This window comes from Nelumbo lutea, chromosome 2 (genome assembly GCF_056320005.1).
Source record: "Nelumbo lutea isolate HS-2025 chromosome 2, American lotus-T2T, whole genome shotgun sequence".
Taxonomy (NCBI): Eukaryota; Viridiplantae; Streptophyta; class Magnoliopsida; order Proteales; family Nelumbonaceae; genus Nelumbo; species Nelumbo lutea.
Window position 1 is genome coordinate 106,103,584 of NC_142685.1, and position 72,089 is coordinate 106,175,672.

General features: G+C 40.3%; 1 protein-coding gene across 4 annotated transcripts; it reads left to right on the forward strand.

Annotated features, from left to right (window-relative positions):
* Nucleotides 1-8,489: 8,489 nt before the first annotated feature.
* Nucleotides 8,490-54,274, forward strand: LOC148872539 (zinc transporter ZTP29-like). Of its 4 annotated transcripts, none has more exons than XM_088969181.1 (13): nucleotides 8,521-8,939; nucleotides 9,216-9,279; nucleotides 14,567-14,625; nucleotides 15,032-15,124; nucleotides 15,231-15,320; nucleotides 16,047-16,128; nucleotides 17,454-17,509; nucleotides 34,900-34,956; nucleotides 36,665-36,705; nucleotides 50,638-50,705; nucleotides 52,531-52,587; nucleotides 52,697-52,814; nucleotides 53,900-54,274. In XM_088969181.1, the coding sequence occupies exons 3-13, from the start codon at nucleotides 14,602-14,604 to the stop codon at nucleotides 53,943-53,945; spliced, it is 732 nt and encodes a 243-aa protein (XP_088825307.1). In that variant the 5' UTR covers nucleotides 8,521-8,939; nucleotides 9,216-9,279; nucleotides 14,567-14,601; the 3' UTR covers nucleotides 53,946-54,274. The 4 variants fall into 4 exon arrangements, with proteins under 4 accessions (XP_088825305.1, XP_088825306.1, XP_088825307.1 ...); XM_088969182.1 differs by having other exon boundaries at nucleotides 8,526-9,056; XM_088969179.1 differs by lacking the exon at nucleotides 9,216-9,279 and having other exon boundaries at nucleotides 8,490-8,939.
* The last annotated feature ends 17,815 nt before the right edge of the window (nucleotides 54,275-72,089 follow it).

Genomic DNA, 72,089 nt, shown 5'->3' on the forward strand with positions numbered 1-72,089 from the left:
GCCCATATAGAACGATCCTAGCTCAACTACCCTGTTGGTTTGATGAGCCATCTACATGAAGTATCTAGGGCTCCTCCTCCCAGCTTACGCCTGGTTTAACCGGGAGGGGTGCCGCACTGGTTGCTACTTCATGGCACTCGAGCTCAACCGGCCTGGGAACCTCGGGCTCTCCCAAGCTGGGGGCCTCGCGTTCAACCATCTTGGGGGCTTCAGAGCTGAAGGTGCATTCCGTAATGAAATCATCCAAGGCTTGGGCCTTAATAGCAATTCACGGTTTATATTGGAGGTCGTACTCGCTGAGCTCAACGGCCCATTTCATCAGTCAACCAGAGACCTCGGGCTTCTGTAGACTTACCTCAGAGGTTTGTTGGTGAGGACGATAATAGTGTGGGTTTGGAAGTATGGGTGAAGCTTCTGAGCTACGATGACTAGTGCATAAGCTAGCTTCTCAATCTCTGGATATCTTGTCTCAGCTCCCTACAACACTTTACTAACATAATAGATGGGTCGTTGGACCCGATCTACTTCTTTTATTAGTACCGAGCTGACCACCTCATCACTTGCTGAGAGGTACAGCTCTAAAACATCACCCTCCTCGGGTCGAGTTAAAACTGGTATGCTGGCGAGGTATTTTTTGAGCTTGTCGAACGCGAGCTGACACTCTCCCGTCCATTCAAAGTCTTTGATTTTAATTGACTTAAAGAAAGGCAAGCAACGACCTACTGACTTGGACATGAAGCGGCTCAAGGCGGCTATACGGTCATTCATCCTTTGAACCTCCTTCACTTTCTAGGGTGGTTTCATATCTAGGATGGCCTTGATCTTGTCCGGGTTGGCCTCAATGCCACGCCGATTAACAATATACCCTAAGAATTTCCCCGATGTGACCCCGAAGACACACTTGTTTGGATTTAACTTCATGTTATACTTATGCAAAATTTAAAAACCGGAATGCAAGTCTTGTATTAAATTATGCAAAAAATAGGTTTTGACGACCATGTTGTCTTCATAACACTCTATCTTTTGGCCAATCAATCGCTCGAATAATCTATTTACAAGTCTTTGAAAGGTCGCCCCGGCATTCTTTAGCCCAAAGGGCATGACCTTGTAACAGTATAGGCGAGTTTCGGTTATGAAGACAGTCTTTTCTTCATCCGCTGGGTCCATCTTGATTTGATTGTAGCCTGAATAGGCGTCTAGAAAGCTCAGCAACTCATGCCCTGAGGTCGCATCCACCGGTCGGTCGATCCTGGGGAGTGGAAAGCAGTCCTTTGGGCAAGCTCAGTTTAGGTTAGTGTAGTCGACGCACATGTGCCACTTACCATTGGCCTTTTTTACTAGAACGGGGTTGGCTACCCAGCTCGGGTAATGGACTTCCCTTATGAAGTTGGCTATGAGGAGCTTTTCGACCTCTTTGTCAACTACCACCCAGCGTTCTGGGGCTAAGTTGTGTTTCTTTTGTCTAATGGGCCTAACTACAGGGTCAATGTTAAGCCTGTGAGTTGTAATGCTAGGGTCTATGCTGGGCATTTCTGCCACAAATCATGCAAAAACATCTAAATTTTGAAGTAGAAAACTTACCAACTGAGATCGCAGGGGCTTCTGGATCGAAGCGCCGATCTGAAGCATCCGAGCTGGGTCCTTTGTTGAAGTTGGGATGGAAACTGTTTCTTCTATGGACGCAGCTCGCTCCTCGTCGTGTTCTGTAGGTCGCTCTAGTTCGATGTCGTCGGCCACCTTGGTCTTCCCTTTAAGGGCGGCGACATAGCATTTGCGGGACTCGAGCTGGTTGCCCCGCACTACCCCCACTCCGAAGTCTGTAGGGAACTTCATCACCAGATAATAGGTGGATACCACAACCTGTTGGGCATGGGTGATCGGTCGGCCTTTTATGGAGTTGTATGGGGAGGGAGTCACAACCACCAAGAAGTCATGATTGAGTCTTACTATTCTGAGCCATGTGCCGACCTCCACAGGTACTGTTATTCTCCCCAATGACCTGACTTTTTCTCTACTGAAGCCTACTAAGGGAGTGTTCGTGGGCTTCAGGTCGCTTTCCTACAATTGAAGTTTATCAAATAAGGCTTTGAAGAGGATGTTTGCCGAACTGCCTGAATCGACTAGGACGCGCCTGACTTCAAAGTCATTAATCTTCATCTTTACTACAAGTGCATCATCATGGGGGTAATGGACCCCGCACGCATCGTCCTCTGTGAAGATGATCGAGTTCCCTGTCTTCGGCCGCTTTGGCGGGTTCTGCTCTTCCCGGGCGGCTTCACGGGCTGATGTCCGAGCTGCGGCCGAAGTGCAGCCCGCAATGATCGAGCCTCCTATTATCACATGGATAGTTCCCCGAATTGGTCTGTATTCCGAGGGCTGCTTCTATGCTTGCTCTACTGGCCTGCTGCTGAATTCGGGAGCGTCCTTATCATGCTCCCCCTGCCGACCTGCTTTATTATTGTTATTATTATTGCTACTATGTACAAAATTCCTCAAATACCCGCGACGGATGAGCTCTTCTATCTCGTCGCGGAGGATTTTACAATTTTCGGTGCTATGACCATGGTCTTTATGGAAACTACAATACAAATTTTTGTTTCTTTCATTGGGGTTCCCTCTCAGAAGGGGTGGCCACTTCACGTATGGGGCGTCCTTGATGGCCATTAGGATTTTGGCTCGCTTTGCATTCAATGGGGTGTAATCAGTTCGATCTGTTATAGGAACTCGGAACGACTGACTTGGCTTTGCCTCTCGAGCTAAGTCCTTCTTCTTTAGGTTGTCCCCTTGGTTGGGGAGTTCCCCTTCTCTCTTTCTCTTTTCGGGTGCACCTTTGCCCTTCTGGTTGATCTCCTCCTCCGTGGCTATGAACCTGTTTGCGAGCTTGAGGAATTCAGTTATGGTTGCTGGCTGCAAGTCACACCGCGGGGTCTAGGTGCGGTATCTGCATGCACGCATCATTGAACCACTTGATATAGCCCTGCATAGACTCTCCCTCTCTCTGAACTATACCAAGGAGGCTCTCCTCAGTTCGCGGACACCGCTTGCTGGTGACGAAGTGGGACGTAAAAGCTTGTGCGAACTGTGCCCAACTTCTTATTGATCCAGGTGCGAGGTTTCGATGCCATGTGTGGGCAACTCCTCTGAAGGTGGTGGAGAAGGCCACACACATGCAAGACTCACTGGCCCTTGCCAGGTGAATCTGTGACTAGAAAGCGTCAACATGATCATTCAGGTCGAACGACCCATCATACTTGTCGAGAGAAGGGAGCTTGAAGTCCTTGGGCATTGAAACAGCCAGAAGTTCGGGAGATAGGGGGATGGAACAGAAAGGAGAGGAGTAGCTTTTACTTCGCCCGAGCTTACTTCTTCCCTGCCCTTGAGCTCGGGCAGGTTGTGGGTGGTGGTTCGGCGAGCTTGGCGGCGACGCCTCTACTTCTTGGTGGGCTCCGCGTTAGTGTTGCTTGCCTCCATATTGTCAAGAATAGTCTTTGCAGGAAGTGGCTCAGACTGCTGGTGATGGCTGCGGACGGAGAGGTCCTGCTTAGAATCTATAGCTAGGACCTCGAACTGGTTCTTTAGAAGTGGGGGTTCGAACTTCGAATGTTGGGGTGATGCAGGCTTGGCAAGTTGGGATCTTCCTGTCCTGATTGCTCGTAGCGAGGCCGGGGTAGCTGGTCTTTCCTTCCTACAGCAGGAGGAGACTTGGCTCTTAGGGGGGTTTTGGGAAGCCTCTCCTCGGCGAGAAGGACACTCACTTTGATGACGAGGTCTAGCTTGCTACGAGGCCGGGTGCCGAGGAGGGAGCTAAGATTGTTGAGGCTGAGGTAGCTGAGGGAACTATTGCTGGTAGTGATATTGAGAGACTTGGTGCAGCACCTGCTGCTGGTAGAGTTAGAGTTGCTGAAACTGTTGCATCTGGGCTTGCCTGGCCTGCACGGACTGCACCAGGTTGTCAATTTGGCTCTGTCTTGTCGTCAAGGGGACGATAGAAGGCTCAGTGAAGGTTGTCCCGATCGAGAAAGGAAGAGGGACATTCACGGGTGTCGCTATTTGCGACACGTTTAGGCTGGGGACTCCATCAGTGGAGAGGGGAATAGTGAACTACCCAATGCAGACCATGGGAACCTGGAGCTGTTCCCCGACGATGTCCATTTCCGTGCTATGTCCGGCGTTGCTTGAAGAAGCCATGAATGCTGAGATTTTTGGGAGAGAGTTGTAGAAACTAGGGGGAGGCTTTTTTGAACCAGATTCCCACAGACGACGCCAAATGATGTAGCGCAACTCGGACACTCCTAACTACAAAGAGTTGGCTCCTAGCTAGCGATGGACGATACCTGAGAAGAAGATGGTAAAGAATTCCTGGGGGGTTACCCGGTGGGAATACTCTGACGATCAAGTTAGAATGCTTGAAAGAGCGGTGAATAATGCAAAAGAAGCTAAGAGCGTAGGTCACGCTAGATCAATAAGAGTGTAAAGTTAATTCAAGATACCTCTTCCCCTTCGGATGGGGGCTCTTAAATTCGGGCGTTCTTGTCGAGCTGGGCATAACCGCCACTGGATCTTTGCCGCAGCCGTTACTGGCCAGGGCTGCGCAGGTGATCATTGTAGGGTATTTCTCAATTGGATGAGTGACAAGTCTCGCGAGGACAGACACACCTCCATCTGTCGAGAGAGACGTGGGCGCAGACTACTGAAAAGATAGGGGTTGCGCCGTCAGTCCAGGGACGTGGCGCAGTTTGACGAATACGGTCTTGCCAGATAGAAGCTTCCTGAGAATATCATGCTACTTGATCGCGAACTACTTCGTAGCGAGCTCTTAGGGAAGTTTTGGGGTAGTCCTCCTCGAGATTGTCTTTGAGGGCAGCTCTTTTGCCGGAGCGAGTTGATTCCCCTAGCTTGCGAGCTAGGATGATCCTGGAGAATTCCTTTCCAGTAGCTCGGGGGAGCTCGAGCTCATGCGGTAGTGAGCTCTTCCGTTAACGAGCTATGACATAGCGAACTGTTCCGCGAGCTCGTTACTTAGTCACAGTCAAGGTGTGGTGCTGAGTTGTTGCTCACACTGAGTCATGTCCACGTGTCATCGCCCCGAGGGGTCGAGTCAAATCATCCTCCATCAATTACATTTAAAATAATGAAAAATCTCACTTGATTTATCCAAAATAAACTAATAATTTGACAAGTCCTTTTTGCATTGAACTCTCTTAAAACACTAAGCAAAACTAATAAAATTTAATTTTCCTTATTGGTTTACTTTTTTACTTTTTTATTTTACTATAATTATTAAAGTGTCTTTTTATATACTTTAAATTATAAAAATATATATTATTTTCATTAAATCACTAAGTAATCATTAATACTCGAGGCTTTTGTCTTTTTATGCCTTAGGCTATGCCTTGCACCTTGAGGCTTGAGGCTTATACCTCATTTTGACACAGACTCAAGCTTCACATCAAAACATGTGTGCCTCACCTCAAGTCAGACGCATCATGCCTTTAGGCTTAAGTCTTTTAAAACAATGTTCTTGGATCACTTTGCTAGGTGAGCTCTCCCAATTGTTAAACAACTTTGAGTTCCTAGACTTTTAGATGTGCAATAGACAACCGCTGTTAGGACTTGCAGCAAGAGCTTCATTCCCCTTATAAAGCAATACATAGGAAAATAACTAGTTTAGCATAGAGGTATAAGGAAGGGGCCGAGCAAATGAATATGGTCCAAACCATATTGCTTGAGTAAGAGGAACAAGTAATTAACTAAGTATACCCCTATTGTTTGACTATTTTATAACGCTATCCCTACTGTTCCTAACAATTGATTATCTCTATCTTTATCATTAGCATACATTAATATTCCATCAAAACTAGTACACATGTGACGTATACTTTTTTAAAACCCAATTTTACCCTTTATCTCTCTCACTCTCTTCCTCTTCCTCCTTCTTCACCGTCTTTCTTCCTTTCAAATAAATACTCAGGCAGAGACTCAAAATTCTCACTAGAAAAGCCTTCCTTCTCTATACTCTCCAAATCCATAAGTCCTCAAATACTTTCTAAAACTCTAGAAGAGACGAGCTGTACAAGAATAAGGAATTCAACTTTCAACTACAATATCTCTGGTTCCAAATTCTAGATCAATGATGCGTCTTCGAATTCAAGTAGCTCGATAGATGACAACCACATGGGCAACGCCGGAGAGCCGGATGTGCTTGACCACAACATGCCACATGTGCTCGTGTTGGAATTACAAGAACTCTTTGAGCTTACTACTCTTATGATTCGGATGGTCAGTTTTGAACAAACAATACCTCTCGGCCTTTGTTACAGGCGAAAACACTAGAACAGGGGTGCGGTTTGTGGGGTTTGGATGGGGGGAAGGATGTGCCAACAAGAAATTAAAAAAAAAGAAAAAAAAACCCTAAAAGAAATGGATAGATGCCTTTTTATTCCAATTGGGATGTTGGGATTTCAAAGATAGTCTTTTCTATGTTGACACTCCTCCGTTGGTTTCTGTTATCAACTTCTAAAATTACTCATTTTCTCATTGTTGAATCCGATAAGAGGTTTTATAAACCAACAAATACAAAAAACAAACTAATGGGTTCTCCTAATTTGTCTTCTTTTGTGATGCTTCGAGTTCCAACATAAATTGTTACTTCTTAATATTAGATTTGAAGGGAATTTTTCACCCTCGATTGATATTTGATTTAAGGGAGGAGTGCAGCCAAGAGCATTGATATTAGATCGATGGAATGAGATGACAATTTCAGGGATGGAGATACAATAGCAGTGTTTTAAGGCATTATTCAGGAATGGTTCGGGTTGTCAATGGTTCGGTTTGTCAAGAGCATTGTTATTACTCTTACTTTTCATTTATTACCTCTCTCTCTTGTGTTGTCAATGGTTCGGGTTAGACCTAATGGACTCAAACCAATTGGGTCAATTCGGATTTGCTTCTTGATATATTGTTTCAATTCTTATTGGGTCGGAGCATGTTCCACCCAATCATGAATTATATTATAAATATATTATTTATATTGTATTTTTGTAAATTTGTTATATTATTTATATTTTTATAAAAACATGTATATATGATGGAAATAGTGGAAAAGATTCTTGTAGTCTTTTTTTTCTATATTTATATTGTTATATTTTAATAATTTATTAATTTTAAAAAAATCAAATTAAGTTGGATCAGATTCGAAAATCCGACTTCCTCACCAGATTCGAATTTAGACCCATGTTTTATCATATCCGATCATATCTTCGAATTAGATCTGCAATTAATAGTGTCGGAACAGATTTAGATATACCCCTTATTCGAATTCGATCCGATCCATCTGCATCCCTAGTCAATGGGTTGGCTTGAACATGGTAGGCCCAAACCAATTGGATCAGTTCCATTTTCGGTTCATGATATATTGTCCTAATTCTTATTGAGTCAGAGCTGGTTCCAACTAGTAAAAAATTAATTTGGAGTCGAGTATAAAATTATATACATTGAATTAAAATTTGTGAGTCTAACTTGAGCTTGGGCTGGGCTATAGTATTGGGCCAAAGCTTGAGCTAAAAATTTGTAGGGCCAGGTCTAGACAAAATGCAAAGACAAAACTTAGGACCAAGCCTAGAATTTTTGGGCCAAATGAGTCCTTTTCATCTAAACCTCTTTAACGTCAATTGAAACCCATGGAACATAAGCAAATTAATTTTTTAAAACATTTTCTCTTCTCTTAATCTCTCTCTCCAAGATTTCAACCACTTCCTCCCATCCCTCCCCCAATTTCCTCAACCCCTCTAATAGTATACATTTGTGAAAATGTCTTAGTTAAATGTATATTTTAAGATTTTATTAATTATTTTAAAATTATTATTTGTAATTATATAAATTATTTATTTTAAAATTTGAGTAAATAATGTAATCTAAGTATTTAATTAAATTAATAAATTAATTGATTTACCATAGTTAATTAAGTTAAATTAACTAAATTAAATAATTAAATAACACAAAATTAATTTTCTTCATTTATTCAAATAATTAATATTAAATCTGCTTACATGAATAAAATTATTAAATATGATGTTGTATTCTTATGCAGGGCACTCCTCGATATATACTAATTGACAAATTAATAGTTGCACGTGACAGACAGACCAAGAATTTGTCTTATTTATTTTATTTTTATGAAAACAGTCTTATTTTATTTTATTTTTGTCCTTTTATTCCTCAAAAATTTACAGTCACGATACACAAGGTAAAAGGCCCAATTTTAATTCCTCCAAAAACCCGGTTGACGCATATATCTAGACTCAAGAGTCAAGACCTTGTTCAAAAAAAAAAAAAAAAAGAAAAAAAAGCCAAACCAAACCACACGATTTGGACGGTTGGACCCCACTGAAATTCCCTCAATCAATTGAGCCACGTCTAGGGTCCCGATTTATTATTCCTTCTACGAACTACGATGATATCATGATACGCTCCACTGAGAATAAAAAACGAATTAAAAGATTCAGACATCGCGGATAACAATTGATAAAATAATCAAAAGAGGAAACGTACAGATTAGCTGAGCAAGCTTAACGAAATTGATGGTAGCTCGTCGGACTCATCAGTCTCAGTCTCTCTCTCAGGCCGAGAGGCTGAGACAGCTTAAATATTGACGAATTTAAATCGTTTAGGTCTGTGCTGTGGTGGTGGACCGGTGGTTGTGGCCAAATTACCCACTCAATCCCGAGCCTTTCATCGGTGCTCTGCGTCGTTTTTCCTCGTAGCCTTTTCATCCAGAAGGCCACAACAGACCACCTTCTTCTGTGTTCCTGCGGGTTGATTTTTGAATTGTTCGGAGATTACATCACAGTGGTTTTAGTTTCGAGTACGAACTTTCATGGATTCTCAGGTTATGGTCGCTCTTGCTCTCTCCCTCGTTGGTGGATTAAGCACGTCGATAGGTATGACAGTGAAGAGGGTCAGTTCGTTTTGAGTTGTGAATTTGAGCCACATGACTATGTTCTGAACTCGATTCTTTCTTTTTTTGGCTGTGGCATGAGTGTGGAGATTCTAAATGGGTAATACATAATTTTTTTTTTTCTAAATGCGTGACCTGATAATTTGATAGCTTTTGTGTTATTTCGAACGTAAGCAAAGTGGACATCTGCGTAGAAATTAATTTTGTTAATTTTCTTGCTAAATTTTGACTGGTAGGGTGGTGGTATTTCATCATGCAGGGCGCACTATTAATTTTTACTTTTGTTGTCTTGAGCGCTACTTGCTTGCTCCGTTTTTGGATAGGTTAGGCGTTTTTTTTTTTTTTCTGTTTGTTCTTTGGGACTAATTCTTATGTAAATGAATATGGTATTAGTCACTTGTGTTTTGTTTTAGCTTGAGTATTTGATAAGTTGTTGAATTATCTTAGGTAATCCGTATTCAGGTAGTATAATCTGGTAAACTTGCATCAAGTGAAGGTTTTGATAGGACCACAGAAGTAGACCTTGATATACCATTATTGAACAAGCTCAGCTCAACCCAATTCAGCCTTAATCCCAACTATCTTGGATATCACAATTGTTCTAACTTGTGAGGAGTATGTTGACAAACAATGGCCAAACTAATTTTTCATAATTAATTAATTTGTTTCATTCTTATTGGATAACTCAATGAAATATACTCGGAAGGGACAGAATCCCATACAACTCTGTGCTTACAGACAGAGAAGGTCTTCTCAAGTTAATGAGCCAGACAATTTATAAGACCAATTAAAAGCATCCTAAAAAACTTATATTCATAAAAAACAGAGATGTAATTGCTCAAAAAATATTATATGAATAAAAGATATGTTAGTAAATCCAAAAGCAAGTCTTCTTGTGTCTTTAGTTGCAGCTCGACTCAACCACAAGCAAGCGGATGGTGAATTTCTCAAAGCTGAGATTTTGGTACAATTGGAGCTTTCCAGAAGTTGTGCAATGTTTGTGGCTACTGGCTATGCTACCCTTGAGCTTCAACCAAGCTGGACTTTGTTCCTGTTGTCGAGAAGTTGTGCATATCTTGACATGAGGTACACCTTAAATAATTAAATGTCCAGAAGTAGATTGAGCAACTTAGAAGAAATTCTTCATGAAACCAAGCAGATATAGACCTTTCATTCTTGGTATAAGAGAACTTTGGCAGATTTTGCTTTAGTTCAGGTAACTTCATAAGATGGAGAAGAGGGAATTGATGAAACAGTTCACAATTCGACTGCATCCTAAGGAAGGGATGATGGGCAAGAGCTAGTTTTGTGTTCTTGACATTTCTTAAATGCTTGAACAAATATGGGGTTCAGATTTTCGGCCTTGAGTCTTTGGATCATGATATTTAGATCTTCTCTCTTAGTTTTCGGTTGGACTCAGAATTCTTTTTTTTTTCTCTCTCATATAGTAAGACTATAAGAGGGCATCTGAGGAATGGATCACATGTTGAGAAGCAACCATATTAAATGGCCATGGTCTACAGATATTCCTTTTTTAGTATAAATAGGAGGATCTACACAAGGTAGGGGGTAGCTCAGCCCTAGACATCACTCAAACAAATACACAAAAGAGCACCAGGGAGTGAAAATAAGTTGAGGGGGAGGGGGCTAAAGGACAAAGAATGAGCTTGAAGCACCAACCAATCCGCAGCTTGATTTGCTTCCCTAAAAGAGTGAGAATAAGAGACACAACACTGCAGCCACCCAACCAGTCTCAAGCAATCTTCGATAATGGTCTTCAATCTCCATGGAACTTCGACTTGCCGCTTCAAGAAAGAGATCACAAGGAGCGAATTGCCTTCAATACTTATAAAATGATTTCTGAAATAAGGTTCAGCAACATTTATCATGGTCAATCCAATAGAATACGCTTTGGCATCAAGCACATCCCCCAAATGGTTCCTGGCAATACATGCAATTGAGCATACCCCATTATCATCCCTCAAGGTGTCAAAATTTATTTTAATGGTCCCTTCTCTAGGGTATTTCCATCTAATTTGTCTCCATAATTTTCTTTTATCAAGACTTGTGTCCCGGGCATTGCAAGATTTTGTTTCCAAATAAAAATGCAAAGCCCTCTCTATGGTGATAGAAGGGGGAAAGTACCGGTTCTGGAATGTTTTTCCATTTCTGTTTTTATAAGAACCAAAGAATGAAACTACTCTTTTCTTGGGCCATAGGCCCTTCTATTCCACTCTGCTATCCTTATTCAAGTTACTCCACAAATCTAAGATTGAAGAATCATTCTCCTTTGGGCCTATAATGCTAGAATTAATGGCTAGCCAAACTTGCCTAGCTAAGATGCATTTCTAACCACAGATACTACAATCCTCATTGATGGGAACTCCTCTAGTAACAACTAACAAGTAAAGCTTTAGTGGGTAACCAGGAACTCAAGAGAAGGAGCATAAAAGTCTTGATTTTAGTGGGTAACCGGGGTCTTCTTGATACGCCCCTACAGGGGATGTTTCGGGGTTTGGTCTAGTTCATGGGGTAAACAGGCCTTAAATCGACCTCTTAACTAGTTTCAAAGAAAAATAAAAAAAATAAAATAAAAAATGGGCAAAGATAGAGGCCGATACACCCCTACTGGTGTATCGGCATGTGTTGATATTGCCTTGGATTTTAGGAGGAACCTGAAAACCCCATATCCTACTAAGGACTATGTTATGCCCTCCTTATCCCCTTTCAGTCACACTTGTCTCTTTATAAGCAGATTTAATAGAAAAATTTCCTTTAGGGTCCAGCCTCCAAATCATCTTATCCTTATTTGGATGAGGGAGGAAAATTGGTTTAATTTTATTCTAAACATGTATAGGAACTAAGTTTCAAACTTTATCCTCTTTCCAAACCATCCTTTCATGGTTGATGACTTCACTCGGAAATCATTTTCCTCTCCAAAGGAGTCTCTATTCAAAAGCTCAACTAAGGGAGCCGAATCAGCCCATCTATCTCTCCAAAAATTTATTTTGTTACCATCACCTACAATCCATCCAGTGCCCTTCTTTAATAAGGATGTAGCATTAAGGATTCCTCTCCATGCCCAAGAGAATCTTTTTTTAACTTTTGCATTCCAGAAATTGTTAGATATTAAATATTTTTGAGTGGCCACACGGATTCAAAGGTTTTGACTGTCATTTAATATTTTCCATCCTAATTTTGCAAGACAGGCCTCATTGACCCAGTGAAGGTTTTTTATGCCTAGGCCACCCCAACAAGAATTGGACTTAACCAAGCCTGAGGGCCCACAGGTGGACCTATAATTAAGCCTTCTAGAGTCACAATGCGGCCTTACATCTGCTGAGCAACCAAAGACCACAGGTGGCTGAATGCAATGTGCAAAGTCAGTCCAAGCCCTTGTCTGCCTCATTGACCCAGTGAAGATTTTTTAAGTCTAGGCTACCCCAACAAGAATTGGACTTAACCAAGTCTGAGCTCCCACAGGTGGACCTAGAATTAAGCCTTCTAGAGTCAAAATGCAGCCTTACATCTGCTGAGCATCCAAAGACACAGTTGGCTAAATGCAATGTGCAAAGTCAGCCCAAGCCCTTGTCTGCAGCCATTCAAGTTCGACTGAAGCATCTTTCTGGAGGTGCACCTAGCAAAGTACAACAATAGTTGAAGGAGATTAGTAATCTTTTAAGCTTGAAAATTCTTTCTTTCTCTCTATTGGATCAATGTGGGACAGTGAGTTATGAAGTGAAAGGAGCATACTCAAAGAAGTCATCACAGCATTTGTCCCCTTCAAAACAAAAAACCAAGAATGTTTTAAGAATTTAAATTAAACCTTATTAAAATTTAGAAATTAAGATAATAATGTCATACAACATAGGGGCCGTTTGATAACAGATGAAGATGCTGAACTGAAGAGCTTATTGCTTTGTCTTTTAGTGCACAAGTTTTTAAGGAGGTTGTGGGTTCCTTAATGGTTGAAACTGAAGTTAGGTAAATCACTATGCCCTTGAAATTTTTATTATATAATTATTTTAACAACTAAAAGACAAAGCAATAAGTCTTTCAGCTTAGAAATTTCAGCCGTTATTAAACAGTCCCTTAGTAGAATGCTGAAACATATTTTAGGTTTAAAATACTCCATCAGAATAAGGCTATTACCCAATGTTAATGCCAGCTCCCTTGGGTATTGGGAGGGGTGGACTGGATATGGACCTAACCTTTGGCTTACTTTTTTGGCAATAGGAGGCCAGAATATTCCAACAGAACGTGCATGTTAATACATGGTTAATGGCTATATAATAGCCTAGTTTATCTTCCTCTATGTGCCCCTTGAAAAACAAGTTTTGGAGTGCACTGTGAAGTACTATTAAGGAATCTTGTTTGATCACAACATTACTCTTTTTCTTTTTTCATTTCTTTTATCCATATGGAAGATTTTATTTCTTCTGCTCTAGATCTATCTGGAACATATTTTAATCTCCTTTATATAATGTCTTTTCCTATTTTACCTAGTGTTTTAGAAGCCGGTCTGGAGGTTGAACTGGTTTTCCCTTTGGGTCAACAAGACAGAAGTTCAACTGTCCAATGTCAATGAGTCAACCCATGATATCATTATTATATAAAACAAAAAATGTAAACTAATACAAAATCCAGAAACCCATTGAATGATCACTGGTTCAACTGTCCAGGTTGATGGTTTGCTGGCCAGGCCCTTGTAATTTAGCAAGTCAGTGGTTGACCTAAACTGGGATTGTGACTGGATCACCAGTCTGACTGGCCAGGTTGACCTATGGTTGAAAACACTGGTTCTACCTTAGACAGTGAAGGTCCATTATCTCCCCAATGTTAATCCACCCCCAAAACATCTCCCTTATGTAGTTTATCTTATTTTAGAGGATTGTTCTCTCCCCACTGGCTCTATTTGGACTTTCTAAGAATTTATCAGGATTTAGTTCTTGCAGTTGTGAATTTAATTTCCAGAGATAATATCTTCTAAGTTCCTGAACCACTTGTAACATGAAAAGCCATGCATCCATTTCTTAAAGGTTAAAAAAAGCAAACCAATGGCATCTCCCAGTAACTACGTTTTTCTATAGACTTCAAGAAAGATTTAATCAAAAGCAGATTCCAGTGGTTATGCTGTATCTTACAAACGTTTTCAGCATAATATATTTTCGTTTTCATTTTTATGTTTTTTTAATATCTAGTGTGAGAAGTTGTCACCTAGTCTTCTATTACTTATTTTGATATCCACTTTAGCTCTACTTGTCACTTTCCTAAAATAGTTATTCACTTCTGCATCCAAAATAAAATAATAGAAAATAAAATCATTTCTAGGGACAGTTATGTTTTCTTTCTGTGCAATGCACTTGTATGTTAAACGAATGCTGAAGGATGTAGTATTAAAGCTAAACCATGAGAAATCTCTAAAGCCATCAAGGATAGAAAAAAAATTGTATTCTTAACTCCTATGTAATGGTAACCTGAAAGATTTTATACATGTCTATTGAAATTCATTGATTTACAATTGGGTGACATCAGAATGGATGCTTGAAACTAATAACAGATTGCATTAAGCAGCTCATCAATCTAACAACAACTTTGGATGTGGAACAGGTGCACTCTTTGTAATTATTAATCAGGCTCCCAATATGAAGATTCTTGGGATTTTACAGGTGAGGTTAATCATTTTATTCCTTGGACAAATGCTGTCCACCTGTTTCTCTGGAGCCCCAATTGGTTAGTTAACATGAATACTATTCTTTGAATAGGTCCCATTTTATAGTGATGCAAATTCTCTTATTAAGGAAAATATTTGTCCATCCTTTTCCTCACATTCATTGTTGATGTGCTAATTTTATTTCTTTGTTTACCTCCCTTATATAATAGTGAGATTTAAGCCTCCTTTCTCTTACTTTTCTTAATTCCCCTATGAATGTTTTGAAATGAGAAATTCGTCCATGTGCATGTCTCTACATATTGGGATTAGACATGTTCTGTCAGTAAGTTCAATATCAAATGAAAGTCCATTTCTAATTGCATCACTTGTTACATTCTCTAAAATTCAAACACTGCATGCAGGGTTTTGCTGCAGGTCTTATGCTATGCATATCTTTCTTAGATTTGGCACATAATGCTCTGAACTCCATTGGCTTCTTGAAAGGAAATCTTTGGGTGAGCTACCCTTTTGAGCATCCTTGTAATTTAAATAGATTACTGCAGAGACATGATCTACCTACTTTCCATTTTTTCATTGATTTTCAGTTCATGTGTCATGCAGTTCTTTGCAGGTGTAATTTTCTTTGCTGTTATTGTCAGTTTCATCTCTGAACCAACATTGGCTCCTACTGTAGATGTGAAAAGTAAAAAGGTATGTCAGACAGCTTCTCCCATGTTTCCAGTTAGTTACTCCTGAAACATAATTTCTATTTCAAATCTAAAACTTGATCCCATAATGTCAATACAAGTTATGTACCCACCCAATTGGATCTGATAAGATCTCGGTTTGGCAATTTTAGAATTTGGTTTGAGTTATGTATTTTTACTAAAGGGCCATAGGTTCAGGTCTCATAAAAGTTATTCTGAAGTCAATTTATTCATGATACATAATATATTTTTTTTGAAGGAAATGTAAAGCATACCTCATGTTCCATAATATCAAAGTACTATCTAAATGTATTTTATTAATGGTATAGTACTTTGGCCATTTTTTAGTTTAAGCTTTTAATGATACATAATATCTGAATCCCATATGAGTTCAATCTGATCCCAACAGACAATTTTTTTTTTTAGAAAAGGTAAAGTATGCATTAAGAAAGTAAAAAAGAAAAAGGGAAAATGTACAAGCAGGAAGCTAAACTTGATCTAAAAACCCAGAGGCCTACATATGCCAAATTGTGCTGAATATTAACACGCCCACTCCAAATAAGACTAATAATATCCAAACGGCCACCCAACAGATATATTCTTTTGGAACCCAAATACTAATAATATCCAATTAAGATCTTGGTATATGTGATTGAACCTGATTTATGTCCCTATATTTTTCACCAAAATGTCTAAATGTTTTATTTGGCCATGTGGTTGGGAGCATTAGAAAAGTGATGATGAAGGGGACAAGGATCTGATGAAAAAGCACCGCCGCCAAGTTTTACTGAGTGGAGTTATCACAACAATTGGTATGCCTTCCCTTTTATTTTGTTATCAGTAAACCTCCTCCCTAGTTTTGTCAATGTAACCAATAAAGTTTTATTGGAAGGATGCATGTCAATGATTTTTTTTTTGTACTTTGTAACCCTAAAACCAAGGATCAAATTATTGCAACATATCAGGGCATATCGGCCGATACGCATCGCATTGGGGGCTTCTTGATACGCCCCTACAGGGGGTGCTTTGGGGTTTGGTCTAGTTCAGGGGGTAAAGTAGCCTTAAAAAAACCCCTCTGAACCAGTTTCAAAGAAAAAATAAAAATAAAAACAGCCAAAGATACAGGTCGATACGCCCCTTCTGGCATATCGTCCTGTATCAGTACTTTGAACCTTGCCTAAAACTACACATTCTATGTAAAAGGTTTAGTTATCCAGAAATATCTGGGAAGGAGCTCTTGAGATTATCAGAGGTTTTTGGGTCATCTATATCAACTAGTTAGGTACTTCATGTGCAACGAAAAGACAAGGACACACTATATTTGTTCTAAATGCTGTGGCATTGAATGGATATGTCAAGGATCCAATAGGAATTAACATACTTTGTTTGAACTAGTGAGTTAAAGTGCCACCTAGGTGTTCTGAAGGCCTATTGCCTAGGTGGCCAACCAGGTTTGTGGTTGAGATGTGACCATCTTAATGGGGGAAAACAACTAACTATGCCCCCTTAATATAATTGGTGTACATGTGTGTAACCGTTTTAGGTCAGTAGGAGTACATGTAGAGTTAAAAATTAGGGCTGTTGGTCTCTGTGTGCATGTGTGTTTTCCTTTGAACAAGGGAGGGTATTAAAAACAGTCATTTTGTAAGTTGTCATTTAATTATTTACTAAATTTGTGTTTTAATGGTTTACAATTGGCATGTAATTACATAATATTTATGTTTGGTTACATTTTAAAATATGTATTTATGTATTCATTTTTTATGCCTAGTTGTCACCTAGACATCAACTTGCTTTGCTAGGCTACAATGCCTAGGCTTAACTACATTGATTTGAAAAAATGACAATTAAAATAAAGTGTTAAAATAGAATAGCATGCCAGAACATGTGGCAAGAAACTGGTGAAGGACAATAGGTATTAATTAATATATTTCATTTGACCAAAGTGCAGTTTAACCCAAAGTAATGCTCCACTGAAAAGGTATTATGATAACAACCATCTAGATGGAAAATAAGAAAAAGGAAAAGTACAATAGGTTAGGAATTTGACCTTACTTATTTGTGCAGTTCTGCCATGTGAAGATTGCTTGTATGAGGCCTGTCTAATGGAAGAATTCATTATTTTTATGAGTTGTAGGAATAAGCTTGCACAATTTTCCTGAGGGAATGGCAGTATTCCTTGGATCTATCAAGGTAACTAATTATTTTCTTTTTCAAGAGAATTAGTTTGTTCATTTTATTATATAGAATACCTTATAGTGAGTTAATCATATATACCTTAATGTAAGTCTAATTCTCTTTGTCATTTAACATGGTTGTTGAGGTACTGTTGTTTTGGTCAGTTTCCAATAAGTTGTTGCCTATAAAGTCATTCTGTTTAGGAAACAATTGAACTTATAATATCGGTTAATGACTTTAAGAATTTCATGCTTAGTGGGTATCTGAATAATATGGCATATGTTTTTCCTTTGGATAACAAAATATTTATGTTTTCATTTTCCTTTCCTTTTCTGGTAAGAAAGATGTATTTATTTATTTTTCTTTGGTAGAAATGTATGTGCAAACATATTTGGTTGTATGTATTGTATAATTTTGTTATAGCATTAATTCTTGCAGAATGAATTCCATCTTAAATTGATATCCACATGGTGTGTTACATTTGCTTCCTTACCTTGATAATTTTGCTGGATTTTCAATTGGCAGCTGAATATCATTATTCTGTTTCCATAGTGATAGGGTTTACTAGACATAATAATATGATTATGTATTTGTTTTTTATTTGTCTGTAGTTCCACTGAGATAACTCAAATTATTGGTTTTGCAACTAAAACGTTGTGTTAAAATTGTCTCTTTTTACATGAGTTTATGAAGGGATTTATCCCAAGAATACAGAGGTAGTCAATACAACTGCCAGAAATTTTTGGGTATATGGTTACAAGGTAACATGGGGACATTTAGTGCTTTAACTTGCCCCCTCAAGCGAAACCGGAGTGCTGAAAGTGTCACGCAGAGCATTGAAGTGCTTGATGTGGAGGAGCCTTAGTAATACATCATGATGGAGGGTGGTTTGACCCGACCCCTTGAGACGATGACACGTGGACATGACTCAGCGCGAGCTGGACATGACTCAGCGCGAGCAACAGCTTAGCACCACAGCCTGACCGCGACTAAGTAACGAGCCCACAGGGCAGCTTGCTACGCGATAGTTTGCTATAGGGGGAGCTCGCTACAACGCGAGCTCGAGTACCCCTGAGTTACTGAAAGGGAATACTCCAAAAAAAGTCTATCCCAGCTCGCGAGCTAGGGTAACCAGCTTGCTGTTAGATAGTTTTGTATGCCCTTAGCTTCAATCAAAATTGATGTACTTTATGAGTTTATTGTAAATGAATAAAAGTACATATTTGATTCATGTTCCCTTGGTATGTTTCTGTGTAATACCCTTAAACTGGACACTTATTGAGACTCGTGTTAGTTTAGAATGTTTACAGCCAGTGGGTCGGTCTAGGGAGACCTATCCTGACAAGACTGACACTGTGGTGCCACCAAGTCGGTTGGGGTGGTTTGTCTCAGCTACCGGGGTGAGACCCTAGGCACATACAGTGTGGGATTAATTGAATCTTTGAACTGGACGAGATTTTCAGTATTGCCCTGGACCTTGGAGATTGATACTGCACTAGGTGTCGGATCGGGCTGTCTTTGATGTACCAATCAGTGAGATCCTTAGCGGGGGTCAAAACCTGGGTATGCTGGGACAATTCAAGAATTCATCTGAGTGGGTGATCATAGTAATAGGATCAGCCCCTTTGTCGGACAAAGGTAATGATCGGGGATGCACTCTCACTGTTGGAAACCAAGACTACCGGCAGCCGATTTCAACCGTTGAAATTTGTTTTGTAAAATATATTTTATATGAGATATAAAAGTATATATTATGGTTTCTAAAATGTTTGCAAAAGGGTTTTAATTCCCGGGATCCATATAAGTGGAGAGTGCAACACTATTCCTTGCAGCCGAGGGAGATGTCCTCTCCTGTCGGGCAGTGTATGATCATTATGGGCTGAGAGGTTAAGTGTAAGACCATTGAGGATAATACCTGATGGGCTAATCTTGCATCTGCCCACAGTCCCTGCGTGTTACAAGGTGGCTTGGCCCATGGACCACTTAGGGTAAGTGTTGGGCCCATAGAGCCCATTTGATGGGTTTCAGGGGGTGCACTGTCTTTAACAGTGTATTCGACCAGGCCTTGTAACAAAGGCTGGGCCGAACCCATGTGGCTGATGTGTAGATCAATGCTTGGGTCCCACGCCATACAAGGAAGCCCAACTAGGCAGCAGTTAGGAAGGTTAAGTGAGTACATAAGCTTAATGGGCCTAAAGCCCATTTCGAACTAGGCTATTAATTTAGTTAATTAAAGGGGCGAATTCTGAGATGGATTAGCAGTGAGGATAGGGTCTTAATCCTATCCACTCAGAGAGTCCAGATCTGAATGTGATTTAGATCTAGAAACCTCCTAATAAGATTAGGATAAAGCTAATCTAATCTGCAGATAAGATAAGGGTTTATCCTTATCATTGGAAGAGAAGGCTGATCCAAATATGATTTGGATAAGCACCTCCTAATGGAATTAGGAGCTGATCTTTTCAAGTTAACAAAAGGAAGGAGGGGGCGGCAGCCTTGAGAGAGACCAAGAAACACATCAGATCCTCTTTAGTGCTGAAATCAAGAAGAGAGAATTCTGCACCCTGCGAATACTCTCTTGCCGCCTCCCTGCTCTTGCCGCCCTGTTTGCCAGTTCGATCTCCAGCTGTGGGAGAAGTCAAGATTGGATCTTGACATCAGTTCTTTGAGAAAGGACTGAAAAGGGAAGCTGTGCTCACGTTCCATCCTGCTGTTTCTTGCGAAGGACAGAGTTCTTAGGGAAGAACACTGCTGATTCTGCTCCATCCTGCACTGCGCCATCTTCAGTGGGAGCAGTCTTTGGATCCTTCCTTGGGCGTGAACACCTTCGTTGGGAGATATTGCTTCTCCGTATCAGGTATTATTCTCTCCCATTCCTTTTGGTTCAGATCTGGTTCAGTTTAAGGTTCAAGATTTATCCTTGAAAATATGATTTTCTAAATAGGGAATGTGATTCCCAGTTGAAGGGAGAGAAAAATTTTTGAAATTCGCCCCTTATTCCGCAATCTTTGGGCGTCCATGTGATGGATCTCTCAACCCTTCACTTGCTCCAATACTTAGGCAAAAAAACTGCCCCAAAGGCAACCTTGAGAGGGGTCACCTCGAAGTACCCCAAGGAGCTCGCTACAAAGTAGCTCGCGACAGGATAGCTTGCTACGTGACACGATAGCTCGCTACAAGGTAGCTCGCGACTAAGCGACGCGAAGCTTTCAGGAAGCTTCTATCTGACAAGACTGTACCCGTTAGACTGCGCCACGTCTCCTGACCGACGGCGCAGTGCCTGTCAATTCAACAGACTGCACCCACGTCTCTCTACAGATGGTGGCATGCTTGTCTCCCCCGGGACGTGTCACTCATCCGGTTGGGTAGTGCCCTGCAACGGTTACCTGCACAACCCTGGCAAATAACGACTGCGACAGAGGCCCAGTGGTGGTTATGCCCGATTTGACAAGAACGCCTATATAAGAGCCCCTTAGTCGAGGGGGAGAGGGATTTGATCTGATTTTTGGATCTCAAATCATTTTACTTAAGCTTGCTCTCGAGCTAACCTCGAGAACTCAGCGACCTAGCGCGACCTACACTCTTAGCCTTTTTTACACTCTTACTATTTTCTCCAGCGTTCTAACTTGAGTATCGGAGCATTCCCACCGGGAAAGTCCCCCGGGAATTCTTCACTGTCTTTTTCTTAGGTGTCGTCCGTTGCTAGCTAGGAGCCAGTCAGTAGCCAGCTAGGAGTGCCCGGATTACGCAGCATCATTTGGCGCCGTCTGTGGGAAACGCTTCAAAAAGCCTTCCTCTAAGCTTCTACGGTTTCCTTTTGAAAACTCAGCATTCATGGCCTCCTCCAGCAATGCCGGACGTGGTGCCAGCCAGAACGCTTCTAGGGAGCAACCCCAACTTCCCACTGTCTGTATTGGAAAGTTCACCGTCCCCCTCTCCGTGGACGGAGTTCCCAGTCTGAACGTGCCTCTCACGGTGGCACCCGCGATCGCTCCACTCCCTTCCACAGTTGGAGCAACCTTTGCTGAACCTTCGGTTGTGCCCCAGTGGCCAACCCGAACCAGTTGGAAGACTTAATTTAATGCATGCGAGCCATGCAAGCTCAAATGCAACAATTTCAGCAGTTCCAACTCTACCAACAAGTGCTGCATCAGGTCTCCCAGTACCAGTACCAATAGCAATTTCCCTCGCCTCAGGCCCAGCTGCCGCTTCCCCCTTGGCACCCGGCCATGAAGTAGACCAAGCCCTCCCGCCGGAGCGAGTGACCTCGCCGGGGAGAGGCCTCCCAAGCACAGGATCCCGCCAAGAGCCAAGCCTCTTCCCATGGTAGGAAGGAGAGGCCAACCACCCCCACCTCGCAGCCAAGCCTCTTCCCAAGCACAGGTCGAGGGCCTCCCAGCCAATCATGCCTACATCGCCCCAACATTCGTAGTTTGAGCTCCCGCTGCCAGAGAACCCGTTTGAGGTCCTAGCCGCAGACTACAAGCAAGGCCCTTCGGTTCAGAGCCACCACTAGCAGTCCGAGCTCATCGAGCTCGACGACATTGAAGCATCAAGCACCAATGCCGAGCCGGCAAAGCAGCAGCGAAGACGCCGGTGAGCTTGCCGAACTGCTACCCGAGTCTCCCGAGCTCAGAGGAAAAGAGGAGGTAAGCTCAAGTGAAGTGAAAGCTACCCACCCCTCTCCTCTCAATTTCTTCCCCTTTGTCTCTAGAACTCCTTGTTGTCCCCATGCCAAGGGACTTCAAGCTCCCTCCACTGGACAAGTATGATGGATGCTTCGATCCGAATGATCATGTGGATGCCTTCTAGTCTCAGATGCACCTGGCAAGAGCCAGCGAACCCTGCATGTGTGTGGCCTTTTCCACAACCTTCAAAGGGGTAGCCCGCACCTGGTACTGAAACCTCGCACCCGGTTCGATAAGAAGCTGGGCGCAATTCGTGCAAGTTTTCACCTCCCACTTTGTCACCAGCAAGAGGTGCCCGAGAACTTAGGAAAGCCTCCTCGGCATAGTTCAAAAGGAAGGGGAGTCCATTCGGAGTTGCATCAAGCTGTTCAACAACGCTTGTTTGCAGATACCCGACCTGGATCCCGCAGTTCGCCTCATCGCAGCCAAGCGAGGTATTACTCACAAAGAGTTCAAGTGGCACGTAGTTGTCAATCAGCCCAAGACCGTGATCGAGTTTCTCAGGCTCGCGGATCGGTTCATAGGGACGAAGGAAGAAATCAACCAGAAGGGCGAGCAGGCCCTTGAGAAAAGGAAGAGGGAACCAGCGCGCTCATCTCAGGGCGACAGCAGGAAGAAGGACCCAGCTCGGGGGGCAAGGTCTGTTCATCCCTTCCGAGCTCCGACAGTAGAAAGGGACTACAGGCCCCTTAACGCGAAGCGAGCCTAGATCCTCATGGCGATCAAGGACGCCCCGTATATGAAGTGGCCACCTCGACTGAAGGCGGACCCTAATGTTAGAGATAAAAATTTGTATTGTAGCTTTCAGAAAGATCACAGTCATAGCACCGAAAATTGTAAAAACCTCCGCAACGAGATAGAGGAGCTCATCCGTCGCGGGTATTTGAGAAATTTTGTACAAAGTAATAATAATAGTAATAAAGCAGGTCGGCCAGGGGAGCAGAGTAGGGATGCTCCCGAGTCTAGCAGGCAAGCGGAACAGCCGCAGAAGCATCCCCCCGAAGAGAGACCAGTTTGGGGGACCATCCACGTCATAGTTGGAGGTTCGATTGTGACGGGGTGCACCTCAGCTACAGCTCACACATCAGCTCGCGAGGCCACCAGGGAAGAGCAGGACCCCCCAAAGCGGCCAAGGATGGAAGACCCATCTTCTTTACAGAAGACGACGCACGCGGGGTCCTCTTCTCCCATGATGACACGCTCGTCATAAAGGTGAAGATCAACGACTTCGAAGTTAGGCGCGTCCTCGTCGACTTAGGCAACTCAACGGACATCCTCTTCAAAGCAGCTCCAAGAGAGCGACCTAAAGCCCGCGAACACTCCCTTGGTAGGCTTCAGCAGAGAGGAAGTCAGGCCCCTGGGAAGGATTACAGTACCTATGGAAGTCGACACTTGGCCTAGCATAGTGAGGCTCAACCACGATTTCTTGGTGGTCGCAACCCCCTCCCCGTATAACGCCATAGTAGGTCAGCCGATTACCCATGCCTTACGGGCTGTGGTGTCCACTTACTACTTGGCCATGAAGTTCCCCACGGACTTCGGAATTGGGATAACGCGAGGTGACCAGCTTGAGTCTCGCAAATGCTACGTCGCCACCCTCAAAGGGAAAGCCAAGGTGGCCGATGACCTCGAGCTGGAGCGACCTACGAAGCAGAGCAAGGAGCGAGTTGCGCCCACAGAAGAGACCATCTCCATTCCAGCCTCGACGGAGGACCCAGCCCGAACGCTTCAGATCGGTGCTTCCATTGAAAAGCCCTTGCTATCTAAACTGATATGCTTTTTGCTTGAAAATTTAGATGTTTTTGCATGGTTTGCGGCAGAAATGCCCAACATAGACCCTAGCATCATAACTCATAAGCTTAATACTGATCCTGTAGTTAGGCCCGTTAGACAGAAGAAACGCAACCTAGCCCCAGAGCGATGGAGGGCAGTCGACGAGGTCGGAAAGCTCCTTGCAGTCGATTTTATCAGGGAAGTCCATTACTCGAGTTGGGTGGCCAACCCCGTTTTGGTGAAAAAGGCTAACGGTAAATGGCGCATGTGCGTCGACTACACCGACCTGAACCGAGTTTGCCCAAAGGACTGCTTCCCACTCCTCAGGATCGACTGTCTGGTGGACGCGACCTCGGGGCACAAGTTGCTGAGCTTTCTAGATTCCTATTCGGGCTACAACCAGATTAGGATGGACCCGATAGATTAAGAAAAGACTGTCTTCTTAACCGAACTTGGCCTGTACTGCTACAAGGTCATGCCCTTTGGGATAAAAAATGCCGGGGCAACCTTTCAAAGACTTGTAAATAAGTTGTTTGAGCCATTGATTGGCCAAAATGTAGTGTGCTATGTAGACGACATAGTCGTCAAGACCCAGTTTTTGCATGAATTAATACAAGACTTGCATTCAGTTTTTGAAATTCTGCGTAGATTTAACATGAATTTGAACCCGAATAAGTGTCTTTGGCGTCACCTTGGGTAAATTCCTGGGATACATTGTTAACCGACGCGGCATTGAAGCTAACCCGGACTAAATAAAGACCATCCTAGATATGAGACCACCCCGGAAAATGACGGAGATTCAGAGGTTGAATGGCAGAATAGCCACTTTGAGCCGCTTCATGTCCAAGTCGGCAGACTGTTGCCTATCATTTTGTAAGGCAATTAAAAGCAAAGGGTTTGAATGGACCCAAGATTTCCAGCTCGCATTTGATGAGCTCAAGAAGTACCTTGCTAGCATACCGGTCTTAACCCGGCCCGAAGAGGGCGATGTTTTAGAGCTGTACCTCTCGGCAAGTGACGCAGTGGTCAGCTCGGTACTAATAAAAATAGATCGGGTCCAACGACCTATCTACTATGTTAGTAATGTGTTGCAGGGAGCAGAGACAAGATATCCGGAGATAGAAAAACTGGCCTATGCACTGGTTATTGCAGCCCGAAAACTCTGTCTGTACTTTCAAGCTCATACTGTTATTGTCCTCATCAACAAACCTCTGAGGCAAGTCCTACTCAAGCTCGAGGTCTCTGGTCAATTGACGAAGTGGGCCGTTGAGCTCAACGAGTACGACCTCCAATACAAGCCACGAACTGCTATTAAGGTCCAAGCCTTAGCAGACTTCGTCGCGGAGTGCACTTTCAGCTCCGAAGTCCCAGGCCGGTTGAACACGAGGCCCTCAGTTCGGGCGAGCCCGGAGCTCCCAGGCCGGTTGAGTTCGAGCACCGTGAGGTAGCAGCCAGTGCGGCATCTTCTTGGTTAGGCCAAGCGCGAATTGGGATGAGGAGCCCTGGATCCTTCACGTAGATGGCTCCTCGAACCAATAGGGCAGCGGAGCCGGAATAGTTTTGCACGACCCAAGTGGCACAAAACTGGAGTATGCACTGCGCTTCGAGTTCGCGGCATCCAACAATGAAGCGGAGTACGAAGCGTTGATAGCCGGGCTAGCTCTAGCCAAAGAAATGAAAGCCAAGCACATTATCATCTGTAGCGATTCCCAGCTCGTGGTTAATCAGGTCACAGGAGAATACGAAGTTCACGAACCGACTATGATTGCCTACTTAGCCAAAGTAAGAGAGGCTCTGCTCAACTTCTAGTCACACTTCATCAGGCAAGTCCCGAGGTCGGAGAACGCTGAGGCCGATGCCCTATCTCGGTTAGCTAGCACCAGTGATAACACCATGAGAACCGTGTACATAGAGAACCTGCCTAGACCTACCATTCTCGGGGGCGCAGAAGAGATCGCTCTTGTCGTTCAAGTAGAGTCGAGTTGGATTGACCCGCTCGCGAGCTTCCTGCTACATGAGACCCTCCCTGCAGATCGCAATGCCGCCAGAAGGGTAGAGCGTCAAGCGGCCAAATACGTCACGATAGACGGACGGTTGTACCGAAGGTCCTACACGCTCCCCTACCTGCGCTGCTTGCGACCTTCCGAAGCCGAGTTCGTACTTCGCGACACTCATGAGGGCCTGTGCGACAGACACTTGGGGGGCAGGGCCCTTGCCCAAAAAGCACTATGACGGGGGTACTACTGGCCAACAATGAAAGCAGATGCTATTGAGCACGTCAGAAAGTGTGACAAGTTCCAGAAGCATGCCACTATCCACCATCAGCTCGCCGCCGACCTCAAGTATCTCACCAGCCTGTGACCTTTCGTGCAATGGGGTATCGATATACTAGGACCGTTTCCACTAGCGATAGGCCGGAGGAAGTTCTTAGTGGTAGCAGTGGATTATTTCACCAAGTGGATAAAAGCTGAACCTCTCGTAACGATCACAGCCCGAAACGTCCAGAACTTATTTTGGAAGAACATAGTGTGCCACTTCGGGTTACCTTGGGTATTGATTTCTGATAATGGTAAGCAGTTCGAGGACATTAAATTCCAGAACTGGTGCCAAGACATGGGGATCCGATAGAACTTCACTTCAGTCGCACACCCTCAAGCAAACGGTCAAGCAGAAGTCACGAACAGAGCTATGCTCCGCGGACTGAAGGCACGGTTAGACCAAGCTAAAGGACTATGGGTAGACGAGCTACCCAGTGTTCTATGGGCTTACTGAACCACAGAGAAGACCGCCACAGGAGAGACTCCCTTCAACCTCACCTATGGTACCGAAGCAGTCATCCCAGCTGAGATCGTGGTTCCCTCGCTACGACTGGAAGCATATGACGACAAGGCAAATGAAGACGAGCTACGTACCAACCTCGACCTACTTGATGAAGGGACCTTGCATATATCAGGACCGCAGCTTACCAGCAAAGAGTAGCTCGGTACTACAACGCCAGGGTCAAGAAGTGGAACCTCCGCGTCGGCGACTTGGTCCTTCGTAAAGTTATGGTACCTGAGCCCGGCGTTGGCAAGCTCAGACCGAATTGGGAAGGACCCTACCGAGTGAAACGGGTGCTCGGGGAAGGAACATACGAGCTCGAAACCCTTGAAGGGAAACAAGCACCTCGGGCATGGAATATTGTCAACTTAAGGCAGTATTACCTGTAACTACTGAGTAGACCACGAGTCACTCTCAGAGCCTAAGGGCCAAAATGCCGAGCTAACATGACCTTGGCGCAATAAGACCCAGTCGCCTCTATGGCATGGGCGAATTACTGAGTAGACCATGAGTCACTCTCAGAGCCTAAGGGCCAAAATGCCGAGCTAACACGACCTCGGCGCAATAAGACCCAGTCGCCTCCATGGCATGGGCAAACTCCAAGGGTAGACTATAAGTCACCCCCTCAGCCTAAGGGCTAAAACACCGAGCTAACTAAGACCTCGACACGATGGAAGACTTAGCCGCTTCGCCAGTGAAGGCAAAGTATGAAGTATCAGAGGTGTAAGCAGCTCGGGTTTGAACCCTACGAAGCATAGCTCGTCTCAGTACATTGGTTGGACCAGATAAGGAACAATCGACATACAGTTCGGGCATACATGGTGATTACTTCGGGGTATACTATAAAAATACCTCAAACACTAAGGGATAGCTTGGGGTAACAATTACCGAAAAATCCTACTTCGGGTATGTAGCTCTAACAGCTCGGGTGATGAGATCGCTTTGGTAGAAAATAAAAGAGCGCACCATACTTAGTAGGAAAAGAAAATTTTCATTACTAATTCATAAATAAAAAACCGAGCTAAACAGCTCGGGAAGAGTTCTTAACTGCCCAAGAAAAAGATTTTGAAAATCGGGTTCTAGCACTCGGGAACCACCAGAAGTCAATCAGAAGAAAAGAAAAACGGAAGGCCCGCCAACCTCAAGGGTCCACCTCCTCCACCTCATCGTCGTCCTCCGGGGAGTCAGCCTCCTCCTCCTCCTGGTCTGCCGTCTCAGGAGCCAGGTCCTTTACTGTGATGCCGTTGAGGTTGAGCCCAGAGAACTTCTTTCGGACCAACCAATGGCAGAGCTTGAATCCGGAGCGGTACGAGCTCGAGCCATACTCCACTTGGAGGTCGTGATACTCCTGGGAGTCCTTGAAGTCCCAGGCCGCCTTAGCCCGCTCGGCCTCCACCATAGTGTCGAAGTTCCGAGTTCGGTCCTGAAGCGTAGACTTCAAGTCTTGAACCTGCTGGCGAAGGAGCTTCCTCTCCGCCGCCATCCTCAATGACTCCTCCCTGTAGCGCGTGCTCTCCTCAGAAAGCCTGGCGATCTGCGCCTCCTGGTCTTGGACGAGCAGCTCCTGGCCTCGCTCCCCTTGCGAGCTTGAAGGATTTCACCTCGGGCCTGGTCGAGCTCGCCCTGGAGCTTCTGGACGTTGGCCCTCTGATTGCGAGCATCGCCGGAGTGGATGTTGGTCTGGAGGGCCATGGCGTGGATGGCGGAGTTCACCTGCCAACAAGAGACTAAGGTCAGAAAAAAGGAAAGGAAAGGAAAGAACGAGAAGAAAAGGAAAAAGACCACTTACCACCATACAGTGAGAAGCCGCAAACGCGACGTGCTCCTTGGGGTTCATCTCCCCCCACCTAGCAACCTTCTTGTGGCAGATTGCCCTTCGGCTCTTTCGCCCAGCCACGAGGTAGTCATTGACACCCTCCCAGTTCCCTACCGGGAACTGCGGGTAGGGGAATGGACGGGATGGCCCAGGAGGAAACAGCCCTGGCCTTAGGAGCTCGCCCTTCTCGAGGCCACCTTCTCCAACAACTACTTCAGTTGGGACCGGTGGAACCTCAGGCGGTCAAAAAGCAAAGTCTGGGTCAGTAGACTCGAACTCAGTGCCCCCAGAAGTAGAAGCTCGGTCAGGATGCGACCTCTTCGCCTTACGCTTTTGGTTGCTGGAAAGAAGGCGGCGCGCGTCAACACCGGGCATGATTGCTGCTAAAAAACCACAAGATATATATATATATATATATATATATATATAATACATTTTTACAAGGCACTACGCGACCTAAAAGGCAACCTACCCAGACTCAGGCCAGCCTGCATGAGCTTTTCCTCAATCAAGTAGTCCGAACAGTGAAGGCCAACTGCTGCCCAGGACTGCAGCGTTTTTCGAACTTCAATGTCCAACTCAACCCCTGAATCCTGGATGAAAGCCCTCTAGGTAGTTGGGAAGGGCCACTCCTCGGGGTTACGGACCACGAAATAGTCCCGCTTCCAGGCCGGGATCCTGTTCGGCAGCTCGTGCAAGAGCTTGAAGCTGCGGCGGGGAGAAAAATAGTAGGAACGTCTTTCTGGAGGCGCTTCAGGAGAAGCATTCTTGATGCAGAGAATGGTAGAAAAGATATCTAGATTGAGGGGAAGACAGTACTGATAACACAGAGAAATAGTCCCAACCACATTTCAGATGGAGTTGGGATGGAGCTGGTCAATGGTGACGTTGAAATGATTCAACACCTCCACTATCAGGGGATGCAGAGAAAGACGCAAGCCAGCCTCGAGCTGTTCCTGAAAAATCACTATCTCGTTGGGACCATGCTCCTAGGGAAAGTTACCAGAGGGGAGACTGTAGATAAGGTCCCCGGGAAGGTTAAAGTGAAGAACTAGAGATCTAAGTCTCTCCATCGTCATAGAGGAGGGACCGAAGCTGTCGGGCTCCCTGCCCCGAGAAGTAGAAGCCATCTTGTCGGAGGCCTCCCGAGCCTCCGAAGCCTGCCCCCAAGCTCTCCCTGAGCTCAAGGGGGTGTCATCCTGGTTACTGTCCCGGGAACAGACGTGGTACGGATACCCAGACATGTTGACAAGATGATTAGACTCACCAGAAAAGACGAGACGGTGTGAATAGGAGAAGAGCTCGGGCAGCTAGATGGATACATGACCTCAGAATCTGAAGACAAAGCAAGTTAGCGTGAAAGAAAATGAAGCCTGGGGGCCCTCCTATTTATAAGCCACTGTGCCCCCAGATCAACGGCCCGGATTGATACAGATCTGACGGTTCGCAGTCAAGCTGACCGCACGTCTTCTTAAACCGAAATGTGACTGGCTACACGTCTGCCATGATTGAGGTAATTGAAAGAATGGTAGGATCCATCTAATGGACGCCATGAAGGGTGCGGAATGGGGGGCAAATTTCAAAAAATTTCCTACCTTCTTCCAATTGGGAATCATATTCCCTAAATTTAGAATACATTATTCAAGGATCCTACTTGAACCATAAACAAACCAGATCTGAACCAAAAGGAAACATGAAGGATTATACTTGATCCAGAGAAATAATATCTCCCAAAGTTGGTGTTCACGCCCAAAGAAGAAACCAAGATCCGCTCTTGCTGAAGATGACACAGTTGTGGATGGAACGGAACCAGCAGGGTGCGTCCTACACACTGGATTCTTCACAAGAACCCTCTGGAAACCTTGAACACCGAATCCTTTTGTCTTTCTTGCAAGACTATTGTCAAGAACTGATCTCTTGACTTCCTGTTGCTACAAAGATCCAATCTTCCAACAGGGAATGGCGGCGGCTGAAGGAGGAGAAGTCCAGGGACGAAGAGGGCAGAATTGTCTCTTCTCTCTGGAGTCTGTGAGAGATCTGATCTCAAATTGCAGGATGTGTTTCTTGCTTACTCAAACCCCTAGTTCGAAATCTGATATTTCTGCTAGGGTTTTCTCCTCTTTCTTCTTGATTAAGAAACCTCCCAATATTTTGGGAGTTATCCCAATTCAAATCAGTATTTGGATAGGGGTTAATCTTAATCCTATCTGTAGATTAAGTTAGTTAACTCCTGATCTTATCAGGAGGTTACCAGATTCAAATCTAATTTGAATTTGGTCTCTTAGAGTGGATAAGGTTAAAGACCCAATCCTTTTACTAACATTAATCTCAGATTCGCCCCATGAACTGGTGATCATATCAGCCTAGTTCGAAATGGGCTTTTTGGCCCATTAAGTGTTCAGTGTTTAACTAGTTTCCAATCTGCTGCCCAGTTGGGCTTCTTTGTATGGTGTGGGACCCAAGCATTGATCTACACACCAGCCACATGGGTTCGGCCCAGCCTTTATTACAAGGCCCAACCGAATTCACTGAAAGACTCAGTGACCCCCTTAAGCCCATCACATGGACCTTATGGGCCCAACACTTACATTAAGTGGTCCCTGGGCCAAGCCATCTTATAAAAACCCAGGGACTGTGGGCAGGTGCAAGATTAGCCCATCAGGTATTATCCTAAATGGTCTTACACTTAACCTCTTAGCCCTTAATGATCAAGCACTGCCTGACAAGAGAAGACCTCTCCCTCGGCTGCAAGGAACAGCGCCGCACTCTCTACTCACATGGATCCCGGGAATTAAAACTTTTTGCAAATCTTTTGAAACCGTACATATACATATATATATATATATATATATATATATTTTGCAAAAAAAAAAAAAAAATATATATATATATATATATATATATATATATATATTTTGCAAAACAAAATTCCAACGATTGAAATCAACTGCCGACAGTTTGGTTTCCATCAGAGAGAGTGCATTCCCGATCATTACCATTGTTCGACAAAGGGGCTAATCCTGTCACTATGACCACTCACTCAGATGAATTCTCAGACTGCCCCAACATGTCCAGGTTTTGACCCCCACTAAGGATCTCACTGATTGACACATCAAAGACAGCCCGATCCGACACCTAGTGATGTGTCATAATCGAGTCTAGGGGTCAGGTGTAACTTTCCAGTTTTGCCCATCTGTCTCCAAGGTCTAGGGCAATACTGGAAATCTGGTCTGGTTCAAGGGTTCAAGCAATCCTATACTGCATGTGCCTTGGGTCTTACCCTGATGGCCGAAGCAAGCCATCCCAACACTTGGTGGCACATCAGTATCAGCCTTGGCAGGATAAATCTCCCCAGACTTATCCAATGGCTGTGAGCATTTAAAACTAACACAAGTTTCTATAAGTGTCCAGTTTTAGGGTCTTACACAGAATTACACCAAACAACATGAATCAAACATGCACTTTAATTTATTTCCACTAAATAACAAAAGTACATCAAATCCGATTGAATCTATGGGCATACAAGACTGTCTAATAGTAATGACGGTTGCACGACATCCGGAGTTAAGAGCCACTTTGGCACGTTTCTCGACATTCGAAAGGTCAGAAATCCCCTGACCTTCGCACGCAAATTTAATGCGAGCAGTCAATCAAGTTTGAACTTCAGTCAAATCCACCCGTCACACTTCATGAACTCCTGACGCTAAGGTAACACTCTTAACCCGAGGAGTGGGGGGCAATTGATGGAGGGTGATTTGACCCGACCCCTTGAGACGATGACACGTGGACATGACTCAGCACGAGCAACAGCTCAGCACCACAGCCTGACTGCGACTAAGTAACGAGCCCACAGGGCAGCTCGCTACGCCATAGCTCGCTATAGGTGGAGCTCGCGTTGAGGACCCCGAGCTACTGAAAGGGAATACTCCAAGACAAGTCTATCCCAGCTCGCGAGCTAGGGTAACCAGCTCGCTCCAACACTTAGGTAGAAAAACTGCCCCAAAGGCAACCTTGAGAGGGGTCACCTCGAAGTACCCCAAGGAGCTTGCTACAAAGTAGCTCGCGACAGGATAGCTCGCTAAAAAGTAGCTCGCGACAGGATAGCTTGCTACACGACAGGATAGCTCGCGACTAAGCGATGTGATGCTTCCAGGAAGCTTCTATTTGACAAGACCGTACCCGTCAGACTGCACCATTTCTCCTGACCGGCGGCGCAGTCCCTGCCAATTCAATAGACTGCACCCACGTCTCTCGACAGATGGTGGCGTGCCTGTCCCCCCGGGACGTGTCACTCATTTGGTTGGGTAGTGCCCTGCAACGGTTACCTGCGCAGCCTTGGCAAATAACGGCTACAATAGAGGCCCAGTGGCGGTTATGCCCGATTTGACAAGAACGCCTATATAAGAGCCCCTTAGTCGAGGGGGAGAGGGATCTGATCTGATTTTTGGATCTCGAATCATCTTACTTAAGCTTGCTCTCGAGCTAACCTCGAGAACTCAGTGACCTAGCGCGACCTACACTCTTAGCCTTTACACTCTTCACTATTTTCTCCAGCGTTCTAACTTAAGCATCGGAGTATTCCCACCGGGCAAGTGCCCTGGGAATTCTTCACTGTCTTCTTCTCAGGTGCCGTCCGTTGCCAGCTAGGATCCAGTCAGCAGCCAGCTAGGAGTGCCCGGATTGCGCAGCATCACATCAGGTGTTTGATCAAGAGTGGATAGAAAACATATATCAAGAAAGTGATGCTGAATCTTATCACGAACAAAATAGAAAACATATATCAAGAAGGTGATGCTGAACCTTAAACATATATTAGAGGCAAGATAAGTTGCTCCGATATTATCACACCACAAAATGGGTGGTGACAGTGGACCTAAACGAATTTCATGGAGGAGCATCTGTAACCAAGTAAGCTCAGCTGCTAGAATGGCAAGGGAGTGATATTCTGCCTCCATGCTAGAACGTGAAACAGTTGGGTGTTTCTTAGAACACCATGAGACAAGATTATCACCATAAAACACACAGTAGCCGCCATGAGAATGATAATCATCCACACATCATCCTGCCCAATTGGAACCACTAAAGCCATGGAGTTGGGTCGAAGAAGATTTAGTAACATTGAGACCCATAGTAAGAGTATAGGTAGCACAAAATGCGCTTGACAGCACACCAATGGTCCATGGTGGGCTTGGACAGATATTGAGATCTTATTCACTGAATAGGAGAGATCAGTTTAGTAACTGTGAGGTATTGGAGAGCACCAACAGTACTATGATAGAGAGTAGGATCATTAAATAACTGAGAACCTTCAGATGTAAGCTTTAGAGAAGACCCCATGGGTATAGAACATGTCTTGGCGTCAGCCATATGAGTGTGCTGAAGAAGTTCAAGTGTATACCAAGACTGAGAGAGGCATATGCCATGTGGTGTAGGTTGCGACTCAATGCCAAGAAAATAATGTAAGGGACCAAGAGCCCATAAAGCAACTCCTGAGATAAGGACTGAATGATGGACTCCACAAGATGAGTGTTAGAACCAACAACAAGAATATCATCGACATACATGAGAATGAGTGTAATGTCATGAGATGTATGATGGATAAAAAGTGAGGCATGAGCCTTAGACTGCATAAAGGCACATTTTAAAAGTTAATCACGGAGACGGTTGAACCAAACACGAGGAGCTTGACGCAAACCATAGAAAGAACGATGAAGAAGACAATACATGATTTGGATATGATGGATGATGAAAATCCGGTGGTCGACTCATATAAACTCTTCCTTGAGATGGCCATGTAAGAATGCGTTACTAACATCAAGTTGGTGGATGACCCATGAATTTGAAGTGGCAATAGAAAGTACCAAGTGAGTTGTACTTGGTTTGACAACTGAACTGAAAGTGTCATCAAAGTTGATCCCTTTTTTACCAACACATGTGCATGCATGTATGCTTGTGTTTCTGTGTATATGTACATATTCAAAAGTATTTGGGCATATATGTATAAGAAATTACATGTATACATATATATTGTACTTCCATAGAAGGATTTTGCTGTCATTCTCTTCGGTTTAATTGAGTGATTTTATTGCCAAGATTTCTTATATGAGCTGAAGGTATCAAATATTATGGGAAAGCGATCAAGTTCAAATTATGTATTGCCTCAGTAGCAATGACTAATGATATATTTCTATGATATAAATATGACGATAAAAGTTGTTATATTTTTGAATTTCTAGCTTTGAGGAACTAATGATCGTATATATGACTTATAGCTCAAACTTCCTTTTTTGTTGAATGCTTTGTTTTAGGGACTCAGGGTTGGTCTCAACTTGGCCTTGGCTATTGCTTTGCACAACATCCCAGAGGTTAAATTTTTGTCATTCTTTTTCACTCTTGTGTCATGCCATGTTAATGAATTTAAACTCTGAATCATATCCTTTATTGTACCTGTTTCAGTTAAATCTACTTTTTTCTTATTTGGATAACTACAATTCATATGTGAAAGTAGTCTTATTATCACAGTGACATCATGATGTTGATATAGAATACCAGAGAACAATAAAAAAAAAAACCTAAATAACAGTAATACAAGTGTAAAGAGGGACTTAAGTCCCAGGAGAAAATTCTATAATTTGGAATATTTTTCAAGGTGGGTTTCATGGCCCCAGATGCTTCTTATGCTGAGCTCTAGCAAACCCCGTAGCTAGAATACGGGGGTAGGATTTTAATTATGTATTTCTAGTGGGTCCATGGGTCCAGGGGTAGGATTTTAATTATGTATTTCTTTATTTTCTTCTGGGTTTCTTTTGATTTTTTGTAAAAGTTGTTTTGGATTCCTTTGGTGGTTCTTTTAACATGCACTGTATTTGTTATCAGTTTTGCACTATTTTACTGTCTGATCACTATGGATTCTCCTTATCTATAGATGGTCATTTACAAAATACCGGTAGTAGGAGGTGGACCCATTAAATCATCCCACTAGAACTATATTCACTTAATGTTTCTTGATGTCCTAATGACTGACAAGTGCAAGTCTATAATAGTGTATGATAGTCATACTATTGTAGCATAGCTTCTTTTTTTCATTTTTTGATAACTGGTAACTTGGTATTAGAATTAAAAGCGGTAGAGGTTCCCTTATTCCATTTTTGTCATAAAAACTGTTCAATCAGAAGAACCTTTTACTGAGGGGATCATGCGAATAAATTCACTTCACAAAAAGGATTTTAGGTCCAGGTTCAAACACCTTTTCACTGGAATCTCTTCTGTTTCTATCCACTAGGGATATAATACTTGGAGTGGAGAATCAAGACATTCTATAGATCACTATTATTTCCCCCTTTCTGGTAAAGGAATTACCTCATTCATGTAACTGCCTCAATATATTTGGACAGGTCCTTGTTGAGTTGGGGGGGTGTCAGTTGGATTGAGTAGTTTTAGTTCTCAACTCCATGAAGCCTATCTCAACTATTAGGAGTTTGCTGCATGAGTCGTCATAGTTGCAATCAATGGACAGCTTGACATAATGGTTGAAGTTCATGTTCATAAAGATTTGGCTTGGGTTTTCTGCTTGCTGTCAGCCTTTCATAGCCCCCTCCACTTCTGGTAGGTAGTGCAAGAGAAGCTCTGCACTGGTGTCAGGCTATGCATGTGTATAGACACATGTAACATATAATAATTGAGGGAAATATGCATAAAGAATTATTGTCCTGTTTGGTTGGTTGGAACCGGAATCCCATTTCCATTCCTGGTGGAATGCATTCCCCCATTTGGGGGAATGGTCATTCCCTCCCCTAACCAAACAGACTATGGGAATAGGCCATTCTGATTCTGATTCCAGCTATGAACAAAACGGACCCTATATAGAAGTGTATATCTTGTCTAACCCTGCAGTAGGATAAGCATCACTTGTAAATATTACTATGTTCTTCTGTGACAATGAGAGGTGTTATTGTAGATCAAATGACTCATTATTTGTGAATTTTATTGTATTTACTAACTATTGAATTGAGCTCTTCACTTAAAATTATCTATCTTTTCTTTTGTTTTAACTTTTTCACATTTTCTTTGTAGGGTGTGGCTGTAGCACTACCTATCTATTTTGCAACACAGAGGTAAGAATTTTTTTAACCTTCTGGACAAGGTTTTGGCCAGAAACTTCTAAGGTCACTTGAAGTATATTGACTGAGAATATCATTAATTGGTTATGCATTTTTTCCAACATTACTGGAAAAGGGAAGATAGCGAACACCTGTGAGGATGATGTGGTTCAAACATTATTAAGTTCCAGATGAACTATATCCAGGTTGACTTTTCTTAGATACATGTTCAAAAAGGAAAGAAGGAATGCAGCATTCCAACAGTACTGCACAAGGACTACTAAAATTTTAAAACAGGTAACCTGTATTAAAAACCTACACCCAAGGTTCAAAGTATTGACACATATCGGCCCGTATCGTGCCGATTGCTTCCCGCTATGCTTCTCCAGGGGTTGTATCGGGTCAGACAATGCTTCAGAGGGTAGCTGGGACTTAAACTGACCCCTCTGAACCGGTTTTGAAAAAAATAGATAAAACATAAAAAAACACCAATACAGACGTATCGGCCTGTGTCGGTACTTTGAACCTTGCCTACACCCTTTCCTTAAATAGGTATGCAGACCTAATTAAGGATATGTATGAAGGTGCAATGACCAATGTTAGAACACCTGTGGGAGAGACATCTGATTTTACTGTTAAGATGGGCCTCTACCAAGGTTCAGAACTCGGTCCTTTATTTATTTGCAGTTATCATAAATAAATTGGCTAAACATATTCAGGAGGTCCTAGGGTGCATGTTGTTTACTGAAGACATTATTTTCCTTGATGAAATAAACAAAGGATTAAACACAAAATTAAGCTTATGGACAAATGCCTTAGAAACAAGAGGTTTTAAACTTTAAAGTTAGTAGAACTAAAATAGGAGTACAAATCAGGTACACTTAGGATTGGAAACCGAGATATATCTCAGTGTGACCTTTTTTGGTACCCATAGAATGTATCCCATAGAATTAGAGTAGGATGGGAAAAACAAAGGGGTGTGTTTGGATGTGTAAAGAGACTGGGCCGAATGGGCCCTAACAGCCTCTCTTGTAATATCTTTTATTTTATGTTGATGGACCACACTTAATGGACCTGTTATTTATTCTTGTTTATTTTTTCTTTATGTAACTGCCAAGCTGGCCGCTCACTTAAGGGCATTCTTGTCATCATCAATTTTTAGATCTTAATAAAATAGGGTTAGAGGAGAATGGAGAATTATTCGACTCCTTCTCTTACCTCTTCTCTTCGCCATCTTCTTCACCTTTATAGTTATTCAGATCTGTTTTATTCTGCTAATCACTAAGTTTAATCTTGATATTAGAGGACTAATTTACATCTTGGTATCAGAGCGGGTTTAGTTCCCCTTCCTTCTTTTTTCTTCGTTCCTGTACACTCTAAAATCAAGAGTGTATGGAGAGATAGGTTCTCTATAGTATAGAGAATCACTTGCCTAGTTGGTAGAAGGGTTTGGAGAGTTTAGTTCTGGCTAGATTTTGCCAAGAAGTGATGTTGTTTTGCTGCTGCCCAAAACCCTAGCCGACTAGAGATTTTCGAGGTTACTAGGAAAGGTGAAGCTCAGGTCTGGTGCTCTGTGCTTGGAAGGTGTCTTGTGACTGCTAAAGGAGGGCGGTTCAGGTTTGGAAGAGTTTGGGTTAGTCTGGTAAGTGCGGCAGCATCTTTTCTCTTCCTCTCATCTGCTGGACAGAGCAAAACCCTAGTTTTTCAACCACCTGAGTTCTGGTTTGACTTCAAGTAAGTTTACATAGTCAAAATTTCTGTTCTTTGATTTTCGTTTGATTAATGGAGACATATGGAAGTGAGTTCAAGTAGGTGCCGGTTTCTGGACTTGCCTCAGTAGATTCCGTTTTGACTGGTGTTACCACAATTAACTATAAAAATCTACGTTTGTAGTAGAGGAAAACACAGGTATCTCACAGGCAATAAGGTGAAACCCGAAGAGACAGAACCTGAATTTGAAAAATGGATGCAAGAGAACTATACTGTTATAGGATGGTTAGTCAATTCTGTGCAACCCCATATAAGCCAGCACTATCTCTGGATGTCTTGGGCCAAGGAAATATGGGACAGTGTAACTGAGACCTATTCATAGCAACTGAATGTAGCCAGAGCGTACAAATTGAAAAGTGATGTGAAAAATCTGAGACAGGGGGAGAAGAGTGAAGCAATCTACTACTCTATACTAAAATCCCTATGGCAGGAAATTGATGTTATAGAGACAGTGGTATGGGAGAGTAAAAGGATGCTGAAATGTATAAAAAGTTGATGGAGAGAAATAGGGTGTTTGAGTTTCTCACTGGACTCAACCCTGAGTTTGATATTATCAAACAAAAAATTTTGGCCAGGGATGAGGTTACTCTTTCACAGGCATATGCTATGATAAGTAGTGAGGAGAGTAGGTGGCAGGTTCAGTTGCAGAGTCCACCTACAAAACATTTTGCACATGTGGGAATGAAACCAAAGGGCCCTACTGAGAAAAGAGAGCAGGTGTGTGAATATTGCAAGAAACCACGACATACAAAGGACACCTGCTGGAAGCTTCATCCTGGACTTCTCCCTGATAGGTTTAAGAACAATAATAACCCTATGAAGGGCAGTCAGGTGGGAAAACCCAAGATTGCTAATGCTGCTACAGTACCTGCTACAGTCAGGTGGGAAAACCCTCAAACAGTACATCATCTTCATCGGCTTTTGCTCACTCAGGTACCCGTGCTTCTACAAATCTGTTAGACAGTTTTGTATGCCCTTAGCTTCAATCAAAATGATGTACTTTATGAGTTTATTGTAAATGAATAAAAGTGCATATTTGATTCATGTTCCCTTGGTATGTTTCTGTGTAATACCCTTAAACTGGACACTTAATGAGACTCGTGTTAGTTTAGAATGTTCATAGCCAGTGGGTCGGTCTGGGGAGACCTATCCTGACAAGGCTGACACTGTAGTGCCACCAAGTCGGTTGGGGTGGCTTGTCTCAGCTACCGGGGTGAGACCCTAGGCACACAGTGTAGGATTAATTGAATCTTTGAACTGGACCAGATTTCCAGTATTGCCCTGGACCTTGGAGATTGATGGGCAAAACTGGAAAGTTACACCTGACCCCTAGACTCGATTATGATACTGCACTAGGTGTCGGATTGGGTGTCTTTGATGTACCAATCAGTGAGATCCTTAGTGGGGGTCAAAACCTGGGTATGTTGGGACAGTCTGAGAATTCATCTGAGTGGGTGATCATAGTGACAGGATCAGCCCCTTTGTCGGACAAAGGTAATGATCGGGGATGCACTCTCACTGATGGAAACCAAGACTGCCGACAGCCGATTTCAATCATTGAGATTTGTTTTTGCAGAATATATTTTATATGAGATATAAAAGTATATATATTATGCTTTCGAAATGTTTGCAAAAGGTTTTAATTCCCGGGATCCATATTTGAGAGAGTGCAACACTGTTCCTTGCAGCCAAGGGAGAGGTCCTCTCTTGTCGGGTAGTGTGTGATCATTATGGGCTGAGAGGTTAAGTGTAAGGCCATTGAAGATAATACCTGATGGGCTAATCTTGCATCTGCCTACAGTCCCTAGGTGTTACAAGGTGGCTTGGCCCAGGGACCACTTAGGGTAAGTGTTGGGTCCATAGAGCCCATCTGATGGGTTTCAGGGGGTGCATTGTCCATAATAGTGTATTCGGCCAGGCCTTGTGACAAAGGCTGGGATGAACCCATGTGGCTGATGTGTAGATTAATGTTTGGGTCCCACGCCATACAAGGAAGCCCAACTAGGCAGCAGTTTGGAAGGCTTAATGAATACATAACCCTAAATGGGCCTTAGGCCCATTTCGAGCTGGGCTAATTTGATTAGTCTTTAAGGGGCGAATTCTGAGATAAGATCAGCTGATAGGATTGGGCCCACACCCTATCCACTCAGAGAGCCCAAGATCTAAATGAGATTTAGATTTGGAAACTTCCTAATTAGATTAGGAACTGGCTGATCTGATCTGCTGATAAGATAAGGATTATCCCTTATCTTAAAGGGACTTCTAATCCAGATATGATTTGGGTTAGCAACTCCTAATGGGATTAGGAGCTGATCCCTTTAAGTCTATAAAAGGAAGAGGGGGCGGCAGCCTTTAGATACAACATCCAACAAACTCAAGTCATGTCTTCAGAACTAAGATCACAGAGGAGAGAATTCTGCACCCTGCAAATTCTTTCTAGCCGCCTCCTTCCTGCAGCCGCCGCCTATTGCAGTTCGATCTCCATTGCTTGGGAGAAATCAAGATTAAATCTTGATTCCAATCTTTTGGAGAAAAGATTGGTAGGAGTTGTATTCACAAGCCGTCCAGGTGATTCTTGGGAAGAATCAAGTTCTTGGGAAGGACACTGCTGATTCTGCTCCACCTTGCACTGCGCCATCTTCAATGGGAGCAGATTTTGGTTTCTACCTTGGGCGTGAACACCTCCATGGAGAGATATTGTTTCTCTGTATCATGTATTATCTCTCTCTCCTCCTTTTGGTTCAGATCTGGTTCAGTTTATGGTTCAAGAATGATCATTGAAAATATGATTTTCTAAATAGGGAATTCGATTCCCAGTTGAAGGGAAAGAAAAATTTTTGAAATTCGCCCCCTTTATTCTGCAATCTGGGGCGTCCATGTGATGGATTTCCTATCCCTTCAAAGTCATGGTTCAATTTCAGGTAATCATAAAATCCCTTGGATTATTGATTCCGGTGTATCAGACCATATGACCAGTCTATCTAACCTTTTTTGCTCATATCACCTCTCTGGGAAAGAGAAAATATCCCTTGCCGAGATGGGTCCCTTGCCCCCATCTTTGGTAAAGGTGATATAAAGACCTCTGACACCCTGTTCTTATCTTCTGTTCTTCATGTCCCTAAGCTTAACACAAACCTCTTATCTGTTAGTAGCTTAACAAAGTCCATTAATTGCAGCATAACCTTCTTTCCCACTCATTGTGTTTTTTAGGACCTGCAGTCTCAAAGGATGATTGGGAGTGGCCATGAGGCGAACGGAATATACTTGCTGGACACACCGGATCAAGCTTTGGGACCACCTCATGGAGTTGCCTTAGAGTCAGTTGTGTTAGAGTCTGTTAACAAAATTTTATTATGTCATTTTCGGTTTGGTCACTTGTCTTTTTCTTCTTTGAGTCATCTGTTCCCAGATATGTTTAAAGGAGTGTCTTTATCGAGTTTTCATTGTGAATCATGTGAGCTGGCAAAGCATTGTAGACATTCCTATTCAACTAGCAATAAAAGATCACTTTCTTCTTTCCATATTGTTCACTCTGATGTGTGGGGGCCATATCACATGCCAACCATGGGGGGTTACAGGTACTTTATCCTTTTTATTGATGATTATTCGCGTTACACTTAGATTTATCTCATGAAATCCAAGGATGAAGTACCAACTATTGTGAAAAATTTTCATGAACTCATCCTCACCCAGTTTGATACTCGTATCAAATTATTCAGCTCTAACAATGCTAAGGAGTATTTTGAGAGAACCCTCTCCACCTATCTTGAAACTTTTGGGGTTATTCATCAAAGTTCTTGTTCTTACACTCCACAACAGAACAGGGTGGCGGAAAGAAAGAATAGGCATCTGGTTGAGGTTGCCAGATCCCTCTTGTTTGCATCCCATGTTCCTGTAAAGTTTTGGGGAGATGCTGTTCTTACTGCTACCTTTCTGATCAACCGTATGCCCTCCCGGGTCCTTGGCTTTAAAACTCCTTTTAGTTTTCTCTTCTCGGATGATGATCTCTTTTCTCTTTCTCTTCGTGTGTTTGGGTGTACTTGCTATGTGCATATTCATAGTCGCCAAAGGCACAAGTTTGAACCCAAGGCTCATAAGTGTGTTTCTGGGATATGCTTCCACACAGAAGGGTTATTGCTGTTTTGATCCAGTTCGTGGCACCCACTTTGTATCTCGGGATGTTACCTTTGCCGAGTTGACTCCTTTCTTTAGTATTCCTCCTGAGGGGGAGAAATCTGATGAGCCCTTTTCCATGTCTCCACCTGTTCCTCTTCCCATCCCTTGTGAGTTCGATCATGGGGTGTCCATCTCTTCCACTGGACCTATCTCTGATATCCCCACTCCCCCTCCTCCTTCTGCTCCTGCTCTCCAAAGGTGGTACCAAAGGCAGAGATTCAGACATGTGCAGGTTGTTTCCACTCCTTCAGAAGAGCATCTTGCCACTCCCATCATTCCTGAGGAAACAGGTCAGCCCTCTACTGACCCATCTCTGACTGTCCCAGACCTTGACCTTCCTATTGCTCTTTGCAAGGGCAAGCAGAAGTGTACAACCCACTGTATATCCAAACACTTCTCTTACAACCTTTTCTCCCCTTCCTACTACTCTTTTCTTGCATTTGTTTCTTCCCATGTGATACCCAGGTCTGTACCGGAAGCACTATCTCAAGCTGAATGGAGGGATGCTGTGATGACTGGACTTGATGCATTGCATAAGAACCATACCTGGGATATTGTGGACTTGCTAGAAGGGAAGGAACCAGTGGGTTGTAAATGGGTGTTTACCATTAAGTATCACTCTGATGGCTCTATTGAGAGGTTTAAGGCTCGGTTGGTTGCTAAGGGTTACACCCAAATATATGGCATTGACTATCTTGAAACATTTGCTCCCGTAGCTAAGATGACTTCAATCAGGGTTTTACTTTCTCTAGCAGCTACTTTTGACTGGACCCTACACCAGTTTGATGTTAAAAATGCCTTCTTGAATGGAGACTTGCATGAAGAGGTCTATATGTCTCTACCTCCAGGAGTATATGGAAAAGAAATAAAAGGCAAGGTGTGTAAACTACACAAATCTATTTATGGTCTCAAACAATCTCCTCGGGCTTGGTTTGAGGGATTTCAGGCTGCTCTTGTCTCCTTTGGCTACATTCAAACACAATCTGATCATACACTGTTCTTGAAGAGAAATACTCTCTGGTGACTTTCTTGATTGTTTATGTTGATGACATTGTGGTCACGGGTAATGACATTGAAGAGGCCAGTAAACTAAAAGGATTTCTCAACTCTGAATTTGAAATCAAAGACTTGGGAGATCTTCGGTATTTCTTGGGCATTGAAGTTGCTCGATCTAAGGATGGTATCTTCATATCTCAGTGCAAATATGTCCTTAATCTTCTTGTTGAAACTGGTAAACTTGGAGCTAAACCTATCTCCACTCCCATTGATCCTAATCACAAGCTTTCTGCCACAGATGGTGAACCTTTGTCTGATAAGGGAGTGTTTCAGAGACTGCTTGGGAAGTTGTTATACCTTTGCATGACTCGGCTAGATATTTCCTATGCAGTAAGTGTTATTAGTCAGTTTATGCATTCTCCCAGAGATACTCATCTAGCTGCTGCAGAAAGGGTTCTGTGCTACTTGAAAGGTACTCCAGGGAAAGGTATTCTATTTGCTAAGCATGGTCACATGAAGCTGGAAGCCTTTACTGATGCAGATTGGGCAAGATGTATTGATGACAGAAGGTCTACCTCTAGTTGTTGGGAATATTGTGTCTTGGAGGAGTAAGAAACAATCAGTAGTTGCTAGATCCTCAGCTGAAGCAGAATACAGGGCAATGGCTCATGGTGTGTTAGAATTACTATGGCTATGATCTCTTCTAGAGAAATTGGGGGTGGACTATGAGAAACCAATGATGCTCTATTGTGACAACCAAGCTGCTATCAACATTGCACATAATCCTGTTCAACATGACAGAACTAAGCACATTGAGGTTGATAGGCATTTCATAAGGGAAAGAGTCTCTTCAGGAGAAATTTCTTTACCATTCATCACATCAGAAGAGCAACTGGCTGATATCTTGACCAAGGGAGTTCCAAGGGGGAAATTGACACACTATGTAAGCAAGTTGGGCATGATTGACATCTATGCTCGGCTTGAGGGGGAGTGTAAAGAGACTGGGCCGAATGGGCCCTAACAGCCTCTCTTGTAATATCTTTTATTTTATGTTGATGGGCCACACTTATTGGGCCTGCTATTTATCCTTGTCTATTTTTTTTTATGTAACTGCCAAGCTGGCCGCTCACTTAAGGGCATTCTTGTCATCATCAATTTTTAGATATTAATAAAATAGGATTAGAGGAGAATGGAGAATTATTCGACTCCTTCTCTTACCTCTTCTCTTTGCCATCTTCTTCTCCTTTACTGTTATTTAGATCTGTTTTATTCTGCTAATCACTAAGTTTAATCTTGATATTAGAGGACTGGTTTACATCTGGATTTTTATGTGATAGGTGAATACCACTTAGATTAAAATGTCTAGAAAATAGGTGTGGTAGAAATGCGTATGCTAAGATGGACGATTGGGAAAAACTAGAAATGATAGAATCAGAAATGAAGTCATTCATATTATGTATAGCTCGATCCCCCTTGACCACTCTAGGTAGTTTAACCCATCAAGAGGAACAACAGCCATGGGGAAGGATACGTCACTGTTCCCACTCATTCCATTCAGCATTGTGGAGATCCTGGATGTAGCTGAATCTTTACTATTCATGATTCTAGGTTTAGAGGTACACAAGAACAAAAGCACACTACCTTACAGAGCTGCTACAGTCCACAACAATACACTTGATGATTTTCGGTTTTACAGAGAACCAATCACAAACACTGCAGCTGCAGCACTATGATGTATGACCTACACTGTGTAGGAGTCCACAGAACAATATACGAACTGCTCTTGCAGTGTAACCAGGTCTGAATGATCTACAGTTTGACAACTTCAATACAGCTTCTCAACCAAGAGAGGGAAAAAAAAAACTCAGTATAAACAGCAATACAAGTGGTGGTGCACCACACCTAATCGGCTGATATCCACTTTCCAGGACAGCCGAACAGTCACTTAGGGTCTAGGGTTCAACAACAGTCCCTTGGAGAGTTGAATAGAGCAACACACAATCAGAGGAAGGGGAACAGTCCCTACACAGATTTTGGGACATTAACAGTCGTGCAAGAAGAGAGCCATAAACAGGAAAAAAGTTTCAGTACCTATGTCACCTGAACTGTGAATAGGTAGAACAGTCATGGATTCGAACTTCTCTTCAGGTCAGAACCTTCCTTCGTACATCTGGGATGGATTTCCATAGACTTCTTAGTCGAGCAACACCAGCTACCAGCACCTAAGGCTGGAAGTTGAACAGTCAGTCCCTTTTTCCTGTGCCAGGAAGTTGAATAGTCAGCCTTCATGTAGCAGAACCCAACTCGACAGTGGAGACAATCCGCAGCACTAGAGAATGCTTCCTCTCCTTGTCTTCGAGCATCAGGACTACAGCTTCTATGCAGCAGTGGAGAGAGACCTCAGCTGGTTGTTTTCCAGGCCTGAACAGTCCTGTTCTGATACCATGTTGAGCAGGAGGAGAAGGAGAAGAAGGGAAGGAGGAAGAAGAAGAAGAGGCTACAGAGTTAAGGCCTCAAAACCAAAACTGCTTCAGTCGAGTGAAGCATTGTATTTATACTATACTGGCCGTACAACACAATAGGTCTACAAAATTACAAAAATACCCCTGCGGGTACTAAACCTGTATACAGAACATATAATACACCTGTCAACAAGAAGGTTTCCACCAAGGAGGTTAGAATACCCTATAGTTGACTTCTTATCCACTAAGGATCCTGCCCAATCTACATCTGGGTATCCTTTGGGCACCAACTCTCCCCATTTCGTATATAACATCCCACGGCCTAGAGAGCCTTTCAAATACCTCAACACCCACCACTATCCTAGTGAGTAGTTCTAGGATTTTGCATGAATTGACTCAACAGTCCTACATTGAAGGAAATGTCAGGCCTAGTAATGGTGAGATAGATTAGTTTTCCCTTTAGTCTCCAATATCTTCTAGGATCACTCGACAACTCCTCCCAACTATCATCCAACTTCACATTAGGATCCATGGGAGTGTTAACTGGCTTGTCTCCTAACAACCCTACTTCATCTAACATGTCAGGGACATTTACGTTGTGACAGAGAAATTCCCTACTTTGACCTTGCTACTTCAATTCCCAAGAATTACTTTAAAGATCCTAGATCTTTGGTTTGAAAGTGCTACCGTAGAAACTATTTGACTCACCAGTCCCCTATACATTATTCCCTGTAATAACTATGTCATCAACATAAATATCCAAAATGATCTTACCAGAGGAGATATTTCTATTGAAAATTGAGTGGTCAACACTTCACTGACGTTGACCAAATTCCTGCACCACACTGCTAAATTGACCAAACTAGGCTTGTGGTGATTGATTCAGCCCATAAATAGCTTTCTTCAGTCTACATACCTTTCCTACCTCCCCTTCAGCAACTACTCAGGGAGTTTCTGCTAGTGATTTAAAAGGCACATCTAGGCACTTAGGTGAGGCACATTTTAAGGTATGTGCCTCGTCTAGCCCTTGGGTGCAACACTTTCAAAAGGAACATGCCTGGTGTGCCTTGTGCTTTAGTGCAGGCGTGCACCTTTTCAAAATTGTGCTTCTCATGACCCTTTTAAAACATTGGTTGCTCCATATACATTTCTTGAAGGGCACCATAAAGAATAGCATTTTTAATATCAAGTTGAAACAAAGTCCAACCAAAGTGGGTAGCCGAGGAGATAAGTACTTGTATTGAACCTATTTTTGCCACTAGAGAAATGGTATCTAAATAATCAACACCATGTGCCTATGTGTAACCCTTGGCAACCAATCGGGCTTTAAACCTCTAAACACTATTATCCTAATGATGTTTCACTGTATACACCCATCTACATCTAACAACTTGTTTTCAATGAGGTAAAGAGGTGAGATCCCAAGTGTGTTTGGATTGAAGAGCATGATATTCTTTATCCATCACCTTCTTCCAGTTAGAGGATGCAAGAGCTTCCTAGACAAAATGAGGAATTGAAATAGAAAAAAGATATGGAAAAAACTTTTGATAGGTAGGAGACAAGTGAGCCAGGGAAGCATAACAAGAAATAGGATGATTAATGCAAGAAGGCTTACCTTTATGGAGAGCAATGGGGAGATCAAGGTCATATGCTGAAGGATCTATTGACAGCAAAGGCATTGGTGGTGGATTAGAAATTGGAGCTGGGGCTGAGGTTGAAATAGTTGCTCTTGTTCAGATGGTGAAAGATCAACTGGATCCTGTTCACGTCTTGTGTACACTATGAATTGATGGTTGTATAGGCTCCTCGAGAGTGGGGATGAACACGTTGGGAGTAGGAGACAGAAGAGGGACTAAAGATGATGGTTCCCTTCTAGAATCAAAGGGTAAACTCTTAAAGAAAGTATGGGCAGGGTCATAATACTTATGACCTTTCTGGGTTTGTTAATAACTAAGAAAAGTGCACCTAATAGCCCAAGAATCAAGTTTTTCAAGGCCTGGACTCAACTTGTGCACAAAACTAACACAACCAAAGACACAAGGTGGCAAAGAGAAAGATGACTTAGGGCCTATTCTTTTGCACTGATATCTGACCTCTAGACAAAAGTACTATGAAAAGTTGTGAGTTTTTGCTTTTTCTGACATCTGAATGCAGAGGATATTGTTCTGATATCTGAGTGCTGAGTTTTGAGAAATGACAACTAACAATATTACCCTAATAGTACGATGACAGGACAGATAATAATTGCTTTGAAAAGGTGAGTGATTGGAAAAGAATAAAAAATGAATTAATTTGTAGAAGACTTCGAAAGAAGAATGAACCAAACAATAATGCCATTGTTGAAGTGTGAGAAGAATGGAGAGCTTTTTGTGAACCACCACCAGCATCCAAATAGTACATTCTCCTCTATCTTCATGTCCACCAATTATCTTCCCCATCTTGAGATCCTGAAAGACGCAATAAGAAGGATAAAAAATGACTAAACAATTAAGAGATTTAGTTTACTCAAACAAAAGACTAAAGGGGAATTTGTGTACATATTACATAGAATATAAAAGGTGGTGTTTAGTATGGCTTCCGTTTATTTGATAAACGGTGCCATGTCATCGCCAAATCAGCATTTATCCCATCATGCCGATTCGTAAGTATAGGTAAAAAAGTTGGTCTTGATTTATGTGTACACCAACCGTTGGGGGAAGTTTCATTTTAACGCTTCCTCCAACGGTTAAGTGTTTATTCACTGTTCTGCTGATGTGGTGCCTAATGGCGCCTAGTTGTCAATAAACGGTTTATCAAGTACTTTTTCTTGGTTTTGAAGACAAATCAAGTACGAACGTTTATTTAATAAACGGGAAGCTATACCAAACACATACAAAGTGAAGGTTAGAGTCAAGAGGCGTTACCAGTACTAGTGATGGAAGCAAGGATCAAAGTATCAATACGCCTCTGTGTATAAGTAGAGGCGTATCGGTACTTAGATACACACGGAAATAGTATTTTTTTTTCAAAATTTCGTTTTTGGAGAGCTAAAAAAGAGTATTTTTCATTAAAAAAGAGTGGGGTCCCAAAACACCTGTAAATAGGCGTATTGGAACCCAAAAGATATGATACGATACACCTGATACGGGGCGTAACTTATCGAAATTTTGAACCTTGGAAGGAAGTAGTACCATCAACTAAGGTGACATTCTGTGATGTTTGAGGAGGAAACAAGGACAAATAAATATGGGGATCCAGTTATATGGTCTGATGCTTCAGAATCTATTACTTAAGGTGTGGGTTTGGAACAGGAAACTAGGCCAGCTATACCTGATTTAGCAAAGGGTAGAAGAAAAGAAAGGTGAAACTTCACATACTCCTCGTGTATGATAGTTACTGATTCCTTTTCCTTCCCACCACCTAAAGTAGGTGTTCTACCAATTGATGTAACATCATCAGATTGATTTTCAACTGCAGCATGACTAGCCCAAGTGAATGGTGGGCCATACAAATCATAACTGAAATTAACAGAATGTCCTTATGGCCACAACAGTTGCATTCATGTACCTGCCCATGTCCAGCATAACTACTTCCTCCATCTCTCCCACCACCATGACCAGCACCTCTCATTGCACCACCCCCTCTATCAACAGACACACAATCTGTGTTTATGACCAACCCAAATTTGTTCTCATCAGTGTCATCACTCATTCACTAGAAAGAGCCATAAGAGAAGTATAAATTTGGAAGAAATAAACGAAACAGTGGTTGCACATTCTGACAGGCGACCCACTTTGTATTTATAGTGTATAAATAAAGAAAGAGAGAAAGAGAAGGGTTTGGTCTAGGAGAGAAAAAGCCTACTCTCCCAGATGACCCACTTTGTATTTATATTGTATAAAATGAATTACAAAAGTCAGTATTGTCCCTCATTACGTATGGGATGCATAACTTAAACTCAGACAAAACAAATTATTCACTCTCAATTAGATAGACAAAGGACCAAAATACCCTTGTACTGTAGACTCTAACACTTGGGAAAGAGGATATATTTGTTCAGATTTAGAAAACTGATCTGTTTCATTTAATGATTTAAAGCATCAAAACAAAAATTTTAAAAATGTCCTACTCGTCATGTGAGAAAAGAGAAAGAACAAATGGCTTCTTGCAACATTGTTGTTTTCTCATCAGAGGTGGATATAAAAGGCTTATCATAAAGAAAGTACAAGGATCAAACATAGAAAAATCTAAGCTCTTAAGTTTAGCAGCTCATCAGCCAACATATTTTCTTCCCTGGAAGTGTGGTTAAGTTCAAAGAACAAAATCAGTAACAGGGAGGTATTAACAATCCACTAAATTAATAGTTGAAAGTGGTCCATTTTGGATCTTAGAATATCCTCTAAGATAATAGAATTACTTTAAAAAATAATAAATTCATTTATGTTAAGAAAGAGAATAGTCTAATACCATCTAGAAGCTCCCAGATTTTATATGCATTTTTTTTTTGTATCTTTGAAATGGTTCTCAAATATCATTAAATGGTTACTTTGTCTTCGTACTACAGCAAATGGCAGGCATTCAAACTGGCAACCCTATCTGGATTTGCTGAACCCATGGGGGTGGTTATTGTAGGTATGCTAACTTGTCGTTGATACATATATGTGCTTTTGTGTACCGATGAACCTTCTTTCTCAAATTTTGACTAAAAAAATATGCTTCTACTTGCACTTAAGGCAAGTGATACCTTATTAACCTTTTGCAAAGTCATTTGTTCATGTGGTACGTTTCAGTTGAAATTTGAAAAGGCCTTTGCTATGAGTCCAAAATAAACACTTTTTGTTGAACAGTTTCTGAACTAAAATCTTGGGATTTTCACTATGATGACCTGGATAGAGCTCCAATAAAAAGATGAGGTATAGGGGTGACATGGACATGGTGAATGAATACTTGGTAGGTCTCTTATCTGATAGATGGTTTGGGTTGGCCACATTCAACACCATTCCCCAACAGGGTAGCTATGGATGAGGTCAACTATAGACGCTTTTACATGCATAAACACACAGAATGCCTTCTGTTGCTATTTGTAGACCATTGGTTACTCTGAAGAAATTAATACTTTTTCCTCTTTTAAATGGAGCCTATACAATAAAATGGTTTTTCAGGAAATAAACAAGTTTGTTTGATATTTAATATTCTAGAGTAGATGTCCCGCCTGAATGATTGAATTCTTCTTTTCTGCAATTTGAATTGATTGCATGTTTTTGGCTATCCAATAGAATGTGCTAGATCAGATCTTTTTTCATCCTAGCTCAGATCCGGAAGATAATGGTCCCAACTCCCATGCATTGTTCTACATCTTGGAAATACACTTTTTCTATAGTTGCAAAACAATGGCTGGTTGACAACATCTTTACCTTTATTTCTTTTTCTTTATCAATAAAATACAACATCTATTAAAATAATCGAGAAAGCAGAAAGATAAAACTATCAGGTTCTTTTATTTTTTTCCACCTCAATTAATGTATGCGTACAACAGAAGGAAAAGAATGCAGCATTTGCAGCATAAAAAACTTCTATATATCTCAGTATATTTAGAATTTTATTTGTGTCAAGATGGATTTAGTTCCTTGTGTGTGTTGAAACAAAAAAATGCCAACAAGACATTTTTTTTTCCATTTTTTTTCAATATAAGCCTTACATTTCCATTTTGAACTGTCTGGTATATTGTCTGTGGGACCTGGTTGTTCTGAAAGTTAGATAACCCACTTGAAATGACTTTATATTACAGATATGTGGTGTAATGGTAAAATCTTCAGATAGCAAAGTGTGAGAATGCAGCTTTGAGTTTGTGAATGGCCACTTTATGCAAAAAATGCCTAAGGTTGGGTCTGTATCCAGTCTACCTCTCCTAAATAGGGGTGGATATGAGCTGAGCTCAGCCAAGCTGAATATTAGACTATTTGAGCTCAGCTCAGTAGAAAAGCATAAGACTCAAGTTTGGGCACATGCTCTATTCTAGCTAGAAATACTAGCTTGAATTTGGCTCAACTCAAAAGCTTATATTTTCGACCTTGGCTTGTCTTGAGCTTGACAATGAGCCAAGTTGCATAGAAAAAACAATAAAAGTTATACATATAAAAGATATTTTTTATTATACATATAAAAATTTATTTCTTATTATACATATAAAAATAAAAAAATTATATATAAGCTCAGTGAGGCTTGTGAGCTTCACAAGCTGAGCTTCATATTATTTGAGCTTGAATCAATTAGCAATTGAGCCTGTGTATTGGGCTCGAGCTCAGCTCCAAGCTTTTCATGAGCTGAGCTCGAATGGCATGTGAATAGCTTGATTCATGTCCACCCCTACTTCCATGATACAAGACCAATTTGCTATGCATTGTTCTAAAATAAATTATTAAACTATTCACATTCAAATATTTTTGTCCCTTTGCAGCATACCTATTCCCTATCAGTCTAAGCCCTGAAATTCTTGAAGGCTTGCTTGGAGCAGGTTTGCTAAAGTGATACAATCTGTGTCTTGTGATTTTCAAGTCAATAAACCAAAATTATATTTATTGGTTTCTGGTCTTTTACCTTATATATGTATATTTCCCATGCAGTTGGTGGAGTAATGGCTTTTCTTACCTTGCATGAAATGCTGCCCTTGTCATTTGATTATGCGGGGCAGAAGCAAGCTGTCAAGTCTGTTTTCTTTGGAATGGCTTTCATGTCTGCAAGGTAATCCAGTTCATAATTAAGAGAAACCACTTTACATTCTTCAGTTTAACAGGAAGAATATAAGTTGAAATGGCTAAAATATCACTAGTCTGATTAACATCTCTACATGTCTGTAAGGATATCTAGAGCAGTTGGAGCATTGTAGTTCAAGTGGTAATGCCAGTGAATTGAATGTCATGTCCAACATACTTGATAGTTAACATGTTTTTTGTTTTGTTTGTGGGGGGGGGGGGGGGGGGGGTGAAACAAATCAAAATGACCTTATATATATGGAGAATTTTATTCACTGAAATTTTGGTTGATTTAGAACTGCATCCATACTAAAATTAATTGTTATAAAGACGAAATTGTACAGTTAACAACATAGTTTCTGTTAATTCTATCCAGACAATTAAAAAAAAAGAAACCTTGTTATGAAGTTCTTCTGGTAAGCATCACAGAGCTGTTTTGGTATTTCTTATAGAAAGAAATAAATAATTAAAATTAAAAACATAAAATTCTTGCTCACTGTTGTTTTATCAGAATTTTCTGTTGATTTTCCTGCACAAAAAAAATTCAATATTGGATATCTAGTTATGAGCCACCAAAAGTGGAGGTTTCAGCTATAGGTTTCTCAATCTAAGTTTGTATGGAACATCAAACATGTTGGCATAGAAAATCCTGTATTGGTTTTGTCAAGTAGATTGAAACCTGCTAGACCATCTAAAATTGGACACTTCCAGCTATCAATATGGATTTCATGAAAGTATGCTTTAGTATGGCCTATGGCGCATGATGAATGTCCCTTCTGCACACTACAAATATGCTTTTCCTAGGATTGCAGCCTTCTTCCTGTCCTATGAATGATGCATAGGGCTATCAAATGATTGCATGGTGTGCTTGGCCCATTCATTACAACTGTCTAATTATGGTCAAATGGATTGATGATGATAGAACGACAGTTAGATTATTGCTAGCTAGATTTTAGATGCATTTCTAGTGCTACTAGCATAGTAGCATTGCCTTCAGTTGGATGAGTACATATATTTCTGATTGTTTTTTTCCACTTGTGTATTGTGTTTTTTACATTTCTCTTACTTTTGCAGTTTATATCTTCTTGAAATAAGTTTGCCGAAGGAGATGAACTTGTAACTGTACTGGGTGAGGACTAAAGAATGTCTGTGCATTCCAAGATAACCAACCTAGGCTCTTCATATGTTCATTAGCCAACAAGTTGTCTAGCATACATCATCAGCTTCTTCTGAAGGAAGGCATGTTTTATCATCTGCAGAATGGAAATATAGTCACAAAAGAAAAAAAGGAAACAGAAAAGGGAAGGAAAAAAAAGAGGTTCATGTGTTATATTCTCCACATATCTGGTTCTATTTTCTCCCTTGAATGCCTATTCAAGATATATTCACATCGTTGTCATGACTCAAAATTGTTGTAATAAAATCGCCAGTGAGAAGCATTTTGCTTTCGATATGGAATCAATATCCACTGATGGAAGTGGTTGTAACCGAGAAAGCTTGGGGCCCATTCAGTGTCCAGTGAAATGCAGAGTTGTCCAGCAGAAAGTATTAAAACCTGCAGGACAGTTTATATGATTAATGGATGACTGGTGAACAGGGTGTTCTTTTTAGAAATTCCGATAGTTGTTCTTTTTAGGTTGATGGTGTACCTGATTGCTGAGAGATGCACTTAAAAAAAGGAGGATCAGAACTTGGTGATCTTATCAACCCTAGGATTAATGATTTATTTTTCTGACAGCCTTTTCTTTTAAATTATTCCCCTGAAACCAAATGCAAGATTAGTTATATTACTTGTATTCATTCCATTCGTCTATTAGACATAGGATTCTAAAGAGGTTTCTATAAGATTTCTATAAGAAAAGCATCTGACTGTTTAAAGATTTCTGGATTCAGATTTTGGGATTGGGAGTTAACTAGCTCATCAATCTACTACAAGGGATAATACTAATAGAGGTTAAGGGACCTAACCAAGTACTGTTGCAAGCTTTATTCCAAATTAGAAATAAATTGATGAAACAGTCGAGGAGTATTTTGGTTGGAAGGTTTAAGTTGTGCCTGGTTCTTTATTTTGTTTGAATAAAAAAGGGCCAAAACCCAATGTTAGATCCGTCTTTCCCAGGCCTTGGAAGCTCAAATCTGCATTCTCACACTTGTCAGCCTGAGGTTTTACCATTGCGCCAAGGAATGGTCCCTCTTGTATAAATCCTTTGGACATGTACGATTTTACATGGGGCGCTAGGTCTGGTCTTATGGGGCTAAACTTGAAAGTGGTGGATGAAATCCTAAGAGAAAGTAGGGTTTCATAAACTGCAATCGTTGATTTGTTGTACGTGTAATGGGGCCACGAGCCCAAGATTACTAAGACATTCAGACCCTCAACTTTTTCTTTTACCTTGCTCTTGCCCATGAAATGGTTCACTGGAAATGAATATTAAGTGTTGGAGAGCTGGAATTCACAAGCAGATTCGCTTCCCCATTCTTGGAAATTGGCTTCTCTTCCACACAAGTGCGTGTTTTACATTACATGTGTCATACAAGAAGACATCCAACTGCAACCCATAAATGGAGAACATAGGAAAACTAGAAATATAATAAGAAAATTCATGTATAATGAACTGCATTTCTCCATTTCAAAGCTTGCATTTATGAATTTAGGGAATTTCATACATCTCATAACTTCCGAGGGGAGTTGTCTGAGAGTTGATTTCGTTGGACCATCAATGAAAGAAGGTATGGGTCCATTCTCATAAATCCTACACTTCTATAGAAGCAACGAGATTAATGGCTTTTGAATGCAACTTCCAAACATGTCATATATAAAACATAGATCCTATAAATGATTTATGGTGTTAAAGTTGTCTTGTCCTAACTTTTATTCTTTGAGAAAAAAAGTAAGCTTTTGATTGGATTTTCAAAGTTAAATGAGAGAGAGAGATTGGGTTATTGGTAGAGGGAGATAAAGACACCTATACTTAAAGCAAAAGAGAAGAAAAGCGTGTCATCAACTAAAGGAGAAAGAGGGGGAAATTTTTCAAACTTTATTGGGAAGAGGAACCACTCTTTAGAGAACTAGCCTAACCACAGATAGATTCAATGTGCTCCTTTAAATGCTATCTAAAGTTATCCCAACAAAAGATATGGAACAGGAGCCAAATGGGGAAGATATAGAACGATCCTTAATTGATAATAATGGCTGCACTAAAAAATATACCATGATATTTTGACATCTTTCATATTTACAGTGGTAATCCATAGAAGGTTTGATTAGACTCAATACATACACAAATAAATCATATGATAAGCTACCATCCAATCCAAATAGTAGATGTGTGACTTGTGTTATTGGTCCCTTATTGATGAAATGATGGGTGCCCTGCTTGTCTGTAGCCAAAACTGTAGCAATCAGATTATGCTATATCTAGTTAATTGTTTGATTTCAGGGCAAACAGCTAATTTGCCAGTTATTGAAGCAAAAGCTTCTGCATTTCAATATCATGGGCACATTGACTTTTTACTGAATTGCCCATATTCTGACAGATTTGGGCCTTACTGGTACATCCCAATGTAAGCCCATAAAAGGGTGATGTTGAAGCATCTTGAAAAGAGAGGACTAATGAGCAATTAGTCCTTATCTTTGTAATTATTATGCAGGAAAGATTTCTTCTTTTGACTAGTATTTGGTAATCACATGAAAAGCATTAAGATTCGACAAGTAATATTGGTCATGGGGCTTCCCACTATGAACTTTAGACGACAAAGAGATAAGTTTGGGGCCCATACAGCTTCATTTAATTGCGATCTTACAACAACATTCTCCAATCTCCATGAATTTGAACCACAAATTGTATAATTTCACTTAGAGTTTGATTTTCTTTTGCCATGAATAAACGTTTAATTGAAGCTGTCATTGATTGTTATTTTCTTGTTATTGAGAGGTGTCAGTGGGACAACTAAAGGACATTGATTTCTATGTACCATCTGCAGTCAAGTTCTGTTTTATCTTGTTGATCACATGTGCCTGGTTGTAACAATAGCACTTTTTATGGGAAGATTTTTTCTTTTTTTATGAATATAAATCTTCATAGCTTTAACCTTTCATATGGGTGTTAGGTTAGCCTCCTCACAAAAAAAAAAAAAAGGAAAAAATAAAGGAAAAAGGCTCAACCTTTAACATGTGATGGATAAGATCAAGGGTCTTTTCATCTTCCATATGTGGTGTTATGATGTAAGAAAACAACCAATCATGTGTTTGGAGGATGAAACTTTTTTGGAAGGAGATTGATTGATTACTTATTACATAGTCCCACTTCAAGAGAGACCTTATGATACTTCCCTAACATATCTTATTTGAAGAACAAATTCAATTTTTTTGTGAGGGTGTTGATTTGGGAACAACCCAAAGCCCTCAGGAAAGAGAGCTTTTATTCAAACATGCGGCCAGCCTCCTACTCAAGAAAAGAGATAAATAAAATTTCACATTAAAAAGTTATCTCATATCATCATATCTGCCAGTAACAAATTAAGTCTAAATTTAGTTTTCTAACTCAAATAAAAAAATTGGCAGAAAAGCTTTGAATTCATTACATTGGTACTGTCCCATTGTTTTTGATAAAATTGATTGTTAGTTATAAATAAAACCTGATTCAGTCTCTAAAAATCTGAGGAAAAATGTATTACCAGGTTGATAGTGGGTCTCAAACTAAATATGTGGTTAAAGTTCTCCCATGTTCTCTGCATGGGATGGTCATTAACTAAATTTTTTTTTTTTCATGAACCAGGGATATCCTTGTTGAAAAGACAAAAGATGCTCCTATCATGGAGATTAGATAAATAAATGAGGTTGCTTTCATCTTTTTAAGGAAATACTTTTTAGTATCTATTTCATCCTTAAAATTTATTCGTGGAAGATAGGCGGCCACCGTAAATTCTTTTAATGATTGAAAAATATAACCTATTGGAGATTTGGTAGAACATAAAAACCTTACCAATTAAAAAAGCTTGTTACAAATGGATCATCAAAGTAAATATATGAAAAATACAAGAGGATCCAATTCTCTTTAATCCTAAGGCTTCATTTGGGTCCAGTGTAATAGGTGAATATATGAAAAAATACACTGATGACGTTTTACACTAAATCGTATAATAGGTGACCGTTACAGTTTGAAAATCATGATAAAAAGTGTAAAGTTTTATATCGATAAAATCAATGTAGTATTTATATTGATTATTGATGTAAAACTTCAAGCTTGATGAGGTTTTACATCAACTTACAATGAAAAACTCCACTCCATCCAAACACACAAAACTGAATTGGAGTGGAGTTTTACATCGATCATAATTACGCGCTCCTTCCACATGCCTACAAAACTGAACTTATGTAAGTTTACATCGGTTCTTGATTTACATGGCTTCCAAATGCAGCCTAACGGAACAACATATTTATTTAGTGAGTAAGAAAGGATTTCTGGAGCCATCATCCAATAGGTAAGTGTAACTCCTTCAAAGGATTGAAAATCCTTATTTCTTCTTTAAATGCAAAATAATAAATTTATAAGAGTATATGCAACTTTGTTACCTTCCTCAAGAGAATGAAAAACATTTACAATCCGTCAAACAATTTTGGCGTTGTCCTTTGTCATGAGTATGAGAGCTTCCATTGGTACTTCGCAATGGGATTCTACCTAGTTTATCAATAAGGAGATATGCCCTGATTGTTACCTTCTTGTGATCAAATACTGTACCAGTGATTGTGCTAAATTCATGTAAAGTTTTCTGATCAAGGGCTTGTTATAAAGATATTATAGTAATCACTCATCATGTTTAACTTCCTATATCCTTGCACCATTTTGGCTTTGTATCATTTATAATTTAATTGCTATAATCTGTCTTTGCTTTGTCCACTGCATCTTCAGTTTCTTTTTAATGATAAGTTTTCTTATCTTGTGGTCTCAAAATTGGTCTTCCATACAAGTTTATTTATGCAGTTATTTGTGGTCCAGTTTGGCATGTCTTTTTGCATGAACTGTCAGTTTTTTAGAAGTCTGGGAGCCTACATTTTAATTTTTTTTTCGTTTGATTGAGAAAAGATGTAGCTGTCAAAAGATGTAACCTCAAAAAGATGTGGGAAACCTGTTTCAGGCTATTTTCGTGAAATTCCAAATAGAGTTTCACTTTCTTCTTTGTCTCGTCTTCATGTGAAAAGATGCACGGAAAGACTCACCTCCACCAAACAGTTAGTGGGCTGCTAAGAGTTTTATGCAAACTCATACACCCTCTTTTTGCTGTCAAATCTTCCCAAAGATCTTTTAAAAAAGATTATATATCTTCCTATAGTGAAAATGTTCAATCTTAAAAGCTTAGGAGGCTAGATGAAGTCTGAGGTTAGTAAATAGATAGTTATTCATGCCCATCATGTGATATATTATTGGGTTTAATTTGAAGTATATACAAGTAGCCTCACTTATATCTTGAGCTGAAATTTAATTAATTATATATATGGCACGACAAGGATTCAACGAATAATTCAACCTAAAAACTTAAACTGTTGGATGAAGTATGAAATCAATACTGAATACGCATTCATTCTAAAACACACCCCCTCAAACAAAGGCCCATTGTGCTTGAAAGCAGTTAAGCACACGCCCACCCATATAACTTATGCTGAAATTTAATTGATTATAATGGGGCGACGAATACCAAACAATATACTACTTAGTCAAACAGACTCTCTTACAATAACAATTTTTTTTTTTTTTTTACCTTCAAAAAATAAATCCTTAGACTGTATTTACATTCTGTTTCGATTCTGTAACTGTTTGGATGGAGTGTAATTAAACACCGAAAATCACTATAAAACTTCACTCACATTGAGTTTTACATTGTAAATAACAACGATATAAATGTCGATAATCCCAGTTTTCATTTCCATCAAATATAACTTTTAAACGGATCGGTGAATAACTCCAAAGGTGTACATTCACACTGCATTCAACGGGGCAAAAAGACGTAAATACGTTACTGTTCGGATCTCAAGCAAATGCAAATCAGTAGAAGAATCCGGCGAAAGTTTTTGAGTTGCAAACAGAAAACCTTCCCCCGATCTCATGGGAAACAGATTAAAAGCTTTCTTCTAATGGGTAGGCTCTTGCTTCCATCCCGAGAGAGAAGAAGATAAACAAGAACAATACATGAATTGAATGCCCTCAACTACCTTCCTTCTTCCTCTGCTCCATCTCTCTGCATATTACGAAAGGCCTGCTCACCATCTCAACAGGTATAACGTGCGTTCGCGTCACGAAGCAGCAGCTCCTCTCACTCTGCAAAGATCCAATATTTCAACCCTTCTCCACAAACTCACCGAAGAAGTCAGAGAAATCCTGAATTTTCAGATGAGAGCGATAGCAACGAGGCGTTTCGCACTTTCACTTCGCCGGTGACGGTGACGGTAATCTCTCAATCCCGTTCTTGCGGGTCGAATCAGCAAGTGACGTGTTAGGCCCGTTATATGATGTGGCCACACTTTATTGGATGCTTTAGCTTGAGGCTATGTACTAGTGTATAGCTGATTTCGATGGTCGGCCCTTCAGCATTGGGCTTCATAACGAGGCCCATAAAGCCCGCATATTGAAAGTATTGGGTCCCTGGTCCAGTGGCGAAGCGTCAGAAATCAGCAATGACTCAGTGTCTCCTCCGAGTTGACTCTACTTCCGATTGCAAGCATGGTCAACCGAGTCATGGTGGCGATTGCTTTCCTGCGTGACTGAGGACTCCTCCCGGGTTTTGTGGTAGACTCTTTTCAAGCTGGTGGTCCTCCAAGTATCAATGGACGTATGGATTATGGGCAAGTTCAATTGGACGGTGTGGATCGAATAGGCCCAATTATGGGCAAGTTCAACCATCACGTGTGTATTTACTTTTCCACCGCTGCAATTTGGGCCCAGAAATACGTGAATGAATTCACAAGACCCGACCTCGTCATGGGCCTCATGGCGAATAGGCCCAAATACCATATCATAGGTGGGGAGACCAATTCTGCTACTCAGACGGGGCGGCTCACACCGACCTCACATGCACATCTTACCAGAAACATCTTTCGTACTTATAAGGGAAATGTTTGCGATGCATTGTGAATGTGCCTGTGATGCGCCCAGTAGCAGATCCCGTTCTATAAGTGGGACCCATTTCATTATAGATTATGTTACGTGTCAAAGTCCAGTCAGTCATCCTTAAGCATGATAACAGTGGGACCCGTGAACAGTGTTCTACTGTTCAAGGATATGGGGAGATTAGATGTGGGTAAACGGGTACGTGGAGTCATTTATTCAGGGTGGCAATTTGGACGGTTTAGATTACAACCCGCCGATGTAGTCCATCATCAACTCATTATCTGAAATGACTTCTCTATCCTCAACCTCATCTACGAACTTCATTGATTCATTATCATCGACCCCGACCCGACAATACCCCACCTCAGCACTGGCGGGTTGGACCGAAAATTGCCCGCCCACCGGTCATCACTGGCTCGCTGTAGACGTGTACCACTACTACAATATAAGCCGGTTTTGGGTGGGATTATGCAGTGATTGAGTTGCGTTGATTAAACCACTTTCTCCGCTTTTGAGAAGTTACTTATTAAACGGGTCGGAACAGGAATCGACAAGACATGATAAGGTCTCGGAACCGATTAGGGTTTATAATTTCAGATTTAGAATCGAATCATCCGCTATCAAAACAAATGGGTCCAATCCGATGGATTCAATTATGTATATGTTTGGCATTGATGTTGTAGATACAATATCGTTTTTGATGTTGATGTGTGGGTTGAAAGTACTGTTTTATGAGAAAATGTTGTTTTTTTTTTTGGAAATGTTACTGTCAAGTAAGACATTTATTACAGCAACAACAACGTTTTCTGTTTGGTACCAATGCTTTAGGAAACATTTTCAACATTGGTACCCATTATCTAGTGTGACATCATTGCCACCTCATTCTCCTGTTAGATGCAACGAGCTGCATCTCCAAGAAGCGCCAAATTCAGCATTGCTCTAAGCCATACTTTCCTGATTTTCAAGGCGTGGCTTGGAGTATTATTTTTTCCAACATAGTGTTGATGTGGCACCATTTTTTGGAGAAACAACATCAATCTCAAATAGGCACTATAATAAACTTACCGGAAGTACTATATATTTAATATATTAATATATATTTACTTATATATTATCTATATAATATATAATATCGGTTTGAGACAAGGTAGAACTCTGGCTTAACAAGAATCGGGACTAGAAAACAAGAACCAGAACTGACCTATCAGTCTAAATCAAAATCGAAATGGGCCCCATCAAATCCATCAGGTCAGACTCGACCCATTGATAGCCCTATAGAAAGTTGATTTTTGATTTTTGGGATTTTTACCAAACGGGGCTTCACTACTTTTGATGATGAATGCTTGGAAGTAGGGGTGTAAACGGATCAAACTCAAATGAGATCAGGCAATATCCGAATTCGAATCCGATTAGAAAATCCGATATCCGACGGATATTGAAAATTAATATCTGAATTTGAATCCGATTAAATATTCGAATATTCAAATATTCGATTCGAATTTGATTAATTAATTATTTTAGATAATTAATAAATATATAAAATAAATATTTTATTGATATAAAATATATAAATTTATTTATATAACTTAATTATTATATATAAATTATATAAAATGATTTATATATTATATATAAGAATTAAATAATCGGTCGAATTTGGATATTTGTCAGATCGAATCAAGTTATATCCGAGTTCAAATCTGATTAACTATTCAATAAAAATAAAATATCTAAATTCAACCGATTAAATATTCAAATTATCCAAATTCGATTAAATTATATGTAATATTAAATTTAAAATCAGATTTTCGAATACTATACACACCTACTTGAAAGAGCCGGTGTGCAATGGGCACGTAGAGACAATCCGATTATTGCTCGCTCAAAAGATCCTATTTCAATGAGGCATGAGGCCTATTCTCCATCTGATTATTCTGATAAGCTTTTTCTCTGTCAATATCCAGGCCTCCAGGGTTTTGTATGTGATGATGTGGTTTGTCTTTGGTTTGGTGTGGAAGTACAATCAGCGGTTGGTTTGGACTTCGGATTGGACTGCTGGGTATCAGCTTAAAGAAGGGATAGAGTCATAATAATGAATGGGCTTTATTCTGTTTGTCGTCTGGAGGCTTCAATAACAAACCCCAAGAGAAGCAAAGTGGATGGTTCATGTTCTGTCCGGATCACAAGGAAGGCTCAGTGCACGGTCCTATCAAAGCTGCTTATAATTTATTTGCTTTCTTACGGTAAGAGAGAAAGAAAGAACAAAATTAATTAAAGGGTATCTTTCTTTGTCAGTTCCTCCATCTCCTTTACTGTTTTTCTCTCTCTCTCTCACCTTATTTCGTCTCGCCTTAATTATTGTGGAAAAACGAGAGGACTGAAAAAAGTTCACCTATCAACATAAATAAATGCATGGTTTGTTATTCTTTCAGCTAAAGGGTCAATGGACCGGTTTTGGATTGAATTTCGTAATTGGACGGATTGGACGGACCAATAAGACATTGAATTTAGATGGATTGGATGGACTAACATGACATATTGGATTGAACCTAATCCGTTGGATTAAGCCAATATCTAATCCATTGATAGAAGATAAGAACATAGGTGTCATCGGACCAGATTTGAATTGAAACCAATCTAAATTAATAAGAATTTGAACAGATTGGGCAGTCTCTGAATGTATCCAAAAGGGTCCAAAATATTTATTGGACTGAATTTGACTATGCCCATTTGTAGTGGACTCACATTGGACTGGACAGGATTGAACCAAATCTAGTCCAATTGACACCCTTACTTTCAACCCAATCTTTTCCGTTTCAAAGGTCTAATTCCTCTTCTTTAGAATTTCAGGAACATATGAAAGGAAAAACTGAAAGGTAGAGTTTGCTATAGGTACATGTATCGGGAGGCGAGCTAAGTGACGGATTGGCTGGTGAACAAGGCTCATTTTTTGTGTAGTGGTGTCACTTCTCTTGATCCTTGTACCCTTTTTAGTGGTTTAGCTTCTATTTGTTCCGATGGTTTAATGGGGCGTGTTACTCCCGTCTTGTGTAGCACTTTTGTTTCTATAAAAAAAAGCCCCATTCTTTTCTAAATATGATATTTGCATCTTAATTCCTATTAAATTTTAAGCTATAATTTTAAAATTTAATTCCTATTAAATTTTAGGATTTAAGATTGAGAGTTCAAATTTTAGGATTTTAAGGTTTGAAATTTAGGGTTAATATTTAGGATATAAGGGTTTAGAATTTAGAAATATAGGGTTTATTAAATCTAACAATTAGGGCAGAGGTGGTAGGATCATGATCTCCTTTTTCATAATTTTAAAATAATGTCTTTTTTTAATTAAGAGAAAATTGGAATTGATATAAATTCATTTTTTTTATATTTTTAAAATATTCGGAGGCATTGGTGGCGTGGTGTGATCCAAAGCATTAGAATTTAAAAAATAAATAAATTTGTCAAAATATAATAAAACAATGTATCTTGGATGTTCCAAGGTGTGGCATGTTTTGGAACAAAAAATTTTGGTGTATTTTTTACCATATTTTGTGTGTGTGTTCTAGAACCAAATTCAATCAGTTCCAGAACATGCCACGGCTTAAACGAACTGTTGTTTGCTATGTGACACATTCTAGATCCAAATTAAATGGCTATCTTCCACAGTACCAAACACTGCCTTACTTTCTTTTTTTTTTTTTTATATTTAATTTTGTAGATCTATCCTGGTTTTGCACAGTTTTATTAAGTTTCAAAATTGAATTGGATACCCTGATTATAGATAAATTATGTTCAAATCTATATTTTTCATATCCTTCGGATATTGAATTGAATTTTGTTTACTCAAATTCTTATTTGTCCAAATTTGGTCCAAGTTATAAATAGATCACATATCCTACCAAATAAATAAATCACATTTTAAGATATGATCAAATCCAATTAGAATAAATATTGAATACCTGATTCTTACTTCAATGAATTTGTAGCCCCATTTGAACATTAACATATCATCCATGTTAGTCAGAATTCATAAACGAACAAGATTAAAAACCCTCGTCATTTATATATATATATATATAATTCAGATTTTAAATGTTTGTTTGTAAAAAAATGATATAAATTATGATTTGAAGCTAAAAAAGGTTTTTTTGACGAAAATAGTGGGGTAAGGCACCTTAGGATGCATAGATATCGAAAAATTACCTAAAATATAAGAAAAGATGACCCCAATTGTAGATCTGAGTGCAACGGGCCTAGAACCATGGCCTAGAACCATGGCTGGTGATGGTTCCAACAGTTCAACGGGCCAGATCAACGATGAGTTGAAACTTGAAAACACTGCTCCTGTCCATCAAAAGTTATTTCTTTTTATTAATTGAAGGTGGGGAAAGTAACTTGGAGAATAATTTTGAGCACTAAACTGGTTTTTAAGTGCAGGATTCCTCAATCATTTAGGAAAGCTCACTACATGATCCAACTACTAAATCCATTTGCAAACCATTTATAGATGGGCAAGATTTTCAATCACCCCAATTCACATCAGCCCTAATGGCACTTCAAATGAATTTGTGTAACTCTTGGGTTCTTTGCCCTATATAAAGATGGAAACAGCCAAGAACAACACATGCAAAGTTGGATATGGCTTTTTATAGGCCCCATCTTTTCTGTAGAGCAAAGAAACCTACAGTTGCATCTTGCCAGCATCCTTCTGATGTTAACTCTGAAGTTTGGTCACAGAAGTAACTTGTTAATTTATTTTATGAATAATGTAAGGGGGGTGTAATTTAGGCTCAGTTTGGAAAGAGTACAAATACAAATTAGAAGGTTTTGCACCCTATATATCTATATTTGTATTCCTTTCAAACTGATCCTTAAGGGAATCCATTTTGGGCTTAAATTCCCATAGTACTGGCGATCCTGGAGTCTTCCATATAAAAAAGAAAAAAAAAAAGAAAAAGAAAATTCAAGACAAAGGACCTTGCAAGTGCTACGTGCTTAGGACCAGAATGAGTTAATTGAGAAAACCATGCTTTCCTGTCACTATTGTTTCCAGTTAAGATGCTGATTCATCACAAGTTAGTACCGGACACCAGAGAGAGGATGTTTATATTCTTATGTTTATAGATCAAATGCAATACATATCTTGCCCCAACATTCAAAATTGGACCGGATCATACGGTTAGATCGGAAAAACTGAAAATCGGTTCAGTGACTGCTTATGTTTTATCCCAGAACTGTTATTTCATTAAAAACTGTTGATTTGGTCAACAAATTATTGATTCGGGCGGTCAAACCATTCAACAGTTTAGCTTTTTATTTTCTATTTTTTATCAGAACAATTCATCTGTTCGGTTCGAACGATCAAACTATTCAACCTGAAAATCGGACCCTGACCGATTCTTTGCCCGATTTGGTTTTAAAAAACTTGCTTCTTTCCATTTGGCAGCACAATATCTCTCTCGTATATTATTTCTTACCCCAGGCCAGCTTACCCTATCCTGCATGCACCTTTTTTAGAGGGACAGTATGGGTTTGGTTGAATAAATTTTAAGGCAGGGTGTCTTTTGGGGTAATACTGAATCCGATTCATTGCCAAACATTTTTGTATTAATTGGAAGAAAAGAAGTATGAATATTATTTATTATGTAGTGGGCAAAATTTAAATCTAATACAAGGTCCCGTGTGGGGTAATGACTCTAGGGACTGAACACGTGGCCTTCTTCAGTAGACCCCTTATCTAATAGATGAGGTCATGCAGGGAAGCACCTCCCTGAACTGATTATAAACCTTTTTTCTAATATAGCAAATGCAAATTATATGGAAAAGCAAAAATAAATAAATAATTGAGAGGGAAATATGTTCATGTACCTAAACGATATTTCCATAGGCACTGTTTAAAATGAGTATAAATACAAATATGTAGAATGCAATATCTCAAGGTTTTTAAATCTGAATCGGATGATAAACCATTTAGGGGTCCCATTTTTGGGTCAAATGGTACGGCCTATTTTGATATAAAATTAAAAATAAAAAACAGCCAAAAACCGTTGAACAATTCAAATGATTTGATTGCCCGGATCAATGATTTATTGACCAAATCAATGTTTTTTCGTCAAAAGGCAATTTTAAGATAAAACAGAACTGATGAGATAATCGATTCCTGATTTTTCTAATCCGACCATCCGGTTTAATCCGATTTTGAAGGGTGAAAAATGCCTAGAAAAAGAATTTATTGGACAAATTGGGTGAGCTGTTGATCGAGTTGAAGACCTATGAACGAAGCCTGTAATAAGGAACAGGTGGAGCACATTTAGGTCAAAAACTACTACAGTGCATGAATAATATTCTTGGGCTGATTAAATTTTCTGACTAGTATTGTGTGTGCATGAGATGTATAGGAGATGTTTGGGACCGGTGTTGATTCTTCTTACGAGATTTTTTCAAAAATCATCGATTTTTCAGAAATAAAAGAAATTACTTGTTTGGTACATTGTTTCCATGCCAGCAGATTTCCTAGAAATAGGTTATGAGTTTGTTTATAGTGATTACAAGTAATATTTTTGTGTTTATGAAGCTATCTTCCCTATCCATGTCAGATGCCACATCAACAAAAAAATTGAAATCGGCTTAAAAAGAGGAATCATCATTTTATCAATTTCTAACTGATTTTCGGATATCTCAAAAATCAACCAACCAACCAACAAAATAACCGACAATTTTGGAAGTGCTGATGTGGCTCTAATGTGGCGTCGATTTCTGCGAAGAAATCAGCATTGATTCCAAACACAATATAGTAATTTCCACTAATAATTTTAATGGACATGACATGTCTTGGAAAAATTAAACCAATAAGGATATATCTCCTATAATTACATAATCCATGGAAAAAAAACCTAAATGACCCATATATCATCATCACTATTTTGTTCTCCATTTCATCAGTTCTCTCTCTCTCTTTCAACAAATATTTCTTCTTTCTTCATGGTGGGTCATTGATGTAATTCTTTAAGTCCAATTTCTATTTTCATTTTCAAACTCCTTTCTTCTTTTTTTTTTTTTAAGAAAATGGTGCTACATTGGCATGCCTTTTCTCTGAAAACATTTTTAATTTTTGTTTGAGACTGTTGTTGCTGCCACATAGGCATTTTTCAATGCCACATCAGCATACTGTAGCTAACAACAGTAAAAAACAAAAAAAAAGACAAAAAATGATGTTTTCTCAAATTACACCTTTCTTGATTTCCAAGGTGTGGTTTGAGAATTTTATTTTTTCAGAAAAAACATATAAATATGACAGTTGTTTTTTGTCTGTGTGCCTGCATGTGTGAGGGAGGGAGAGAGACCCATTTTATAGCATATAGTGATAGGATTGTCTTCACAGCATGGTAGTTGTTTTTTGTCATTAAAAACAAAATCAACCATGTTGTATGAATGATATTTACGTATGTATATGCATATGTATATATAATTTCATATCTTTACACATATGTATATACAAATAAATAAACATACATACTTATACATACACATACATACATAAATTCATTCTTTGGGGTGTAACTTGGCTAGGTTAGTATGGACCCAACTTAAATCCAAACTAGAGAAGTTAGATTGTGTTGAAGGCTGAATTAGGGTTAGGGTTCAATAATATGAATCTGACCTCACCATGGGATTGGGGCCTTGGGCAACCTAGACATGTCTTTGTATTTTCATACATAAATGTCATATAAATATGTACATAGACAATAAATACTCTTAAATGTACCAATAATGATTTTAATTCTAGAAGGAAAGACTTTTTTTTTTTCTTTTCTTTTATGTAAATAAAGTATGGTACTCCTAAAGTGCCATACCTTTGTCCCCATCTATAATCAATCTTAGTCAATCAATTCCAATAAAGAAGTGAGGAAATTTGACTAATAATCCGACCCCAATGCCAAGTTATTTTGTTGGGGGCAAGGTTAACTCGAACCCTCGAACCCATCTGAATAGCTTGCACCAGTAGCATTTATGATCATAATGTTTAAGTGTAATATAATTAACCAATAAAGAAAGATGATGGCCAATAAAGAAACAATTAATGTGAACGGAGATCGTTGTTTGTTTATATGGACAAAAATATTTTAAATCCATATTAACCTGAAAGATAAATATGTTAAGATACTACATAGTTTAAAAAAATAATTCGGAAATGGAGTCATTCTGGCTACTAGTTTTTGGGTTGACGATTCAACCATTTGGTTAGGATGGATGGATCATTCTTTTAAAAAATTAGAAAAATAATTAAAAATAAAAGAATGGCTAAAAACCATTGAACAGGTTGATGAGTTGACGGTTAATCTGCCTGGGTCAACAGGTCGTTGATTGATTTAATAATTTTTTATCGAGGACCTAGTTTGGGATAAAACGGAACTGGTTGCTTGGACGGTTTCTTTTGAGATCAGTCGTCCGAATCAACTGCAGTTTAAAAACCATGAGATATTGTACTTTGTAAACTATATATTTAAAATGTTTTCATTTTATTTACTAAAAAGTCCTATCCTTTTTTAGGCTCTGTCTCATAATTCTTTCTATAATAAACGATTTTGGATTTCATTAAAATTCTCAAAATTCTAGTAGTATGTTTGCTTTTGAGGATTACCATAATGAAATTCAAAACAAAATACTAGAATTTTGATTGTATATAGGAGAAGAAATAAGATAAACATATATGGAGATATAAAATGAAATAGTAATTGAAATAACAAAATAAAATAATATTGATATGATCATTAGGTAAGAGAAGCAAAAGAGAGATATGGATCAATAAAAAGGTGAGATATTGGATTGTGATTCAAGACAGAATTTAAAACCATGGTTATTGTTGATTACAACTTCTCCACGCTTATCACTCATTGATTGAAAACGAACCTTATGAAATTTCATCTCAACTCTAAACTTTTATCTTCCTTCTTTCTGCATTCAATGAGTTAAATAAACAGGATCAACACCCATTTGTTGACCTGGTATCGTCGGTTGGTATCCTAATGTTGTCAAATAACAATCATACTCTTATTTAAGTTTAATGAAGACACCATGCCTTTGGTAATTAGCCTTTAGATCTATCATGTTTTTCCCATCCACTCCCGTGAATACTCTTTTACCTATTTGATTTCTTGCTAAAAATAATTGTTAATTATCTCTTCCTTTTCTTTGACAGAGTTCTAAATAAAAAAAAAAAAAAGAGCTAATTTGCCCACACTTTATAACTTTTCCATGGTGAAGGATTTATCTGTTATTTTTTATATATCATTTCTATGGCAAAAGTATACATAGAATTAAAAAGTTAAAAGTGTGAATGAGAGAGAGAGAGAGTTGGGGGGTGTTCTCCAATGTGAATTGTTTGTCTTTTGTTGTTATTTCAAGAAAATTGACCCCCACAAACAGTTGTTTTTCTTAAACAAAAACAAATAAACCTTTTCTTTAGTTGGATTTTTTTTGCCCTAAAGGTGAAGTGAAACCATGAATGCATTCTTGGACTTTTTGATTTTACAAGCATGTTTAAATCCTTGTTTTTTTCTTTTGGTTTTCAAAAAACAAGCCTATCTATTTTCTTTTCAAATCAAACTGAAAATGATTTTACATTGTTTTGAGAAAATACACAGAGAGAAGAATGTTTATGGTTTATTTTCTGATTGGGCATTTTCTAAAGCAGGAAAGATAAAATCATTAGTATTACAGTAGTAAAAACAGTGTCAGATTGAAAAACATAAAAGCAAAAACAAAAAAGAAAAAAAGAAAATCCTTCCCTAGCTTTATAATAGGTTAACAGTACATAGATTATTCCTAAAGAAGAATTTGTAGTGGCATTTCGTTTTCAAATTATGCCCCGTATTTTTCCTCCTTTTCCAACTCAGTTTATATGAGAAGAATTAATGCAGAGAGGATCCTTCGAGGAAGCTGGTGAAGAAGCTCTTTCCTTAAAGCTCTTTTCTCTTTAATCTTTATTTGATTATTTTTCAAAAAGTCATGATGAAGCTGAGGACATCTCTTACTGGGCCCTACTGACCATAATGCTCAGACGGCCCACTAACACAGCGATCAAGACCATTCAATGGGTGGGGCCAATGTTTGATGAATGCATGACCCCAGGTCACACTGGACTGCTTTCTTTTGGGCAAGTTTTTTTGCATAAAGAAAATAAAAGGAATAATGGCCACTAAGAAGGACAAATTGCTTCTTTTGGCAAATGTTGGTTGATGATCGATCCAGTGCTTGATATCCTATGTAGAGGGTGATTTATCCTAGAGAGAAGTTATGGGTCCCACTGGTACACATAGGCAAATGGACCATGTTATTGATGATCGAACGGATGGGAAGACAGGATTTGGTGGGCCATCCATGTCTTTCCCTCACTGAAATTTGGATTGGATAAAGCAAAACAAACAGATTTTAGAGTATTTCTTCTGTTTTTTTTTTTCCTATTTAAAGCTGAACAAATAAGAAGAAAGAAAAAAGGTGCATCACATAAAAGGTAGCTGTTGTTCTTTCACGAAAAAAATATATACGAGGAGAAACAAGAAAAGTGGGTCTTTACTAACACTAGGTTATCTCGTAAGTATATTGAATTACAGATTAGATGCATCTAAACATACCCCAATACAAAGTATAAAAAAATTTAAAAGGTTTTCTTGTTGAAAAGAGATGAAAAGCAAAGGTTCAGACATCAGAAAAAGTGCCAAAGCTATGAGATCTTGGCAATTTCCTCGTGTAGTACTTCTTTTAAGGTATGAATATGTGGGTTTGGTTTAAGCTAGGGTGTTTGGAGGTGGGTTTCTTACAACTTTTGATTTGGGTGTTTTGTTTTTCTTTGTTTAAGTAGTATCTTTTGCAACTAGATCTTGTATTTGTTTCTCAGAATAAATGGATCTTTTTAGTTGCTAGAATCATGGCCAAGAACGTCAAATGTAGCTTTTTCTCTTCAATCTGACTCCAGAAAAGCCTTCTCTCTCTCTCACATTCATTTATCTTTCTTCTGTTTGAAGACTCTATATATTCCCTTGACAAAGCGATCACCCAATACTTACAACTTGGAGAATCGCCAATACATCCAAAGCGAGACAAATTTAGTAGAAGAGAATGGATCAAACCAAGCATATATATTGCATGGATGATGAGGA

Coding starts and splice junctions, on each gene's coding strand:
- LOC148872539 (XM_088969179.1), top strand. CDS start 8,876: ATGGATTCTCAGGTTATGGTCGCTCTTGCTCTCTCCCTCGTTGGTGGA. Junction 15,125..15,230: donor TCTTGAAAGGAAATCTTTGG/GTGAGCTACCCT, acceptor TGTGTCATGCAG/TTCTTTGCAGGTGTAATTTT. Junction 34,957..36,664: donor CTTTGCACAACATCCCAGAG/GTTAAATTTTTG, acceptor TTTTCTTTGTAG/GGTGTGGCTGTAGCACTACC.